Raw genomic sequence first — 72,089 nt, 5'->3', positions numbered from 1 at the left:
TGCATCTGTGGATTTATGAACTATTACTTTCAATACTTTCTTCTTCATCTAAAGCATTGCTCTGAAACCGTTAATAAGCTCTTGTCAGATATTCTGTGGAAGAATTCCTTGTTAGGGGTCAAAATTAATTAAGATGACTCCTAGAAATGGTATATACATCTCTCACATTCTATACATAAGTTAGTATGTATTATATACATTTATTAATATTATTATGTACTATAGTAGAGAAGTGAGAGAAACGCTTGGAGGTAGAGAGACTTTCTTATGCCTCTCATTCATTCTACATGGACAACAACTTTCTCTTCCTATAAATACACACATGATCATACTGGGTAGATATCACACGCTGTTTCTGAATAAAGATAAAATATATTGGCCAAGATAGTTGTTCCTAAAAGGTTAAATTGGACCAAATCTTTGTTCAAGTAAAATTTTAAGTAGAAGATTAATTTAGAACACACATAAAATTATGCTGTTTTGTTAAAGATATAAAGATGGGAAAGTGGGAGATAATTCAGACTCCCAACCATTTGGCTTCTAGTTTACCCCTGCTTCTCAGATTGAGTGACCATTTCCAGAAACCATTAGAATTTCATAATATTCTGTTTAAGTAGTGGAAGATGATGAGTCTGAGAGCTTAGAAGATAATTTATGTAACCATAAAGACACACATTAAACTTCTTTAACATTTTTTTCCCTCAAAATTGGTCTCTGGAGAGAACTGCTCTAACACAATGACCATTAGCCACATGTATCTGTTTAGATACAAACTAATGAAAATGAAATACAATTTAAAATTCAGTTCCTCGATTACATCATTTGCATTTTATTTGCTCAAAAAATATGTAGCTAGCAGCTATTCTATTGGATGGCACAGATATATACCATTCCCATCATTGCAGAAAGTTCTATTGGACAGCATTTCTCTGATTAGCAGTGTGGTCCTAGAAACAACCCTAAAACCCTCTTGGCTATTACAAATAAATCATCACATAGAATTTAGAGTAAGGAAAATCAATATTAAATGTGTCACATGGATTAAATATAAGAACAGTTACACAGTTATAGAATCTCTCTTTCTATCTCTCTCAGCTAGTTGCAGAGAGGGAAGAGAAGCCTTCATCAAATAACCACACAAACAAAGCTAAAATAAAATGTGTCAAGTGCCGTAAAGAAGAAATACATGCTAATATGAAATCACATAAAAGTGACTAAATCTAGTCAATAGGTCAAGGAAGATTTCAAGGAGGACTGATGACTAAATACAGTGAGTTTGCATGTCAGTGGTGATGGGTGGTTTGGGAGGCTTCTAGGCAGATAAAAGCTTGTGTGAAGGTCTATGACATACATGAAAAACTAAAAGAAAACCAGCATGACCCTAGAAAAGAAAACAGGGCAGAATGTGGTACAAGGAGAGATAAAGGCTAGACTACCTAGGATCTGTAGGCCGATGTTAACTTGTTTTATTTTTTAAGAGAATTAAGAGTCATTGCAAGGTTTTCAGCAACTGGGTAACAATATAATTTGCATTTTGTAGCAATCTTAAATACAGAGTAGAAAATAGATTGGTGAGAGAAAAGAGTAGATGCAATTATATCAGTTAATGGGCTAATGTAGCAGTCCAAGTGGGAAAAGAAAATAGTTCAGAAATATTTTATACTCATAATTGAAGATGGATAAAGTCAGGCCTATTTGAGATACCTCGAATGCAAAATCTGCAGAACTTAATGATAACTTGGAGAGAGAAAATGAGGAAAAGGAAAGTTGTCAGGGATGACCCATGTTTTAAAATTTTGCCCAAAGAAAGTACAGTGCACTGAGATAAAAATTATATTTGGATTACATAGAGATAGATCATAAGCTCAGTTTTGGACATAATGAATTTAGGTATCTTTGAGACATAAGAAGAGATAGAGAATAGGTAGTTCACATTTAGTATATATTATTTCTCATCTTGCACCAGAAAAGGACTTTGGGTCACTTATAAGATAGTAAAAAATAGAGCAAGATAGCAAATTATTAGTATATGACAAAGAAAAAGCTAAACAAAGATAGAAAGTAAAATACACGTAGAATCTAAGCTAATATGAAAAGTCTCATGCCATTAGATCCCATACACTTGCTGGGAAAACCAATCATAATTCATACTGTTTATAAGATAAAAAATAAACCAATGGTTCAGGAAAATGCACAATTACTCTTGACATTAAGGATAAGAAGAAATTTATGCTGAAAGTTCTCATGAGGAAGGCGATAAATAATAAGACTGTTGTCTTTAAGAACATGATCAGAATAAACACAATACAAATATACAGAATGGCATCTTAAAGAATTATTTAATATAGAGAAATATATCTTACAGAATTCATACAAATTTGATGCATTATTTGATACAAGGCAAATCTTGCATTGTATTAAAAGAATGTAAACAATTACTAAAGATAATTTGTCTCAGGAATACAAGACTTGTTCAATATAGAAAACCTAATCAATGTAATGCAATATATTAAGAAAGAGAAAAAGGAAAAAATCACATTGCCTTCTCAATAGATTCAGAAAAAGCATTCAAGGAAAACCAATCACCTATTCATTATGTAAATTCTCAACAATCTAGGAATAGTAGAAGAGAACTTCTTCAATCTAATAAAAGACATCTATTAAAAAAATCTATAGCTAACATCAGACATAATGGTAAAAGACTAAAAGCTGTTGCCTAAGATCAGGAAGAAGACAAGAATCTTCATTCTTGCAACTTCTATTCAATACTGTCCTGAAGGTTCTAGCCAGAGCAATCAGGCAAGAAAATGAAATAAAAAGCACTAGATTTAAAATAAATAAATGAAACTACCTTTATTTGCAGATTACATGATTGCATATGTAGAAAACACTAAAGAATGCACACAGAAAAAATAGAATTAATGCTAAATATGTACAGTGAGATTGCAGGATAAATCACCATACAAAAATCTACTGTATTTCTATAAACAAGCATTGCACAAGAAGAAAACTAATTACATTTAAAATATCATCAAAAATAATAAATTGTTTAGGAATAAATGTAACCAAAGAGGTGCATGATTTATAGACAGGAAGCTATAAAGCATTGTTAAAAGAAATCAAAGATCTAAATAAAGGGGAAAATATTTGGTGTTCATGGATTGGAGGTTTCAGCATTTAAAGATGGCAATGCTGGCACTTCCCTGGTGGTCTAGTGGCTAAGAATCTACCTTGCAATGCAGGGGACTCGGGTTTGATCCCTGGTTGAAGGATAAGGTTCCATATGTCACAGAGTAACTAACTCTGAGCACCACAACTACTGAGCACACAGTCTGGAGCCCAAGTGCCACAACAAAAGATTTGTTGGACACGGCAAAGATCCCGCATGCTCGAACTAAGACTCAATGCAGTTAAATAAGTAAATAAATATTTAAAAACTGAAACAGAGATAGCAATGCACATCTACTTGCTCGCCATAACCCTTTTCAAAATCCCAAATACATTTTTTTTTGCAGAAATTGATAGGCTTGTTCTGAAATTCATATGGAAATACAAAGGATTCAAAATATCTGAAACAATCTTCATAAAAAGAGCAAACTTGTAGAACTCACATTTCCTAATGTCAACACTTCATGTGAAGCCACAGTAATCAAGACAATGTGATACTGGCATAAGGATAGACCTATGAATGGACTTGAATTGAAAGTCCAGAAGCAAATCGTACATCTATAATAAACTAATTTTTGACAAGGTGCCGAGACCATTCAATAAAAAGGAATAGCAGTCTTTTTCCAAATCATGGTGCTAAGACGACTAAATGTTCTCAAGAAAAATAATGACTTTGAATGCCTAGCTTACACCTTACAGAGAAATTAACTCAAATTGTACCAAGGACCTAAATGTGAGGGCTATAACTATAAAACCTGCGGAAAGAGTAAATCTTTGTGACCTTATATTAAACAATGGTTTCTGAGATACAATGTCTAAAGCCTGAAAAAAAAAAAAAAAGGAAAAAATAGGTACATTGAACCTCATTAAAATTAAAACAAAATAAATAAATAAATAAATAAATAAATAAATAAATAAATAAATAAATAAAGTGTGCTTCAAATGACACTAAAATGAAGGAGAAAAAGTTTCCCAGACAATGGAGTTTATATTTGAAATCATGTATCTAGTAAAGGTCAGGTGTCCAGAATATACATAAGATTCTTTCAGCTCAATAATGAAAGACAGCCAAATTAATAAATGGGAAAACGATTTGAACAGATATTTATCCAGATATGTGTTAATGGTCCATAAATGCATGAAAACATGACCAACATCACTGTAATGCAAATCAAATCATGAGTTAATATTTCATACTGACTAGAGTAGGTGTAAGCTTCCCATGTGGCTCAGTGGGTCAAAAAATCTGCCTGCAATGGAGGAGATGCAGGTTCAATCCCTGAGTTGGAAAGATCCCCTGGGGGAGAGCATAGCAACCCACCCCAGTATTCCTGTCTGGAGAATCCCATGGACAGAGGAGCCTGGCAGGCTACAGTCCATAGGGTCGCAAAGAGTCAGACACAACTGAAGTGACTGAGCACGCATGAACCCAGGGTAGATAAAATTTTTAAAAAATGAAAATAACAAACAGTGAACAAGATGTGAAGAAAACAGAAACCTCATACATTTATTGATGGGAAAGTAAAGTAGTGTGAACACTGAAAAGCAGTTCCTAAAATAAACAAATGTGAGATTACTTAATGACTCAGTAATTCATATATATATATCTGCCTGAACTGGCAGGCAGATTCTTTAACACCAAGCCACTGGGGAAGCTTATGTTGTTTAATTTCTACGTACTTGTGAATTTCCCTCCTTTCTTTCTCTCACTGTCTTCAAATTTTATTCCACTACAGTCAGAGAATATGTTTTGCTTTTATTAATAACTGAAATCCTTTCATATTAATTACTACTTTTTTATGGCTTACCATATTGACCATATTGGAGATTGTTCCATGGAATTTGTATTCTGCTGTTGTTTGGTGGAGTGTTCTATAAATGTCTAGTAGGTCTAGGTGGTTTATAATATTGACCAAGTCTACTTGTTGAATTTATGTATAGATCTTTGATCCATTATTGGAAGTAGGGTATTAAAGCTTTCAAGTATTATTTTTATTGCATATTTTCCCCTTTAATTATGTCAGTTGTTGCTTCAAGTATTTGGAGCCTCTCGTGTTAGGTACAAATATTATTTAAATCACTTCTATTTCTGTTCAATGAATGTTTTTATTAATATAAAGTGTCTTCCTTTGTCTCCAATAAAAATTTTTGTCTTAAAGATGATTTTGTCAGTATCAGTATAGCGACAGCAACTTTTTTTTTTTTTTTTTTTTTGCTGTGTGAATATTGTATCTATTTTGAATCTTTTACATTCAAGTTAGTTGCACTTTTTCTTTTAAAGTGCTTTTGTATGCAGGATATAGCTGGATCATGTTTTTTTTTATTTCATTTATTTATTTTAGTTGGAGGCTAATTAATTTACAATATTTTTTTTCTTTTTTTTTTACTTTACAATATTGTGGTGCTTTTTGCCATACATTAACATGAATCAGCCATGGGTGTACATGTGTTTCCCATCCTGAACCCCTCTCCCACCTCACTCCCCATCCCATCCCTCTGGGTCATCCCAGTGCACCAGCCCTGAGCACTCTGTCTCATGCTTCGAACCTGGACTGGCGATCTGTATCTCATATGATAATATTCACATTTCAATGCTATTCTCTCAGATCATCCAACCTTCGCCTTCTCTAACAGAGTTCAATAGACTGTTCTATACACCTGTGGCTCTTTTGCTGTCTCACATATAGGGTTATTGTTAATAGCTTTCCAAATTCCATATATATGTTTTAGTATACTGTATTGCGGTTTTTCTTTCTGGCTTACTTCACTCTGTATAATAGGCTCCAGTTTCATCCACCTCATTAGAACAGATTCAAGTGTATTCTTTCTAATGGCTGAGTAATATTCCGTTGTGTATATGTACACAGCTTTCTTACCCATTCATCTGTTAATGGATCTCTAGGTTGCTTCCATGTCCTGGCTAGTATAAACAGTACTGTGATGAATATTGGGGTACACGCGTCTCTTTCAATCCTGGTTTCCTTAATGTGTATGCCCAGCAGTGGGATTCCTGGGTCATATGGCAGTTCTATTTCCAGTTTTTTAAGGAATGTCCACACGATTCTCCATAGTGACTGTACTAGTTTGCATTCCCACCAACAGTGTAAGAGGATTCCCTTTTATCCACACTCTTCCAGAGTTTATTTTGTAAATTTTTGTATAGCAGCCATTCTGACTGACGTGAGATGGTACCTCATTGTGGTTTTGATTTGCATTTCTCTGATAATGAGTGATGTTGAGCATCTTTTCATGTGTTTGTTAGCCATCTGTATATCTTCTTTGGATAAATGTCTGTTTAGTTCTTTGGCGCATTTTTTGATGGGATCGTTTATTTTTCTGGAACTGAGCTGCAGGTGTTGCTCGTATATTTTTGAGATTAATTCTTTGTCCATTGCTTCATTTGCTATCATTTTCTCCCATTCTAAAGGCTGCGTTTTCATCTTGCTTGAGTTTCCTTCACTGTGCAAAAGCTTTTAAGTTTAATTAGGTTCCATTTGTTTATTTTTGCTTTTATTTCCATTACACTGGGAGTTGGGTCCTAAAGGATCCTGCTGTGATTTATGTCAGAGAGTGTTTTGCCTATGCTTTCCTCTAGGAGTTTTATAATTTCTGGTCTTACATTTAGATCTTCAATCCATCTTGAGTTTATTTCTGTGTATGGTCTTAGAAAGTGTTCTAGATTCATTCCTTTACAAGTGGTTGACCAGTTTTTCTGGCACTACTTGTTAAAGAGGTGTCTTTTTTTCCATTGTATATTCTTGCCTCCTTTGTCAAAGATAAGGTGTCCACTGGTATGTGGATGTATCTCTGGGCTTTCTATTTTGTTCCATTAATCTATATTTCTGTCTTTGTGCCAATACCATACTGTCTTGATGACTGTAGCTTGTAGTAGAGCCTGGAGTCAGGCAGGCTGATTCCTCCAGTTCCATCCTTCTTTCTCAAGATCACTTTAGCTGTTCGAAGTTCTATGCATTTCCATGCAAATTGTGAAATTATTTGTTCTAGTTCTCTGAAAATATTGTTGGTAGCATTTAATCTATAGATTGTTTTGGGTAGTATATTCATTTCACTATATTGATTTTTCCAATCCATGAACATGGCATATTTTTCCATTTATTTGTATTCTCTTCGATTTCTTTCATCAGTGTTTTATTGTTTTCTATGTATAGGTCTTTGATTTCTTTAGATCTATTTATTCCTAAGTATTTTATTCTTTTTGTTGCAATGGTGAATGAAATTGTTTCCTTAATTTCTCTTCTGTTTTCTCATTTTTAGTGTATAGGAAAGCAAGGGATTTCTCTGTGTTAATTTTATATCCTGGAACTTTACTATATTTATTGATTAGCTCTAGTAATTTTCTGGTGGAGCCTTTAGGGTTTCCTATGTAGAGGATCATGTCATCTATAAACAGTGAGAGTTTAACTTCTTCTTTTCCAATCTGGATTCCTGTTGTTTTTCTGCTCTGATTGCTGTGGCCAAAACTTCCAAAACTATATTGAATAGTAGTGGTGAGTGTGGGCAACTTGTCTTGTTCCTGACTTTAGGGGAAATGCTTTCAATTTTTCACCATTGAGGATAATGTTTGCTGTGGGTTTGTCAGATATAGCTTTTATTATGTTGAGGTATGTTCCTTCTATGCCTGCTTTCTGGAGGGTTTTTATCATAAATGGATGTTGAATTTTTCAAAAGCTTTTCTGCATCTATTGAGATAATCATATTGGTTTTTATCTTTCAATTCGTTAATGTAGTGTATTACACCAATTGATATGCTGATATTAAAGAATCCTTGCATCCCTGTGATTAAGGCCACTTGGTCATGATGTATGATCTTTTTAATATGTTGTTGGATTCTGTTTGCTAGAATTTTGTTAAGGAGTTTTGCATCTATGTTCATCAGTTGTATTGGCTTGTAGTTTTTCCTTTTTGTGGCATCTTTGTCTGGTTTTTGTATTAGGGTGTTGTGGTCTCATAGAAAGAGTTTGGCAGTTTACCTTCCTCTGCAATTTTTTGTAAGAGTTTGAGTAGGATAGGTGTTAGCTCTTCTCTAAATTTTTGGTAGAATTCAGCTGTGAACCCGTCTGGTCCTGGGCTTATCTTTGCTGAAAGATTCCTGATTATAGTTTTGATTTCTGTGCTTGTGATGTGTCTGTTAAGATTTTCTATTTCTTCCTTATTTCATTTGGAAAGTTGCACTTTTCCAAGTATTTGTCCATTTTTTCCAAGTTGTCCATTTTATTGGCATATAGATGCTGATAGTAGTCTATTATGACCCTTTGCATTTCTGTGTTGTTTGTTGTGATGTCTCCATTTTCATTTCTAATTTTGTTGATTTGATTCTTCTCCCTTTGTTTCTTGGTGAGTCTGGCTAATGTTTTGTCAATTTTATTTATCTTCTTGAAGAACAGGCTTTTAGCTTTGTTGCTTTTTGCTATGGTCTCTTTTGTTTATTTTGCATTTATTTCTGCCCTAAATTTTAAGATTTCTTTCCTTCTACTAATCCCAGGGTTCTTCATTTCTTCCTTTTCTAGTTGCTTTAGGTGTAGAGTTGAGTTATTTATTTGACTTTTTTATTATTTCTTCAGGTAAGCCTCTATAGCTATGAATCTTCCCCTTAGCACTGTTTTTACAGTGACCCATAGGCATTGGGTTGTTGTGTTTTCATTTTCATTAGTTTCTATGCATATTTTGATTTCTTTTTTTATTTCTTCTGTGATTTCTTGGTTATTAAGTAGCGTGTTTTGTAGCCTCAATATGTTGGAATTTTTAATAGTTTCTTTTCCCCTGTAATTGACATCTAATCTTACTGTGTTGTGGTCAGGAACGATGCTAGGTATGATTTCATTTTTTTTTTTTTTTTTTTAATTTGCCAAGGCTAGATTTCTGGCCCAGGATGTGATCTATCATGGAGAAGATTTTGTGTGCACTTGAGAAAAAGGTGAAATTGATTTTTTGGGGGGTGAAATGTCCTATAGATATCAATTAGGTCTAACTGGTTCATTATATCTTCTAAAGTTTGTGTTCCCTTGTAAATCTTCTGTCTGTTTGATCTATCCATAGGTTTGAGTGGGGTATTAAAGTCTCCCACTAGTATTGTGTTATTGTTAATTTTCCCTTTCCTACTTGTTAGCATTTGCCTTACATATTGTTGTGCTCCTATGTTGGGTGCATATATATTTATAATTATTATATCTTTTTCTTGGATTGATCCTTTGATCATTATGTAGTGTCCTTCTTTGTTTCTTTTCACAGCCTTTAATTTAAAGTCTATTTTATCTGATATGAGTATTGCTACTCCTGCTTTTTTTTTTTTTTTGGTCTCAATTTGTGTTGAATATCTTTTTCCAGCCCTTCATTTTCAGTCTGTGTATGTCCCTTGTTTTGAGGTGGGTCTCTTGTAGACAGCCCATATATAGGGGTTTTGTTTTTGTATGCATTCAGCCAGTCTTTGTCTTTTGGTTGGAGCACTCAGCCCATTTATATTTAAGGTAATTATTGATAAGTATGATCCAATTGTCATTTACTTTGTTGTTTCAGGTTCAAGTTTATGCACCCTGTCTCTGTTTTACTGTCTAGAGAAGATCCTTTAGCATTTGTTGAAGAGCTGGTTTGGTGGTGCTGAATTCTCTCAGCTTTTGCTTGTCTGTAAAGCTTTTGATTTCTCCTTCATATTTGAATGAGATCCTTGCTGGGTACAATAATCTGGATTGTAGGTTTTTCTCTTTCATCACTTTAAGTATGTCCTGCCATTCCCTTCTGGCCTGAAGAGTTTCTATTGAAAGATCAGCTGTTATCCTTATGGGAATCCCCTTGCATTTTATTTGTTTTTTTCCCTTGCTGCTTTTAATATTTCTTTTTTTGTGGGTTTGATCTTTGTTAATTTGATTAACATATGTCTTGTTGTGTTTCACCTTGGGTTTATCCTGTTTGAGACTCTCTGGGTTTCTTGGAGTTGGGTAACTATTTCTTTCCACATTTTATGGAAGTTTTCAACTATTATCTCTTCAAGTATTTTCTCATGACCTTTATTTTTCTATTCTTCTTCTGGGACTTCTATGATTCAAATGTTGGGGCATTTAGCATTTTCCCAGCGGTCTGTGAGGTTGTCCTCATTTCTTTTAATTATTTTCTTTTCTTTTTTCCTCTCTGCTTCATTTATTTCTACCATTCTATCTTCTGTCTCACTTACCCTATCTTCTGACTCCCTTATTCTACTATTGGTACCCTCCCGAGTGTATTTGATCTCATTTATTGCATTATCCCTTATTGATTGACTCTCTTTCATTTCTTCTAGTTCTTTGCTAAACATTTTTGCATCTTCTCAATCCTTGTCTCCAGGCTGCTTATCCATTTTGTTTTCAAGATTTTGGATCATTTTTACTATCATTATTCTTAATTCTTTTTTCAGGTAGACTCCCTATCTCTTCCTCTTTTATTTGGTTTGGTGGGCATTTATCATTTTCCTTTACCTGCTGAGTATTTCTCTGCTTTTTTCTCTTATTTAGATTGCTGTGTTTGGTGTGGCCTTTCTTTATTTTAGCAGTTTGTGGTTCCTCTTTATTGTGGATGCTCCTCCCTGTGGGTGGGGTTGGAAGAGTGGCTTGTCAAGGTTTTCTCGTTAGGGAAGCTTGTGTCGGTGTTCTGGTGGGTGGGGTTGTTTTCTTCTCTCTGGAGTGCAATGATGTGTCCAGTAGTGAGTTTTGAGATGTCTATGGGTTTGGTGTGACTTTGGGCAGCCTGTATATTGAAACTCAGGGCTATGTTCCTGTGTGGCTGGAGAATTTGCTTGCTACGTCTTGCTCTGGAACTTGTTGGCTCTTGGGTGGTGCTTGATTTCAGTTTACATGTGGAAGCTTTTGGATGAGTTCTTATTGATTAATGTTGCCTGTAGTCAGGAGTTCTGTGGTGTTCTCAGGTTTTGGATGTAAGCCTCCTGCCTCTGGTTTTCAGTCTTATTCTTACAGTAGCCTCAAGACTTCTCCATCCATACAGCACCAATGATAAAACATCTAGGTTAATGGTGAAAAGATTCTCCACAGTGAGGAACACCCAGAGAGGTTCACAGAGTTACATGGAGAAGAGAAGAGGGAGGTGGGAGATAGAGGTGACCAGAAGGAGAAGAGGGGGAATCAAAAGGAGAGAGACAGACCTAGCCAGTAATCAGCTCCCTAAGTGTTCTCCACTGCCCAGAATACCCAAAGAGATTCACAGAGTTGGGTAGAGAAGAGAAACGGGGGGAGGAGATAGAGGTGACCTGGGGGAGAAAAAGGAGAATCAAAAGGGGGAGAGAGTAATCAAGCCATTAATCACACTCCTAAGTAAAAATGGGTTCTGAAAATTGAATTATTTAAGGTACAAAATTGATAACAAATACTGAAAAGTAAAGATTAAATATCTAGAGTGGAGGCTAGACTCTCAAAAACACACTATGAAAAAAAAAAGGCAAAATTGCAAAACTTATTAAAAAATATGAAGTTTGCTTTAAAAATATTTTTTTCAAGGTAATAGTAGGTTATAAAAATGAAAATTAAAGGATTCATAGAGGCATTAAAAATAAAAATTTTGAAAAATTCAAAAAATGATAATAGCAAATATATCTAGGAATTTCTCTGGAGCTTTTGCAGGCAGTGTGCAATCAGTTCAGTTTCAGATATTTCCTTATTCCTCTTATACTTCTCAAGACCTATAGGCCTGTTCCAATGTATTCGGTATTAACTAGAGGGTTTTAATTTAATCTGTTTCACTTGTCATTTCCAAAGCAGTTCTCTGTTTATTTTGGCTTCTTCTGTTTGCAGGTTTCTTCAGTGTCTAATTTCTGCCCTGACACAAGGGGGTGAAGGTGGCCACTTATTTAGGATCACTTCTTTAGGTGTGCTGTGGGGACGAAGGAACACTGCAAACAAATATCACGTGTGTGTGGGAAGTGCTTGCAGTGTCTGGGCCACACTGGGTTTGCCCCCACTCATGGCGTGTGTGCTTTCCCAGTCTACACTGCTCAGTCTCCAGGTTGCTCTGAAGGGAAACTTTCTGAGGTGTGCCCTGGGTTTCGTGCACTTCCCAGTTCTAAGCTGCTCAGGTTCAGGTTCTTGGGTACTCCACAAAGGCACAAACTGAGTTGGGCCTGCGTTTTATGTCCTTTCCAGGTGCGAGCAGTTCAGGCAACCAGCTGTTTGATGCAGACGCTCTCCCCCAGGTGAGGAGTGTGTCTTATTGCCTCCCCCATCCCAGCTGCTTGGTTTTCTCGGTGCGTGACAGGTGCACCTTCTCAGGTGTGCCATTTGTGTCTTCTGGGGAGCTGATCTCTGGTTGCAACCCTCCCGGCAGATATCAACTGTCCATAATCCCAGGTCTTGGTTAGCAACTGGGAGCCTGCTTGCAGTTTGCTAGGATGACATCTCTGGGGCCGAGACTGCCCTTTCTGACTCTGGCTGCCCCACACCTGCCACCCTACCTCCAGCGGGGGATGGGCCAGTGTGTAGCTGCCTAACTAACTCTCCCCTGGTATTTGCTCAGTCCTTTGTTCTGAGAGCAGACCGGCAGTGTCCTAGGTTAGGGCTTTTCATGGGATAGTTCTCTCTCTCTCTCTCTCTCTCTCTCCCCCTCTCTCTCTCTGGCTATCCCACAGTTTGGGTTTCTATCTCACGTTAGCTCCCTCAGATTGCTCTCAGGGCATTCAGGCCTGGTCCTTACCCTAGCAATGCAGCCTGTGCCTCCCTGTCCAGCCCCCGCTTGCTGTTGGTGGACACGAACATATGGGCTACTTCTCTGCTGGGAGTTGCCGTTAGATACATAATCTGTGGATTTTATTTATTTATTTATTTTTCCCTCCCAGTTATGTTGCCCTCTGAGATTCCAAAACTCTCCACAGACCTGCTGGTGAGAGGGTTTCCTGGTGTTTGGAAAGTTCTCCTTTAAGACTCCCTTCCAGGGACAGGTATCCATACATAACTCTTTCGTCTCTCTTTTTATCTTCTATATTTAGTCCTACCTCCTTTTGAAGACAATGGATTGCCTTTCTGGGTGCCTGATGTCCTCTGCCAGCTTTCAAAAGTTGTTTTGTGGAATTTCTCAACGTTCAAATGCTGTTTTGATGAATTTGTTGGGGAGAAAGTGGTCTCCCTGCCCTATGCCTCTGCCATCTTACTTCCATCAACTGGGTCATGTTTTTGTAACCATTCTTCCAATTACTGCACTTTGGTTGTAGTTGTCCACTTATACTAAGTGTAATTACTGAAAATAACATTTTCAGTGATAATATTTAAAACATGTGGGATAGTACTAGTGAATTCCTATTTAATAACAAAATAAAATTAGATCAAGTAGGAGGATGGCCATTTTAAAAATAAACTATCAATTAATTTGAAAAAAGGAAAGCAATAGAAGAAATTAATGAAATGAAAAGGTGAGTCTTTGAAAAAAATCGATAAAATTGATGAATGTCTTGCAAAGATTGACCAAAATAAGTGAGACAAGACATGAATAACTAATATCAGCAATTTCATATGGTATTTCATTAGCAATCCTGCAATTGCTAAATGGATAAAAAAGGGAATACTATGAAAAATTCATAATAATAAAGTCAACAACACAGAAGAGACAGACTCTTTTTTTCTCAAAAAACAAACTGCAAAAACTCAACCAAGATCTAACAGATAGCATAAATAGTTTTATAACATTTAAAGAATGAAATTGGAAATTATAAAATTCCCCTGCCGTGCAAATGATTTTCAGGCTTAGATGGTTTCACCTGAGAATACTACCAAATATGTAAAGTAGAATTAATATTAAATTATACAACCTCTTGAAAAGTATTGGAGAGAATGGAACACTTCCCTACTTATTTTTTTAATTAATTTATTTATTTTAATTGGAGGCTAATTACTTTACAATATTGTGGTGGTTTTTGCCATACATCGACATGAATCAGCCATGTGTGTACATGTGTCCCCCCATCCTGAACCTCCCTCCCATCTCCCATCCCACCCCGTCCCTTTGGGTTGTCCCAGAGCATGAGCTTTGGATGCCCTGCTTCATGCATTGAAGTTGCACTGACCATCTATTTTACATATAGTAATATGTATGTTTCAATGCTATTCTCTTATATCGTCCAGCCCTCACCTTCTCCCACAAAGACCAAAATTCTGCTCTTTGTATGTGTGTCTCTTTTGCTGTCTTGCATATAGGGTCATCATTACCATCTTTCTAAATTCCATATATATGCATTAATATAGTGTATTGATGTTTCTCTTTCTGGCTTATTTCTCTCTGTATAATAGGCTCCATTTTCATCCACCTCATTAGAACAGACTCAAATGCATTCTTTTTTATAGATTAGTAATAGTCACACAATCTCTTGAAGAGTATTGAAGAGTATTGAAGAGAATGGGACACGTCCCTACTTATCTTCATGAGGAAAGTACTACCATGATAGCAATTATCCAGACGGGTACTTGATCAATATATCTCATTAAAGTAGATTTAAAATCCCTCGACAAAATGACAACAAAATGAATTCAGCCATGTATAAAAAGACTTATATGCCATGACCAAGTGGGATTTATTTTAGGTATGCAAGGCTCTTTTTGTAATTGATATCAATTGTGTCAATCAATATAGTCTAACATATCAATGGGCTAAAGAAGAAAAATTATATGATCTTATTAATTGATGCAGAAAAAGCATTAGATAAAATCCAGTACTCATTCATATTATAAAATTCTCAACAAATAAGGAGAATGGAACAATCTCAACTTATAAGAACTTACAACTATATATACAGCTAACACCATGCTTTTGGTGATATACTGAGTGCTTTCCCCTTAAAATCAGAATAAAAGGCAAGGATGTCCATCTCATTGCTCTTATTTAACATAGTACTGGAAGTTCTAGCTATTACAAAATGGCAAGAAGAAGATTGGAAAGAAAGAAATAAAACTGTTCCTCTTTTCAGATGAGGTGATTGTTTTCATAAAAAGTACCAAGGAACCAACAACAAAAATATACACAAAAATCACTCAGAAATAAGTGAATTCCTCAAGTTCATAAGATATAAGATCAATACACAAAATCAATTGTTTAGACACAAGTAGTGTATAAATACTTATTCATTAAATTAGCACTAAGTGTGTAAAAATACTTCCACATTAACAATGAACTTAAGCAAATCAAAATTTAAAGCATAATATCTTCTACAAATTTTCCTCCAAATTTAAATACATAGGAATGCACTTAACAGAACATGTAAAGGATCTGTATGGTAGGAGTTATAAAATTCTACTGAATAAAGTCAAGTAAGACCTAAATAAATGGAGATACATACCCTGCTCATGGATTAGAAGACTCATTCTGTTCTGTACATGGAATTCTCTAGGCAAGAATACTGGAGTGAGTTGCCATTCCCTTCTCCAGGGTATCTTCCTGACGCAGGGATCAAACCCAGGTCTCCTGCATTGCAGGCAGATTCTTTACCACCTGAGTTACCAGGGAAGCCCAGTAAAGATACCATTTCTTTCCAAATTGTTCCCATATTACAGTCATTCCACACACAAAAAAGTGCTTTGTTTATCTTATATTGCATAGGAGCAGGTATTTTCATTTATTTAGCATTATCTTATTTCCCACTGGTAAACATTTTTATTAGCATTTTGACCCCTTTTGTGCACACATTTTTTCATATACACAGAAGTATATCTACACCAGAGATAAGTAGAATTGGAATTGCTTGCCCAAAGAGTGTGTACATTTGAAATTTTATCGAACTTGACAAATCATCCTCCAGAAAAGTGTGTAAGAGTATATATTTATCCACAATATACTGAAGTTTAATATTAAAACTTTTTTACCTGTTGCTAAATGATGGATTTGAAATTGTATCTATTTTCATTTGCATTCCCTTAGTTACTGCATGGCTAAGCATCTTTCCTATTTACTGGCTATACATATTTTCTCTTCTCTGAAAATCCAGTTGACTTTTTAGACCACCATTTTTTTGGTGAAGTTTTGTCAGAATTTCTAATGTATTTTGAATACTAATCTTTTATCTGTTATATATGCTGCAAATACTCTCTGTCTGATCCTTCTTACCTTATAATTTGTATATGGTATGTTTTGGCATATAGATTAGTTTGTTTTAATTTTATGTAGTTAACCTCGTCATTCATTCTTTTACACAGAGTTTGCTTTGTGTTTTATGAATTATACCTTCTATCAGAAGATTCTAATGACTTTTTCCTAAATATTGTTCAAATAACTTTTTAGGTTTTTTTTTAATTTAGATGCATATTCTCTCTGTGGTTGATATTTATGAATTTTGGAAGGTAAGCTCTGTGACAGGGACTGCTAGATTGAGAATATCCAATGTCCATTTTTGCCTTCTGAAAACACAGGAGACTGTTAACATTTCACAAGGAAATGTGTTGGGGAAAAGAATGGCTTATCCAGTCTCTCTTGCTGCAAGGAATGTCAATGACAGATAAGTGGAAGTTGTTGGTTTGGACTTCCTTTCAGTTCAGTTCAGTTCAGTTGTTCAGTCATGTCTGATTCTTTGTGACCCCAAAACTGCAGCATGCCAGGCCTCCCTGTCCATCACCAACCTTGGAGCATGCTCAAACTCGTGTCCACTGAATAGGTGATGCCATCCAACCATCTCATCCTCTTCTCCTGCTGCCTTCAATCTTCCCCAGCATCAGGGTCTTTTCCAATGACTCAGTTTTTCACATCAGGTGGCCAAACTATTGGAACTTCAGCTTTAGCATCAGTTCTTCCACATCCATACATGACTACTGGAAAACCCATAGCTTTGACTAGATGGACATTTGTTGGCAAAGTAATGTCTCTGCTTTTTAATATGCTATCTAGGTTTGTCATAGCTTTTCTTCCAAGGAGTAAGCATCTTTTAATTTCATGGCTGCAGTCACCATATGAAATGATTTTGGAGCCCAAAAAGCAGTCTATCACTGTTTCCATTGTTTCCCCATCTATTTGTCATGAAGTGATGGGATCGGATGCCATGATCTTCGTTTTTTGAATGTTGAGTTTTAAGCCAGCTTTTTCAATCCCTTCTTTCATTTTCATCAAAAGGCTCTTTAGTTCCTCTTTGCTTTCTGCCATAAGGGCAGTGTCATCCTTTAAAACTCCTTAAAGGGTGCTATCTTGTATGTATATACATATATATATATATATATATATATATATATATATATATATAATCTTCCACTTCCTCTTCACTTCCTTTTTCGTTCTTATATCTTAAATGGCCATATAATGGCTGTGTCTCCCACAGCCATCTGGGACTATGAATCACTCTTGAAAATCAATGTTAGTGTTATGACTAGTAGAGTAGAATGATAGGAGGAGTGTGAGTCCTGCATAATTGTAAAGCCATCATATCAGCCAAAGACAGCCTATCTTGTGAGAGAATTATTTTATTTAAGCCACTCTTATTTTATATTTTTGCTTTGTATATATGAACAAATTCTACCTGATACAGATTTTGGCATTTATAAATGGAATGCAGCAAGTAACAGAACCTAAATATAGAAATGGCTCAGTGGAAGAATGTAACTATATATTAAAAAACTCAAATTTAGCAGCCTTCTAAACTGGAAAGTTCTGTAAAGCAGTGACAAAGCATTTGGTTAATCACTTACCTGTATTTTCTTGTGAAGTAGACCATGTGATGACTGAGATTGTAATATTTGATGAAATAGTAAGAAAAATGCATAGTTTGTATATGCCAGTCTCTATTTTGCACTTTTAGCAGTCCTTGCCTGGCATACATAAACTCAAACTAGAGCTAGTTACTCTAGCAAATAAGATAGAATTTCTGCTATCATGATGTAAGTCGATAGTAAGTCAAATCTTGTGATTTGAAATTTTACTGGATTGAAAAGCCAAATGTGTCTGCACCACAAACTGAAAGAGGTTTAAGATGGTGGCTAAAAAACAACAGCTTTAGCAGAGGATAAGATAAAAACTAAAATTTTAAATCTCTTTCTGTTACATACTCTCTGGAAGAGGGTATAAGTAAGTCTAGCAGCAAAGATCAGAATAATGCTTTATTTCTAATGTAAACAGTATCTTTTGCAAGAGTAAATTCTTTAATTGATTTATTGCTGTTTCCTTTATGTTGACAGTGTATCTGTCTAGTACATTTCTTTCTCTTTTTCTTTTCTTGTTGCCTTCAAGATACTCTTTGGTTAGTTATTTAACTAAGAGTAATTTAAAATAATTATTTTTAATTTTCTGTGTGTGCATGAAATGTGTTCTGTTGGTCATTCAGATGCTGTGATTTTGTGCAACTTCTAGATTTATTGGATTTTGATCAGGGGTTTGATTTTATTTATTGGATTTGATCAGGACTCTTGAGAGACCCTTGGACTGCAAGGAGATCCAGCCAGTCCATCCTAAAGGAAATCAGCCCTGAATATTCATTGGAAGGACTGATACTGAAACTGAAATTCCAATACTTTGGCCACCTTATGCGAAGAACTGACTCACTGGAAAAGACCCTGATGCTGGGAAAGACTGAAAGTGAGAAGAGACGTGGGTGACAGAGGATGAAATGGTTGGATGGCATCACCGACTCAATGGACGTGAATTTGAGTAAATTCTAGGAGTTGGTGATGGACAGGGAGGCCTGGTGTGCTGCAGTCCATGGGGTCACAAAGGGTTGGACACGATTGAACGACTGAACTGACTGACTGACTGATCAGGGAATGTGATCTGTAAAATATTTTATTTTTTTGGAATATGCTGAGATTTTTTATGTTGTTCTTGCTTTATTCAGTCAATGAAAATAAAATCTATTGAGATACTAACTTGTGCCAGGAAAATAAGGATGAATATTATGTGGTTGCCAGTGTTATCTCTTCTGACTCATGTTTTCTACACTTTCACACTTCCCCTATGTATGTACAGAGAACGCTTACTTATTTTTTGAGATCTTTGTAAACTTCAGAGGGTTATCACTCTCCCAGATGAAATCCAATAATAATGTTTCAATCTTTGGAGTCTCTGTGACACCTTATATATACACTTATACAGTATTATGTTCATTTTTGAATTTTGAGAGTATAGTAATGCTTGTCAAAAAAGACAATCTGTGATTTCATATAGATCTGATCACAATTTCCAAGAAGAAGAAAATATATAGGCATTTTATTAAAATAATATTTGGTAACTGCTAAAACAGACTGGTTCCAAGTAGGAAAAGGAGTACGTCAAGGGTATATATTGCCACCCTGCTTATTTAACTTCTATGCAGTGTACATCATGAGAAACGCTGGGCTGGAAGAAGCACAAGCTGGAACCAAGATTGCCAGGAGAAATATCAATATCCTCGGATATGCAGAGGACACCACCCTTATGGCAGAGAGTGAATAGGAACTAAAAAGCCACTTGATGAAAGTGAAAGAGGAGAATGAAAAAGTTGGCATAAAGCTTAACATTCAGAAAACTAAGATCATGGCATCTGGTCCCATGACCTCATGGGAAATAGAGAGGGAGACAGTGGAAACAGTGTCAGACTTTATTTTTCTGGGCTCCAAAATCACTGCAGATGGTGACTGCAGCCATGAAATTAAAAGACGCTTACTCCTTGGAAGGAAAGTCATGACCAACCTATATAGTATATTGAAAAGCAGAGACATTACTTTGCCAACAAAGGTCCGTCTGGTCAAGGCTATGGTTTTTCCATTGGTCATGTATGGATGTGAAAGTTGCACTATGAAGAAAGTTGAGTGCCAAAAAATTGATGCTTTTGAACTGTGGTATTGGAGAAGACTCTTGAGAGTCCCTTAGACTGTGAGAAGATTCAACCAGTCCATTCTAAGGGAGATCAGTCCTGGGTGTTCATTGGAAGGACTGATGCTGAAGCTGAAACTCCAGTACTTTGGCCACATCATGCGAAGAATTGACTTATTGGAAAAGACCCTGATGATGGGAGGGACTCAGGGCAGGAGGAGAAGGGGATGACAGAGGATGAGATGGCTGGATGGCATCACCAACTCAATGGGCATAAGTTTGAGTAAACTCAGGGTGTTGGTGATGGACAGGGAGGCCTGACGTGTTGCAATTCATGGGGTTGCAAATAGTCGGTCATGACTGAGTGATTGAACTGAACTGAACTGAAAACTGTGATAGATACAGAGTACTATGGAAATACAGATGGAGGAGTGATTAATATAGATACTTCTTGGGTGGTGAGGACATAGAACATTTTCCTAGAGAAGGCAGTGTCTCAACTATTAATTCCTTGGTGGAGAAGGGATATATTCTCTGCCAAGGGAATGGGATGAACAAAAGTAGGGTCATGATCCAGTGTCCAATGAGGATCAGGAGATGGGTAAAAGAGGTGAGTTTGAAGAATGTTTATAAAGGCATCTCAGTCAAGTTTCAAAAGGTCTTTGTATTGGATTTTGCCTCCCAATGAACACTTAAAAGATAACAGTAATGGCAGTGGGAGAGAGGAGCTGAGCCCTGCCCAGGTAAGACATAAGAAGACCACATATTTCTTATTCTCGAGGTCAAGGAGACCTTCTTGACTACAGATGCACAGAAAGAGTCCTGGGGGTCAAAAAGGGAGGGACAGCATCCTATAGTAGGTGATATCAACCTACACACAGGCTTCTTCACTAAAATCCATCTTGGCTAAGAGATACACATGCACACACATGAGAGGACTCTGAAATAAACAGAACCAAGCAAAACAAGATTATTGGCCAAAGGAAACCAGAAAGAAATGCCCCATATAAGTGATTCAAATTACCATGAGAGTGCGACTTTTTCTGACCCCGTGTGTGTAAGTCTATTCACACATGCTTTTTTCCTCCTAAAAAACACTTTATTTCACTTAAAACAAAATCTTGCTATGGAGCTTAGAGTTTATCCTATAAACAAAACAGAACCATCAAAATTACTAAAAGCTACTTATGAAGCTAAATAGACAAAAGAATACTCAAGATTTAAAATTTATTACTTCAGTATGCCTGATTTATAATGAAGCTTTCACAAAGTACGACATTCATGCTTTTCCCTCCCAGTGTACCAGGATTGTGTTGTTCTTGTTTAAAGTGTTAGTTTACTCTTGGGTATAGCAATTTGACTTTCAAATCAGACCTTAGCTTTAGCAATGACAGAAAAAGGAGGCTCATATTCAAAAGTGAAGTTTACTACAAATATTTCAATGTCTTAGCTGAATAATTTAAGAATTAGAAAATAGCTATGGGTTACTTTGTGTCCAGGCAAACACTTTAGGTTTGATTAGTTTTTATATTCTCATTTTAGTTTAAAATAATAAACATATCTTGAAACAGGTTACATGGAAATATATAGCAATAATATGTGGCTTGTTGGTTCAAATCTAACCATCTTTCACTGTTTAGTAAAGACTCCCATCTATTGATCCCCCACTTCTCCACCTTTACTCTTTACTCAGTTTCCATATATTTTTAACCTTATGAAACTACAAAAATGTAATGCTTAAAGGTAATTTGAAAAGTCAGGTCAGTTAGAGGCAGTCAATCATAATTAATGATTGCCTAATACAAACTACCCTTCAATTCAGTGTTGCTTGTCACTTCACAACCAATTCGTGGGACTTGAAAATCACTGGCAATAATTAGCCAGAGGTGAATTCACAACACAAATTCTGGTAATTTCTTATGAAAAAAAGTTTTGTGGTTTTTTGTTTGTTTGTTTCTTTCTTTCTTTTATTTTTATTAGTTGGAGGCTAATTACTTTACAATATTGTAGTGGTTTTTGCCATACATTGACATGAATCAGCCATGGATTTACATGTGTTCCCCATCAAGATCCCCCCTCCCGCCTCCCTCCTCATCCTATCCCTCTGGATCTTCCCAGTGCATCATTTTTTTTTAAATTTTGAGTAAATTGTTGTGAAACAATTTATTGAAAACAATGAATCTCAAATTCTTTCTTTGCATCAAAGAATAATATGCATGCCTGAGAATAGAAGTACCACTTTTATGAACACTTTAACAACCAAACATCTATTTATACAGAACTATTGACATCAGTTTTTGAAAAAGAGCTTAAATGAGCACTTCTGCCACTTTAAATTTTTACCAACTATGTATTTGAAGGATTAGTTTTCATCAGAGTATTCTTTTCAAAATATACCCATGTATCTAGAATGAACATGTTGTAATTATATACTTAGATAATAGAAAATAAGATAATACAATTTATATGGTTTCAAAAGATACAATTAAGTCATACAAACAGTTTTTCTAGGCTTGCACTCCCCCAAATATAATTTGGTACATATATTTTCCTTGGTACTTTCCAATGTCATCTCACAGAATGTACTATTTTACAGATTTGAATAATTAGTTCACTGGAAGCCCAAAAGGAGGCTGGATATTAGAGATAAGTTTTTGTAGTAAAGAAAATTGTCTTGCACTCTGGTATATTTAGGGAAAAACAAAGTCCCTTGTTCTTCTTTTAATTCAGTAAAACACTTCAGTTTGTGCATTATGACTGCACTAAAGTGAATTCCAGTGTTATATTTACTCTTCCCTGGGGAGTCATCCATAAATGTTTTGTTTTGTTTTGTTTTTCTTGGTGCTTCTTTCCTAGTTCCACAATGTGAGCTAGTGAAGGTCATATTTTAAAATTAAAAAAAAATCAGACTGCAAAGAATATCTGCTCTGAATGAGGAATATATGTAAATCCATGGCTAATTCATGTCAATGTATGACAAAAACCACTACAATATTGTAAAGAAATTAGCCTCCAACTAATAAAAATAAATGAAAAAAAAATAAAATAAAAGTTAAAAATAAAAAGAATATCTGCTCTGAAACAAATGTATGCAAGGAAAACAATTTAAATTGTTTTATTTTAAATTGTTAAATTTAAAACATTTCTTTTCTGCCATCTGGTCTGACCTCTTGCCAAAACAGGAAATAGGTAACTTATCCTTAATGCAGTCCTATCTGAAGATGCCTACTGACATTTTAGAACTTTCAAAAAAATCTTCATGCTTTGGACTTCACCCTAATTTCTCTTCTGTTTCCCATTACTTTTCGTAAAATTTGCTTTCCCTATGCTCACTTTTTTTACATCTTACTATACAACATTGAACATTTGTTTCTGCTGATATGATTCTTTGTGTGTCAGGATGCATTCAATAATAAGAACAGACAATCCAGCTTAAATAATGCTCTCTCATAGCCAGAGGTTCAGAGTCAGGAAGAGTTCAGGGTGTGCTCAAGGTTCTTATCAGGGATCCAGGTTTTAACTCTCTTTTGGCTTTGTTAAATTATGAACAGCATTTGTAGTGGATTAGTATTGTGTCAACTTAGCTAAGTTGGAATCTTGTGTCCCAGAATTTCCTTTCCTGCGTAGTTAGAGTTAGCAAGACTCACAAGTCATTTTGTGTGAGATTTGGAAGGTGTAAATAAAGTAGCAGCCAAAGTATTTTTATGTTTAGAAGATTGATGCAGGGTACCAGGTGTTGTTGCAATTCACACATGTTGTTGCTTATCTACTGACTAGTCATTTTGTCAAAGGGCAGGAGCAGGCCTTCAGCTGTTTGCCCTCCCCCTGGATCCTCAACGTTCTATGACTACTAGGTCAGATGAGTATTTAGTTCCTCGATGAAGGATACTGTGGAAAGAGAGCAAACTAGCCAAGATAGTGTGTTCAGACTTTCTCGCCCCATGTCTTGTAAATAATGACTATGTAACAGCTGAGATCATTTAAAGCAATGCATATGCACATCACGAGTTACTCGCTTGGTCCCAGGTTGTGTGTGGTATGCCTTTATGAGCGCCACCCACAAATCGGTGGCCTTACTGCTACACCACAGCTGTGTCTGTTGGGTCAGCCATGAGAGAAGAGAATATAGCATGCCTACTTTTATGGACGTTGTGCCAGTCAGGAGAGAAGTTGTGTTGTGTTAGGTTATGTTATGGCTGCTGCTACGGCTGCTGTGTCAGCCAACAGAGAATAAATGTATCTGCGGTTCCTATGGCTCCTCAACTCCTTGAGTCTTCCTCCAGCTTCCCCGCTCATGCCTTGTCTACCATGGGCTCAACAAACAGTGCACACAGTGAGATACAGCAAGACAACTGGAGTCACAAACAGGATCAGTGATACAGATACCAAATTCACATGTATGATAGTCATATCTTTGAAATTGGAAACAGTTGAGAAACCAACATGAGATTAGGTTCATTTCCATGGGTTCCAGCCTCCCCTTACTCTTTCACTTTATATTCATCCCCTTCTCAGCTGCCTTCCCTGCAGATTTCAAGATCACTAAATGTAAAATCAACAGACTTAAAGAGACTATTTATTAAGGTCCCACAATTGCATAAGCTTAAGGTCAAATATGGGCTTCCCATGTGGCTCAGTGGTAAAGAACCCACCTGCCAGTGCAAGAGATGCAAGAGAGGCAGGTTTGGTCCTTGAGTGGGGAAGAGCCCCTGGAGTAGGAAATGGTAACTGCTCCAGTATTCTTGCCTAGAGAATCCCATGGGCAGAGGAGCCTGGCAGGCCACAGTTCATTGGGTCGCAAAGAGCTGGACATAGCTGAGTGACAAAGCACACGTGCACACACAAGGTTGGGGTTGCACTCGCAGGGCTATGAGGCCTATATTTGCCCAGCTTCAAGATCAAAGAAAGAGCCCAGAGTCAGCAACAGACACATAATTTGTTTAATGGATGGGGGAGCTTACACATCTGAAGCAAGGTCTCAGAGTGACACCCTACCCTGGGGTGGGCAGGACATGGCAGTACCCTTCACTCTTGGGTAGAATAGGAAGAATACCAGTTTATAGGGAGAATTGATGTCAGATTGGTTCATTGGTTTTTTTCTCTCTTAGCCCCTCTTGGCCCCTTGGGATAAGTACCTTCCTGGAGGCAGAGGCCTTCCCTTTGTTAAACTATCAATGGGGAACCATTCTAGAACAACCTCTAGCTGGGGCAGGGATGGGGTGAGACAAGTGTATAGGTAATTACTGATTCGGCTCTATGATTAAAGAGGAAAGTCATTCAAGAGAGCAGGGTGTATCTGAAGCAGGGACTGGTAGAGCACAGGATGTACAGAGAGCAAGAGAACATCCATCTTGGGTGCCCTAATTTTATATATATTTTATATATACTCCCTGGTGTGGTTAAGTTTCTATGACCAAACTCTGACCAATATAGCATTGTTTCAATAGTAAGATCATTGTAACTATATGTACAAGTGAAACAAGAGTGGATGTTGCACAAGATTTCATAAACTGAAAAATATGAGAGTTTACAATATTGGTAAAGTTATTTTTTTTTAAAGATACAGTAAACATTTATTTATAATTGCAAGGGCATAAAGAATACTGGTATGAACTAATAATGTTTGAAGCAAAAATTGTAGGATTTGATGGTGAAAGAGCAGGTGCAATGGACGAGAAACAGTGTAGGGGTTAACTCATAGGCTCTTGCATTAGACTTCTTGGGTCCAAACTCTGGCTCCAATCCTTACTGACTATGTTACCTTGAACATATTAATTAACCTCTCTGAGCCTTAGTTTTCTCATTTTCAGTATGTGGATAATAATAGTAGCTCTTTGATTGTTGCAGAAATAATATACATGATGCAGAGAAAGCATTCAGTAGATTATAGATATAATTATAATGATGATAATAAGCATAATACCATTTATTCAATATTATGTTAGCTTGAGCAATCCTAAGAAGTTTTTGAGTAAGGGAAGCTCCCCAGTATTATTGAAACTTAAAAGAAAAATAAATACCACAATTTCACTAAGAATTGAACAAAAAGACTATAAATTAACTCAAAGAGCTCATTATTTTATTATAAGCTGGATCAGCATCCTACTTTCTATGTGAGCAATGACCTGATGTAAATCATATATGTCTCAGAATACAAGCAAAATTGATATGACATGATATGCACAGAGAAATTCATCTTTGGGAGGTCATTAATAATAAATAATTGACTCCGTTGTTCAGTTCAGTCACACAATCATGTCTGACTCTTTGCAACCACAGGAACTGCAGCACACAAGGCTTTCCTGTCCATCACCAACACCTGGAGCTTACTCAAACTCATGTCCATAGAGTTGGTGATGCCATCCAGCCATCTCATGCTCTGTCGACCCCTTCTCCCCCTGCCTTCAATCTTTCACAGCATCAGGGTCTTTTCAAATAAGTCAGTCCGCATCAGGTGGCCAAAGTATTCAAGTTTCAGCTTTAGCATCAGTCTTTCCAATGATTATTCAGGACTGATCTATTTAGGATTGACTGGTTTGCTCTCCTGGCAGTCCGAGGGACTCTCAAGAGTTTTCTCCAACACCACAGTTCAAAAGCATCAATTCTTTGGTGCTCAGCTTTCTTTGTAGTCCAACTCTCACTACTGGAAAAAGCATAGCTTTGACTAGACGGACATTTATTGGTAAAGTAATGTCTCTGCTTTTTAATATCCCAACTAGCTTTTCTGCAACGAGCAAGCGTCTTTTAATTTCATGGCTGCAGTCACCATCTACAGTGATTTTGGAACCCTCCCCCCAAAAATAAAGTCTGTCACTGTTTCCATTGTTTCTCCATCTATTTGCCATGCAGTGATGGGACAGAATGCCATTATCTTAGTTCTCTGAATGTTGAATTTTAAGTAAACTTTTTCACTCTCCTTTTTCACTTTCATCAAGAGGCTCTAGTTTTTCTTCACTTTCTGCCATAAGGCTGGTGTCATCTGTGTATCTAAGTTTTTTTTTATATTTCTGAAGTATTGATTTTCTTAAGTATTTCTTATTAGAGTTCCCTGTGCTATTACAGTATATTCTCATCACTTATCTGTTTTATATGTAGTGTTAATGGTGTGTACGTGTCAATCCCAGTTCCTCGCACCCCTTTTTAAATGACAGTACAATGAAGTCAGTATCATTGAATTCATTAATGAACTCTACTTAATGCACTGTGGTGACCTGAATGAGATGGAAATCAAAAAGGGCAGAGATACGTGTATATGTATGGCTGACTCATTTTGCTGTACAGTAGAAATTAACACAATATTGTAAAGTAACTACATTCCAATAAAAAGTAATTTTTAAAAAATAAAATGAGCTTCCTTATTGCCTGCATTGGAAATGGACTATTGCCACAGTACTACCTCACTGTGCTCCTGCTGTAAAGGAGCTTACAGTCTTATTGGGGTGTAAAACATGTGTGCAAAACAAAGCAGTACAAGATAATTTATTATTTAGTGCCATCTGAAAAATAAAAATTGCATTTAATCTAAGGCTTAAAAAAAAAAAGAGCCTATGGTGTACTTAAGTGGTTAAGGAAGGATATTTAATAGAAATGGAATTGCAGCAAGTGTTAAGAGATAAGGTGGATGTGGATAGGCTGTGGGCTTATATTAAAAGAAGTTCTGAAAATTAAATGAAAGTTTCACATAACTGGAAAATATATTGTTTAATGTTGAACATGGGGAAGATAAAGTTTCATTTTTATGACCTACATTTTCCTGGAATATAACACATTTCAAAATAGACAGTAGCTTTTTGAGTTTTAGAGAGACAAGAAATAAACAGTGTGAAATGCTAAAGAAAGGAGCAACAAACTTAATGTTGGCAGATTTTAGCTCAAGACCAGCTTCTGGCATTTAGCTACCAATAACATTAAGAGAAGTCATTTAGCAATTTCAAGCCACTGTTTGCTCAAGAAGAAACGGATACTGTTTGCTGTGAAGAAAGGGATAACAATAACTTCCTCACAAGGTTGCTGAGAGGATCATATGAGAAAATGTATGTACACAGCAAACCCTGTAATTATTCAAGCTGCATAGTTAAATTAATATTGTCTACCTATTTCCCTCCTACAAGCCGTTGCTGCTGAGACAATCTTCTAAGACTTTCCTGGGCAAGTGGCTCAAACAAATCAATCCAAGATGTAATTCTAATAAGCTGGGCGCATAAGCACAAGAAAGGTACTTTATCCAAATATAAAATGAGTAAAAATAAACAAGCATTTGCTTTTAAAAAGATGATGGGTTTGTGTTAAACCTTTCTCACATGCCTTCCCACATTGCTCTTGAGATCAATACAAGATACTTGGCAGTGATTAAGAATATGAATATTTTCATGAAGAGAGATTTCCCTGTGGAAACCAATTGGATATTAAGTCTTCTGAATTGCAACCTTGGCCTTATTAGCATTATGCAGCACCAGTTGAGGAAAAATGGAAGTTGGCAGAAAAAATATAAGATAAACATATTGGATACCTATGGGATGGAAAAAGATAGCTCTTTGTAGACTGAATCTCACTGTAGGAATTTTGAAGCTGGCATCTTCTGAGTTGTAACAAGAGGGAATAAGTAGCTGATACTAGTTTCTAGGTTTCTGCAAATAATAGTCTTTTCCTTAAGTATATTTCAATTTCAGTCAAGAAACTGCTCAGGCACTTGGCACACAGAATGAACCCCTTTTGGGTCTTAATTTGTTGAATGAATGTACAATGACTAAATGATATAGTTGGGGGATACTGGACATAAATAAATGAGTTTGGCTAGAAAGGTGGAGAAAAGACTGTTGTACTTTAGAGAGAGGGTATTGATGGGTTGTTCCTTCCCTTCCCTGAATTAATCCTCTATTTCTCTTTTAATATCTCCTTTGAGTTTTGGACTGTTTAGCAGTCTGTAGCTTAATATCTAAATGCTTGGAGACTTTCAATGAAAGTTTTTGTTATGCATTAGTTTGGATAGTTTCTATTGACTTATAGTCATGTTTCTTATGTTGTGCTGTGCTAGTCATGCAGTTGTGTCCGACTGTTTGCAATTCCATGGGTTGTAGCTTTCCAGGTTCCTCTGTCCATGGAATTCTCCAGTCAAGAATACTGGAGTGGGTTGCCATTCCTTTCCCCAGGGGATCTTCCTGAACCAGGGATTGAATCCAGGTCTTCTGCATTGGCAGGTGGGTTTTTTACCACTGAGCCATCCGTGAAGCCCAAATGTTATGTGAAATAGAGATGCTGTTAAATAAAAGGAATAAATACCCCCCTTTGATTTTATGGACAGCCTTAAAATTGGGTCCCACAGAAGGTTAGGGGTAGATCTGTCACTTAAAGCCTGGGCTCAGCTCTCTCCCAACAGCACCGAGGTGTCTCCAGCTCAGGCGAGAGAACAAAGAAATCCTGGGACTGACCAGTCTCAGGCCCCAGAGGGTGAGAGTGAAGGCTGGGTGCCAGGCCTCTGGATTCTGCCACCACCTCCTGTACCTCCTCCTTCTGTGGCTAGTACCCACCTTGCTGTACCCCTAGTTCCAGAAGGCACCAGGCACTCTTGTGGCCACTCAGGGAACTGGGGCAGCCAGACTATGAAGGGATCCTCTTTCCTCAAGGCCCTGTGGTTCCTAGGAACCAGCAGGTGGGGTGGCAAAGATTGACATGGCCCCCAGCAGTGCCACAGTAATCCTGACCTGGGCACTTTTCTGTTACATATAATCTAGTATTAGTTTATCCAGTTGCTTTTTCCAGTTGAATATTGGCTACTTTAGCCTTAGCAGTTCCATATGGTGCTTTTTATAGTTTTAATTTCTCCATTGAGATTCCCTATTTGTAGTCTCATTATGTTTAAGCTTTCCTTTAAACTTTAAACAAATCCACTATAACTATTTTAAACTTCTCATCTGCTAATTTCATCATCTCTGTCATCTCTGGGTCACTTTCTTTTGATTAATTTTGTTTGTTTGTTTTAGGTCACATTTTTTTCTGCCTCTTTGCTTATCAAATACTTTTTATGTTGAACATTATGGCTGTTACATAGTTAAGTTACATAGTTAAGTGTTGAATATCTGGATTTTATTATCTTCATTAATGGAATGTTAAATTTGTCTTGGCAAAAAGTTAACTTCTTTGCAGACCAGCTTTACACTTCTGAGGATTAAAAAAAAAAAAAGTTTGTTTTTAAGCTTTGTTAGGGTGAGCCTAGGGTAGGCTTTATTCTAGAACTAGATTAGCTGTATTCATAAAAGGTAGCCTTTTGAGGTCTCTAAAGGTTCATCTAGTCAAGGCTATGGTTTTTCTAGTGCTCATGTATAGATGTGAGAGTTGGACTGTGAAGAAATCTGAGTGCTGAAGAATTGATGCTTTTGAATTGTGGTGTTGGAGAAGTCTCTTGAGAGTCCCTTGGACTGCAAGGAGTTCCAACCAGTCCATCCTAAAGGAGATTAGTCCTGGGTGTTAATTGGAAGGCCTGATGTTGAAGCTGAAACTGCAATACTTTGGCCACCTCATGCGAAGAGTTGACTCATTGGAGAAGACCCTGATGCTGGGAGGAATTGAGGTCAGGAGGAGAAGGCGGTAACAGAGGATGAGATGGCTGGATGGCATCACCGACTTGATGGGCATGAGTTTGGGTAAACTCTGGGAGTTGGTGATGAACAGGGAGGCGTGGGGTGCTGTGGTTCATGGGGTCGCAAAGAGTCAGACACGACTGAGCGACTGAACTGACTGATTGACTGACTGAACGCCCAGAGTGTTCAAAATGTCTCTCAACTCCTAATAATCAACAGTGACACATGACCAGCCCTTTGGAATCTCTGGTAATTACTTACCTCATAACTTCCTGGTAGTTATATTTTTTCAACTAGTTGCTCTTTCCTCAGTATGAATTTTTGTTCAGCCTGGAGGCTGAACTTTGCTCTTTCAAATACAAAGTTTACTATTTCATCAAAGTGAAAAGTTGAAAAAAAAATTCGCCAGAGACTCAAAAGGTCTCCTGTGAAGATTTCCAAAGCTCTATCTGTGTATGTCTCTCTTGTCTCTGATACACTGCCCTGAAAATTCCAGTCACTTAAGTAGTTCAAAGTTCCAATCTGTCTCCTCAGATCTCTAAGGTAACAGTACTCTTTGGGGGTCTTCCTTTCCTGTGCTATCATCTAGAGAGTACTTAAAAACAGACAGCTGGAGAGATCATGGAATTTACCTTGTTTGATTCCTTTCTTTCAGGGATAACTGTCTTTTGCCCCCTGTTATCCAGAATCTGAACAAGTTATTTCATATATTTCTTTGTTTTATAATTGTTGATAAGGAGAAGAACATTTCAGAACTAGTACTCTATCATAGCCAGAAATGGAAGCTTAAATCACTGTTCAAAATAAATGCTTTAAGATCAGTATTAATGTGACAATTTAAATCAATGAGGAAATATAGATCATAAAATAAGTGATGTTGAGACAATTGGGTTGCCATCTGAAAAAAAGGTTAAATTGTATCCCTGCTTCAATTCTTCACCAAAATAAATTCCAAATGGATCAAAATTGAAATGTAAAGTTTTTTTTTTTTTAATTTGCAAAAATGAAATAGTTAAAAATACCTCATGTTGGGAAGTGTTTTTATTCTAGAAAATATTTTACTATGGAAAATTTAAATATATACAAAAGTAGGGAGAATAATATTAATATGACAAGTCACAATGCACTCATATCCCAGCTTCAGTAATTTGCCACCCAAGAACAAATTTGTTTCATCTATGTCCATCACTTCCATTACTCACCATGTCCCCTACCACACACAGAAGAGATTATATTGAAACAAATTTAGATAACACATAATTTTATCCATAAATATTTTACTGTGTATATGTAAAAGATACAGCCTTCCTAAAAATTAAACTTTCAAATTTTATCATACCTAAAAATTAAATATTTCTGATTATTATAAAGCTCTTCATCATTTATTTTCTTTCTTTTTATTATTTCTTCAAATCAGGATCCAAATAATGTCATTTGATTCACATGTCTCTAGTTTATCTCTTGGAAATTAATTAGTTGAAGCCATCAGGTAATTTGTCCTAAAGCATTCCCCCCCCCTCCACTCTAGATTTTACCAATTGTATTCCTATGCTATTATGTAACTGGTGCTTCTGCCCTTTGTATTTCCTGTAAATAGGTGGTTAGTGCTTAATCAGATTCAGGTTCAAATGTTTGGCAAGAGGTTATAGATAGTGTGAACTTCATAGATGATGGGCAACTGAATAACAATCATAACAGACTTCATCAGGCTAAAAAGAATGTCTAGTTGTCCTTGGGAATGTTGAGACTGATTTACGGGGTAAAACGTTGATTTTATCCAACCAGTTTGAAGTCTCACATCAACTTCACCCACTAACAGTCGTTATCATAATTGTCTAGTTTTATCATTTCATTACAGGTTAAAATGGTGAAATTTTAATTCTACTATTTCTTCATTTATTAGCCAGAACAATTTCCATGAAGAAAAGGTTTCCTTATTAACTAATATTAATGATACTATTTGTATCATAGATGTAAAATAAATACTTAATCTCCCCACCTTTGTCATATGCCAGAATAAGATTGATTTCCTAAAATCTTCAAAAGGTGATCAATGTTATTGCTACACTGTCATGAACACGTACATTTTAACATACTTGACTGTAGTCATTTTTCTTTTCAACGCTCAAAATTTACCATATTTATCCTGTTACAACCCCTTTAAAAGTGGATAGGGCTCCTTAATAATGTTGACATCACCTCAATAGTGTTTACTAGTTCCCTTGCTTACTTATTACAAGAAAATGTTCCATTGACCTATATTTCTGTCTTTGTGCCAATACCATACTGTCTTGATGACTGTGGCTTTGTAGTATAGTCTGAAGTCAGGCAGGTTGATTCCTCCAGTTCCATTCTTCCTTCTCAAGATTACTTTGGCTAATCGAGGTTTTTTGTATTTCCATACAAATTGAGAAGTTATTTGTTCTAGATCTGTGAAAAATACCGTTGGTGGCTTGATAGGGATTGCATTGAATCTATAGATTGCTTTGGGTAGTATAGCCATTTTGACAATATTGATTCTTCCAATCCATGAACACGGTATATTTCTCCATCTGTTTGAGTCTTCTTTGATTTCTTTCATCAGTGTTTTATAGTTTTCTATGTATAGTTTTTTTGTTTCTTTAGGTAGATATACTCCTAAGTATTTTATTCTTTTTGTTGTAATGGTGAATGGTATTGTTTCCATAATTTCTCTTTCTGTTTTCTCATTGTTAGTGTATAGGAATGCAAGGGGTTTCTGTGTGTTAATTTTATATCCTGCAAATTTACTGTATTTGTTGATTAGCTCTAGTAATTTTCTGGTAGAATCTTTAGGGTTTTCTATGTAGAGGATCATGTCATCTGCAAACAGCGAGAGTTTCACTCCTTCTTTTCCTCTCTGGATTATTTTATTTCTTTTTCTGCCCTGACTGCTGTGGCCAAAACTTTCAAAACTATGTTGAATAGTAGTGGTGAGAGTGGGCACTCTTGTCTTTTTCCTGATTTCAGGGGCTGGGCATACACACCGAGGAAACCAGATCTGAAAGAGACACGTGCACCCCAATCTTCATTGCAGCACTGTATATAATAGCCAGGACATGGAAGCAACCTAGATGCCCATCTAGGATAAGGAAGCTGTGGTACATATACACCATGGAATATTACTCAGCCATTAAAAAGAATTCATTTGAATTAGTTCTAATGAGATGGATGAAACTGGAGCCCATTATACAGAGTGAAGTAAGCCAGAAAGTTAAAGACCAATACAGTATACTAATGCATATATATGGAATTTAGAAATATGGTAATAATAATCCTATATGCAAAACAAAAAGAGACACAGATGTACAGAACAGACTTTTGGACTCTGTGGGAGAAGGTGAGGGTGGGATGTTTCAAGAGAACAGCATTGAAACATGTATATTATCTAGGGTGAAATAGATCACCAGCCCAGGCTGGATGCATGAGACAAGTGTTTGGGCCTGGTGCACTGGGAAGACCCAGAGGAATCGGGTGGAGAGGGAGGTGGGAGGGGGATCAGGATGGAGAATACATGTAAATCCATGGCTGATTCATGTCAATGTATGACAAAAACCACTACAATATTGTAAAGTAATTAGCCTCCAACTAATAAAAATAAATGGAAAAAAATTAAAAATTTAAAAGCAGAGACATTACTTTGCCAACAAAGGTCAGTCTAGTCAAGGCTATGGTTTTTCCAGTGGTCATGTATGGATGTGAAAGTTGGACTGTGAAGAAAGCTGAGCACCGAAAAATTGATGGTTTTGAATTGTGGTGTTGGAGAAGACTCTTGAGAGTTGCTTGGACTGCAAGGAGATCCAACCAGTCCATCCTAGAGATCAGTCGATGGTGTTCATTGGAAGGACTGATTATGAAGCTGAAACTCCAGTACTTTAGCCACTTCATGCGAAGAGTTGACTCATTGGAAAATACCCTGATACTGGGAGGGACTGGGGTCAGGAGGAGAAGGGGACGACAGAGGATGAGATGGCTGGATGGAATCACCGACTCGACGGACATGAGTTTGAGTGGATTCCGGGAGTTGGTGATGAACAGGGAGTCCTGGCGTGCTGTGGTTCATTGGGTCGCAATGAGTCAGACATGACTGAGTGACTGAACTGAACTGATCTTTCATTTTTTAAAATTGAAATATAATTGATGTGTAACATTATATTAGTTTAGGTGTACAACAATGCTTTGATATTTATATCTATTGTAAAGTGATCACCACAATAAGTCTAGTTAACATCCATCACCATATAGTTACAATTTTTTGCTTGTGAGGAGAGTTTTTAAGATTTACTTTTAGCAATTTTCAAATGTGCAATACAGTATTATTATCTATAGTCATCATGCTGTACATTACCATCCCATGACTTATTTACTTTGTAACAGAAATTTTGTACATTTTTACCTCGTTGAAATGCTTCTCCCACCTGCATCCCCACTTCTGGTAACCAATAATCTTCTCTTTGTGTCTATGAAAAGTTGTGTCTGTGTTTAAAACACACAAACACACACACAGAAATAGGTGACGATTATGCAGTGTTTCTGTCTGGCTGACATTTCACTAAGTGTAATGTCCTCAAGGTCCATTCATTATTTCACAAATTGGATATTTTGTTCTTGTTTTTTATGTCTGAATAATATTCCATTGTGTGTGTGTATATTATAAACTTCTTTATTCATTCATCCATGGATGGATACTTAGACACTTAAGTCATTTCCATATCTTGGCTATTGTAAGTAATGCTGCTGCAATGAAAACAGGAGTACATATTTTCTTTTTTTTTTTTGAGTTAAATTAGAACCTCCATACTGTTTTCCATGGTGGCTGCAATAATCTACATTCCCTCCAACAGTATAGAAGTGTTCACTTTTATCCACATCCTTGTCAACACTTGCTACTGCTCTTTTTGCCAATTGTTCTTCTAACTGGTATTAGGTGGTATCTCATTGTGATTGGTTTGCATTTTCCTTATGAGTAACGATATTGAGCATATTTTCATGAAACTCTTGGCCATCTGCACATGGTCTTTGGAAAAAAATGACTATTTTGGTCTTCTGCCCATTTTTTTCATCAAATTTGTTTTTGCTATTAATTTATATGAGTTCTTTGTATATTTTGTATACTAACACATTGTCAAATACATGATTTGCAAATATTTCCTCTCTTTCAGTAGACTGTTTTTTTTTTTCTTCCACATTTTCCTTTGTTGTGCAGGAGCTTTTTCATTTGATGTAGTCCCACTTATGTATTTTTACTTTTGTTGTCTTTGCTTTTGGTGTCAGATATTAAAAAAAAAAAAAAAAATTCACCAAGACTAATGTCAATGAGCTTATTGCCTATACTTCTAAGAGAGTTATGTTTTCAGATCTTACACTCATTAGTCCATTTTTAGTTATTTTTTGTTTATGGTGTTCAGCTTCATTATTTTGTACACGACTGTTGATTTTTCCCTACACCACTTATTAAAGAGACCATTCTTCCCCTATTGTATATTCTTGGTCTCTATGTCATAAATGAATTAAACACATACATATGGGTTTATTTCTGCACTCTCTATTCTCTTCCATTGATCAGTGTATCTGTTTTTATGCCAATACCACACTGTTTTGAGTACTATAGCTTTGTAATATAGTGTGAAATCAAGCAGTGTCATATCTCTCAGCTTTTTCTTATTATTGTTGCTTTGGCTATTCGGAGTCTTTTGTGGTTTCATACAAATTTTAGGATTGCATAGCAGTGTACAGGGGCAATTCTCATTTATTTTTGCAGTGCCATAATATCCATTATGTGAATAAACTAATTTATTCAATCAAACTAGAATAGATGGACATTTGAGTTCTTTATATAATTTTCTGTTATCAAAAATAGTGATGTGATGAATAATCTTGGTATATATCATTTTTTTGATATATGGAAATGAGAAATATAATAACATAGTATGTTTTGCAGATAAGATGGAAATATACAATTTAAAGTTTTGATCGTATTTTTTCTTAAGGTTTTGAAAAGTAAGCAGTCTCATACATTGTCAGTGGGAATTGTAATTGTCACAACCGCTGTGGACAGCAGTTTTATTTCATCTATCAGTGATAACACTGTATGTATTCATTGGCATATACACTTTTTTCAGGCTAAGTTCCCTAAAAAGCAGAGTCTGAGGCAAGAATAAATAGCTAAAACTTTACTTGGAAGGTCTAATACTGGGGCACTATGAGTAGGGGAAAAATGAATGTGGGGGCAGGAAGGATGAAAAGCAATGCAAGGTAATTAATTCCTACATAGGCCACTACTTTGCCAAAGACTGTAAAGCAGATTCCCTAACAATTACACCCAATTGGCCCAACAAACTGTACAGAGAAATTAAACTTCTTTAAGTCCATCAGAATGAGAAAGAGAGAAGGGACATATTTACCAGATATTTTCCAAATTTCTGTTTCCCATTAGTGAATGTCCACCCCTATTAATTTTCCTAAACTCCTGATTTACATACTCCAGCTCCTTCAGAAGACATTCAGGAAAACAAATCTTATGCCCTGTGGTATTGCATTTCATCTGAATCCAGAAAGGGCAAGTATAACTAGAAACTCCAGGCCAATGGCTGATTGTCCTTAGTCAATGTATTTACACAGGCCCTAAGAGGAACTGGGTTTCTCTGGTGGCAGTCAAGGCAAAACAAGCAGCTAAGAATCCAGGAGACACATAAGACCAAGAAAAAATGAAAATATAAATAAGCCATTCCTAGATGGTGCTAGTGGTAGTGAACCTGCCTGCCAATGCAGAGGCATAAGAGACATGGGTTCAATCCCTGGGTTGGGAATTTCCCCTGGAGGAGGAAATGGCAACCCACTCAAGTGTTTTTGCCTAGAAAATCCCATGGACAGAGGAACCTGACTGGCTACAGTGCATAGGATCACAAAGAGTTAAATACGACTGACTGACTGAGCACGCATGTCCAGTTGAGCCTACCTTTGTGCCACTCAGATCCACCTATATCCTTCCATTCTATCTGGCTCCTCTATTACTTTTTCAGAACTCCATTGTGTGTGTGTGTGTGTGTGTGTGTGTGTGTGTGTACAGAAAGAGGGAGAGAAAAAGATCAAGAGAGATGTTTTTCATTTAGAACATATCTCAATTGATGGAGAGATATACACCAGCTATTTTACCTTTCCTTTATTTCGTTTAAATTACTCTATGTTTAGTGCTCTTTTGCTTTAAACGTTAATTTTTATCTAGAAATGCATATTTCCACATAGCTTTTTAAAAATTCACCCTTAAGTTTACCCATCCTTCCATTTAAAAATGCATTTGCTTTTTCTATAGCATTGGATTTGAGTTTCATGTCTTGAAAAATTAAACTTTAGGAAATATTTTCTGTTTGTTTTTAGTTACTGTCAATTTATCTTTCTATTGAGAAAATTGTGTAGCACAGTAAGGTCCTTCTTGAGTTATAAAAATCAAAATAGCATACACTTTTTTGTTGTAAGCTATGCTATAAAGTTCACCAAGAAGCAAACCAGTAACCAGTTCAACCTATTAAACTGTCAGTTTTAAATGAGATTTTAAAAAAAAGTCAAGGAATACTCAAAGGTTATAGTACAACCTTCACACAAAAACTAATTTAAAATACTATGAAACTGTTTGCTTTTTCATTATCACTTGGCCATTATTCCTTGGAATATGTACTTCGGCGAAACTTTACCAGCCACTCTGGCCTGTGTGATAGTGGCCTGCCACATTTTCTGTGCAAGTGATGTGAATTGATTTGACTAGAAATGTATTTTCAATCTTAAGTATTCAGGAAAACGTCTCAAGTTTGAAGAACACATTTTTATTATTAACAGAAGCTATCAATAGGAGGTAAGATTATAGGTACATTTAGTTTTCTTCCTTACATTCATATATATTCTCCATATTTTCTATCAAGTATATACATCACAGAAGTTATTTTGTTAAATGCACCCAATCATGACAAATATTTTATTTAAAACAATCAAGCCATCTAATGTAATTTGAGGCTTATTTTCTCACTTAGCAGCAAATAACTCAGAAAACTTTGCTATCCAAATGAGGATCTAATTATCTAGGTATCTGTTTTGTGTACCCCACCACTGTCTGCTATTTTTGCAATAGCTGAAGCATATGACGGAGATCTTACATCTACACTAGAAGAATAAAATATCACTTGGTGAAAGGTTCCTATGTGCCAGGCAAGCTTTTACCCAGATGTGTGTGCAGATTTACCTCCAATTTCATATCTAAAAGAATTTACCAGTTAATGTTACCAAATGTACTATTGAACAGATATAAGCTATCTGTTGATCAAGCAATCTACTTTGATTTATTTGCTGGTTCAGAGCTTGCTTTGTAAAACTACCTTATAAAAGACGCAGTGACCCAATGATTTAAAAGAAATTGTACATATTTAAAGTATACAATCTGGCATCCCAACATGTTAATATCCCCATGAACTGCTAGCACAGTCAACTTAGTGAATGTATATTGAATACATAACCCACAAAATTTCCTTCATGTCCCTGTAGAATCCTTCCCTTCTACCCCTGCTCATCTACTCCTACCCCAGATAAACTCTCATTTGTTTTTTATCACTAAAGATTATTTTAAACTTACCAGCATTTTACGTAAATGCAATTACATAGTATACATTATTTTTTGTTGGATTGATTCCACTCAGCATAACTTGAGAGTCATCCATGTTGTTATGTACTACCGATCACGGTCAGAAAAGATCCTCTCTATGACTTGAAGCCCTTTATATTTGTTTAAATTTAATTTATAGTATTTAGCCTCCAACTAATAAAAATAAATGGAAAAACAAATTTAAAAAATAAATCTAATGTATGGCCCTTAATATGATCTATCTTGCTAAATGTTCCATGAATGTATTCTGTTGATGTCCCATGGAAAATATGTCAAATGCCAGCTATATCAAATTAGTTGTTTATATTGTTGAAGTCTATAGTCACCTTGCTGATTATCTGTCTTTTCATTCAATCAAATAATATGAAGTTTATCTTTCTTTGTTAACTCACTACAAGTATTGATTCTTTTCTAAAAATAATTGAAGTAGAGATATTCTGAAGTTATTTTATGTTTTTATTTGTTAATTGTGTCTCTTGTGTCTCCTGCATTGGCAGGTGGATTCTTTACCGCTGTGCCACCTGGAAAGCCCTCATCTTAGATTACAAATATAAGCAATGTGGTATTCATCACTCTCCGTCTGAATTACTTCACTCAGTATGACAATCTCTAGGTCCATTCATGCTACTACAAATGGCATTATTTCATTATTTTTTATGGCTTAGTAATATTCCAATGGGTTATCCCTGATGACTCAGTGGTAAAGAATCTACCTGCCAATGCACGAGATGCAGGTTTGATCCCTGGGTCAGGAAGATCCCCTGGAAAAGGAAGTGGAAACCCACTCCAGTATTTTTGCCTGGGAAATTTCACAGACAGAGGAGTTTGGCCAGTTACAGTCCATGAGGTCAACACAGTCAGAGATGACTTGGAGACTAAAACAACAACAATAATATTCCACTGTGTATATGTACCATATCTTCTTTACCCATTCCTCTGTCAATAGACATTTAAGTTCCTTCCATGCCCTGGTTATTATAAATAATGCTGTAATGAACAATGGATGCATACATCTTTTCATTTGATGGTTTTCTCTGGCTATATGCCCAGGAGTGAGATTGCTAGATCATATGGTAGCTCTATTTTTAGTTTTTAAAAACCCCCCATACTGTTCTCCACAAGAGTTGTACCAGTTTACATTTCCACCAAAGTGTAGGAGGGCCCACTTTCCTCTACATTCTCTCCAGCATTCACGCTGTTGTTGTTCAGTCACTCAGTCCTGTCTGACTCTTTGCGACCCCATAAACTTTGCAGTGCACCAGGTTGCTCTATCTTTCACCACCTCTGGGAGTTTTCTCAAACTCATGTCCATTGAGCTTGTGATGCCATCCAACCATCTCATCCTCTGTTGTCCCCTTCTCCTCCTGCCTTCAATCTTTCTCAACATCAGGGTCTTCATAGTTTGAACATTTTTTGATGATGGCCATTCTGACTGATGTGCAATGATATTTCACTGAAGTTTTGATTTGCATTTCTCTAACAATTAGTGCTTCTGAGCATTTTTCTTGTGATTTTCAGCCATCTGTATATCTTCCTTGGATAAATGTTTATTTAGATCTTACACGCATTTTTTAATTAGGTTGTTTCTTGATGTTGAGCTACTTGTATATTTTTCTAGATTAATCCTTTACCAGTTACTTCATTTGCAAATGCTTTCTCCCATTCTGAGGGTTACCTTTCGTTTTGTTCATAGTTTCCTTTGGCTGTACAAAAGATTTTAAGTTTACTTTCAGTTCAGTTCAGTTGCTCAGCCATGTCCAACTCTTTGTGACCCCATGGACCACAGCATGCCAGGCATCCCTGTCCATCACCAACTCTCAGAACGTTCTCAAACTCATGTCCATCAAGTCAATGATGCCATCCAACCATCTCATCCTCTGTTGTCCCCTTCTCCTCCTGCGTTCAGTCTTTCCCAGAATCAGCGTCTTTTCCAATGAGTCAGTTCTTCACATCAGGTGGTCAACGTGTTGGAGTTTCAGCTTCAACCTCAGTCCTTCCAATGAATATTCAGGACTGATTTCCTTTAGGATCGACTGGTTTGCTCTCTTACCAGTCCAAGGGACTCTCAAGAGTCTTCTCTAACACCAAAGTTCAAAAGCCTTATCTCTTTGGTGCTCAGCTTTTTTTATGATCCAACTCTCACCTCCATACATGACTACTAGAAAAGTCATAGCTTTGACTAGATGGACCTTTGTTGGTAAAGTAATGTATCTGCTTTATAATATGCTGCCTAGGTTTTCCATAGCTTTCCTTCAAAGGGGCAACTATCTTTTAACTTCATGGCTGCAGTCATCATCTACAGTGATTTTGTAGCCCTGAAAAATAAAGTCTCAGTGTTTCCAATGTTTCCCATTTCTTTATTTTTGGTTTTATTTTTATTAATCTCCCCTAGTATTATTTTTTAAGTCTTTCCCAGTGGCTCAACCTGGATGAGGGCATAGTAACCCACTCCAATATCCTTGCCTGGAGAATCCCTATGGACAGAGGAGTCTGGTAGGCTGCAGACCATGGAGCCACAAAGAGTCAGAGATGACTGAGTGACTAAGCACAGCACAGTGGCTCAGACAGTAAAAAATCTGCCTACAGTGCAGGAGACCTGGGTTTGATCCCTGGGTCAAGAAGATCCCTTGGAGAAGGGAACAGCAAGCCACTCAATTATTCTTACCTGGGAAATCCTATGGACAGAGGAGCTTGGCAGGCCCTAATCCATGGGGTTGCAAAGAGTCAGATATCACTGAGCGACTAACACACTCACTCAGGTCCCATTTTTTTCATTTTTGTTTTTATTTTTATTAATCTATCAGGTGGATCAAAAATATTTTTTTCTGTTATGATAGAGTGTGTTTTTGTCTATGTTTTCCTTTAAGAGTTCCATAGTATCTGGCCTTACATTTAGATTTTAATCCATTTTGAGGTTATTTTTATGTGTAGAATTAGTATGTGTTCCAACTTCATTGCTTTATATGTAGTTGTCCAGTTTTTCCAGCACCACTTATTGAAGAGACTGTTTGCTCTCCATTGAATATTCTTGCCTCTTTTGTCATAGATTGGATGATCATAAGTGTGTGGATTTATCTCTGGACTTTCTATCCTTTTCCATTGATACATATTTCAGTTTTTGTGCCAGTACTATACTGGTTTGATGACTGCGGTTTTGTAGTATAGTCTAAAGTCAGGGAACATGATTCCTCCAGTTCTGTATTTCTTTCTCAAGGTTGCTCTGGCTATTTGTGGTCTTTTGTTTTTCTCCACAAACTGTAATTTTTTTCCAATTCTGTGAAAAAATGGCATTGGTAATTTGATAGGGATTGTATTGAATATGTAGATTGCTTTGAGTAGTATAGTCATTTTCATAATATTGATTCTTCCAATCCAAGAAGATGGCATATCCCTCCATCTGTTTGTGTTGTCTTTGATTTCTTTCATCAGTATCTTATAGTTTTCTGACTACAAATCTTTTGCCTCCTTAGGTAGCTTTATTCCTAAGTACTTTACTATTTTTGATCCAATAATAAATGGAAATGTTTCCTTGATTTCTTTTTATGACTTTTCTTTGTTATGTACAGGAATAAAAGAGATTTCTGTGGATTAATTTTATGGACTAACTTTCTGTGGATTAACTGCAACATTATCAAAATCATTGATTCAATAATGAATTCAGCAAACTTTCTGGATACAAAGTCAACACAAAAAAATAAGTTATGTTTCTATACATTAATAGCAGTAGGGAATGTTTTGAAAATTAATTTTCTTTTGAAAACTAATAAAACAATTCTATTTATAAAGCACCAAAAATAGTAAAATAGAAATAAACTTAACCAAGAAGGCAAAAGACTTGTGCACTGAAAACTACAAAACACTGTTGAAAGTAAATTGAAAAGATATAAATACAGGGAGAGATATCTCATGTTCATGGGTTGGAATGCTTAATTTCATTAAGATATCAATGCTCATCCAAGGGAATCTACATACTCATTCCAATGAAAAACCTATTAAAATCACTTTGTTTTTGCAGAAATAGAAAACAGTCTACCCAACAATTCATAGGAAATCTCAAAGAAATCAGAAAAAAAAAAGTATTAAAACAATCACAGTAAATAAGGACAAATCTGCAGGACTTACACTTCCTAATTTCATAACTTATTACAAAGCTTAAGAAATCAAAACTGTATTGATAGCTTATGGTGGAAAATGTCGGATGCTTGAACTCCGAAGAAAAAGATTTAGCTTCGGGACCAGAGACTAGGCTTGACCATTCAGGGCTTTTGTGTCGCAGAAGTTTTATTACAGTGAAAAGCGACAGAGAAAGCTATTGACACAGACATCAGCAGGGGGCTGGAAGTGCCCAACTCACTAGTCTTAACAAAGGAGCTATATACATTTTTAATCACTTATTACAGTAAATCAAAAGAATGTCTTAAGATTGTAAAGATATTACTAGACCTACTACCATAATTTACACTTTAAGATGACCAGATTAAAACTAACAATAGAAAGATCTTATAGGTTCAGTTCAGTCACTCAGTCATGTCCGGCACTTTGCGACCCCATGAACCACAGCACGCCAGGCCTCCCTGTCCATCACCAACTCCTACAGTTTACTCAAACTCATGTCCATTGAATCGGTGATGCCATCCAACCATCTCATCCTCTGTCGTCCCCTTCTCCTGCCTTCAATTTTTCTGAGCACCAGGGTCTTCTCCAATGAGTCAGTTCTTCGCATCAGGTGGCCGAAGTATTGGAGTTTCAGCTTCAACATCAGTCTTTCCAATGAATATTCAGGACTGATTTCCTTTAGAATGGAATGGATGGATCTCCTTGCAGTCCAAGGGACTCTCAAGAGTGTTCCCCAACACCACAGTTCAAAAACACCAGTTCTTTGGTGCTCAGCTTTCTTTATAGTCCAACTCTCACATCCATACATGACTACTGGAAAAACCATAGCCTTGACTAGATGGACCTTTGTTTTGCAAAGTAATGTCTCTGCTTTTTAATATGCTGTCTAGGTTGGTCATAAATTTTCTTCCAAAGAGTAAGCGTCTTTTAATTTCATGACTGCCGTCACCATCTGCAGTGATTTTGGAGCCCAGAAAGATAAAGTCAGCCACTGTTTCCACTGTTTCCCCATCTATTTGCCATGAAATGATGGGACCAGATGTCATGATCTTAGCTTTCTGAATGTTGAGCTTTAAGCCAACTTTTTCACTCTCTTCTTTCACTTTTATCAAGAGGCTCTTTAGTTCTTCTTCACTTTCTGCCATAAGGACGGTGTTATCTGCATATCTGAGGTTATTGATATTTCTCCAGCAATCTTGATTCCAACTTGTACTTCATCCAGCCCAGCGTTTCTCATGATGTACTCTGCATATAAGCTAAATAAGCAGGGTGGCAATATACAGCTTTGACATACTCCTTTTCCTACTTGGAACCAGTCTTTTGTTCCATGTCCAGTTCTAACTGTTGCTTCCTGACCTGCATACAGATTTCTCAAGAGGCAGGTCAGGTGGTGTGGTATTCCCATCTCTTTAAGAATTTTTCACAGAATGTGGTGTTTTGTTGTGTAATCATCTGTTCCAGCTTAAAGAAAAAAATAATGTTTTATGTGACTAAGACTGAGAACTCCAGACCCTTCTCTCTTCCTTGGGGGCCCTGACTTCTTATCAGCCTACCTAGAAATTGAGTCTTTCACCACCCCCCTCTTTTCTTTTAGGAGAATCATGCTGCCAAGAGAAAGGGGTGTCATGTTCATTCCATAACTACTGTGTGCTGTCGAGGGGCATCATCCCTAAATTGTTGAAACAACATGTTCTCCTAACCCTCATATTGAAAGTCTCTGATCCAGGGGCCCCCAGTAATAGTTGGAGGAATCTGTGGCACTCGTAGGAGCCTGGACAATCATCTGTAATTTTTTAGCTTTCAGAGAGTTGAAAATAAATCCAGTTACACAGTTACAGATGCAGGGAGCAAACAGTAAAAACAGAACAATTAGAATTATTAGGATTAAGATAATTTTTCACCATGGGGATCTAATTAATGTTTCCCAAAGTGAGGTGACTGAGGCTTCAGGGGAATTCATAGTGTGAATCATCTTGTTCATGTTTTCAGTAAAGTGAGTTACATTAATGCTCATATCTTGTATATATGTATAACATTGGGTATGATTAAAGCCACAAGTTCTTCCTTGTGCAGCCATTAGAATATCTAAGGCCAATCTGTTTTATAAAACCACCTTTCTAATTTGTATTTGTTCAGCACTAAGGGCTAAAATAGCTTTTTGAGAATCTTGTAAAGCCTGTTGAGTAAAGTTAGTCAGAGCAACAACTCGTAGCATAACATCTGTAGTTCCCAGAAAGGAAAGGGATACAGCAGCCAGATAGTCATACCAGTGAAAGACAGACCTTGCCCAGCAAGTTTTATTGTGTGGCAGATTAGCAGGCTTCTCTTGAAGCCCTGAAAATATGAAGCCATGAGTAAAAGGTAAACATAGAGTGGGTCTCACTATCCAGCCAGGAGGAAGCCACACCCATAGGTAACAGCGACATATTCAATAGTTTCTGTTTGGAGCAAAACAGCATGACTGAGGAATCCAGTCCCAGTGAGTTCCTGGCTGGGCAAAAGGAGAACCTGAACTGGGATTGGAAAATACAGGAATGATTACATTGCATATTTCTTGAGGCAAAAATCCCAGTTGTTTCAGTCATTATAATTAAATTGTTGGCTAACTTTTGGGGATGGCCCTATTTCTTCCCAGCATATGGGAACATTAGATAGTAGGCGTCCCTTTTCAGGAGTTAGCCATATGACCTCATCCAATATTTGATAAACATCAGGTAGGAAACCACCAGATCTAGACCCATTCACCTTCTTGTGTTCAGCAAAGTAGTCATTAGATCAAGATAATGCATAATCAAAGCTGAAAGTCACATTATATCCATACTTGTGGTACAAAGTGTTACACCACTCCATTTTAGAATTGCTAGATGTCATCAGATTACAGAAAGGCATCACACGTGATTGTTGTTGGTGGAGATATTTATAGAGTTGAGGAAAGTCTTTTCCTTGAAATGGAGAAACCCTCCATGGGAAGCCTTCAACTGATTGCAGACCCAGCAATTAGACCAATTGTAGAATGCAGCATAAGAATGAGCTCAGGACAGAAAGGTGTTGTCCTGAGAGTCAAACAGCAGACTAAGGACTTTTGGAGTCAGCAGAAGCAGGCCCATCTATGTTATCAGGCCCATCTATGTAAAGGTGAAAACATAGAGGATAAAGGCGTAAAATGGAGTGTGGTGTAACAGATCCATTCCATTAATATATGTTTTATGATAACAGGATTAATCAGAATTAAGGAAAATTAATCTCCTTCTCATGAAGGAGAAACTGTCTTCAAGCAGGATAAATTGTTGTTATATAATCCTTAATATAGAGTTTAAGCTGAGTTGTTTTGTTTTGTAATCATCAGCTCCAGCTTAAAGAAAAAGTCATTTTATGTGACTAAGACTAAGGACTGTAGAACAAAGTTTGTCCTTTTCTCTTCCTTGAGAACTTCAATCCCTTCTCTCCTCCCCAGTGACCCCGGGCTTCTTATCAACCTACCTAGAAATTGGCTCTCTCAGTATGATGCTAAAATAAAAACAGACACATATATCCATGGGATGGAATAGAAAGCCCAGAAATAGATACTCACATATATGGCATGTCAAAATCTTTCAGTGAGGAAAAGAATAGTCTTTTTTCCAGAAATGGTGCTTGGAAAACTGCATGTCCACATGAAAAAGAACACATTTGACCCTTACTTTGTGTGTGCTCTCACTTTGGTTGCGTTTGACTCTTTGAGACCCTATGGATGATAGCCTGTCAGGCTCTTCTGTCCATGGGATTCTCCAGGCAAGAAAACTGAAGTGGGTTGCCATGCCCTTTTCCAGGACATCTCCCTGACCCAGGGATTGAAGTAAAGTGTCTTGTGTTTCCTGCATTGGCAGGTGGGTTCTTTACTGCTAGTACCACCTGGGAAGGTTCTAGGATCTATATAAAATTTAACTCAAAGTGGATCAAATATCTAAAAATAAGAGCTAAAAGTATAAACTCTTCACAATAATATAGGAGGAATGCTTCATGACAATAGATTTGGCAAGATTTCTTGATTATGACACTGAAAGCACAGACAAAAAAAAAAAGAAGAAAAAAATAGGCCTCATCAAACTAATAACAGACTATACCAAAGGATGATATGAAGGAAGTGACAAGGCAACCCAAAAATGGGAGAAAAAAATTGCAACTCATAACAAATTGAGAATTCCACTATAGGGTACCCCAGGTTTGTTCTCTGGTCAAGGAACTAAGATTTCACAAGCTGCATCCAAAATAATAATAATAATAATAATAATAATAAAAAGAATTATTAGTCAGTATATGTACAGAACTTCTAACACTTAGCATAAACAAAACAACCTAATTTATCCAAAGAAGAAACATTAGTGATCAATAAGCATATGAAAAGTTACTCAATACCACTAGTCATTAGGGAAGTATCTATCAAAACTGCAAGGAGAGGGGCACAGTACCAAGATGGTGGATAAATAGGATGGAGAGACCACTTTATCCCCCACAAATTCATCAAAAGATCATTTGAATGTTGAGTAACTTCCACAAAACAAAGTCTGAACACTGGCAGAGGAAAACAGGCACCAGGAAAGGCAACCTTTTCTCTTCAAAAGGAGGTAGGACGAAATACAAAAGACAAAAATAGAGACAAAAGATTTAGGGACTGAGACTTGGGCTGGGGTGGGAGTCAGGAAGGAGGAGAAGATTCCTAACAGTAGGAACACCTCTCACAGGCGTGTCTGTGGGGAGTTTTGGAATCTCAGAGGGCAACATAACCAGGAAGAAAAAAAAAAAAAAACAGCCTGCCGAACATGCACCCAACAACAATTACAAGCAGAGAATTAGCCCAGATGCTCTTGTCCACCATGAGTGAGTGGGGGCTGGGCAGGGAGGTGTGGGCTGCATCATTGGTCTTTAGGTTAAGGACCGGGCCTGAATACCCAGAGAACAAACTGAAAGAGTTAATGTGAGATCCCAAACCGTGGGATCGCCAGAGAGATTTAAAAAAAAAAAAAAAAAAAAAAAAAAAAAAAAAAACTTTCCTGTGAAAGGCTCTAAGGCTTCACATGCTCTAAGGCCTCACCCCTGGCATGCTCACAGAACAAGGATTCAGCTAATACCAAAGGAGGGCAAGCTGGCTGCCATATTGGGCCCTTCCACCCTGGAGGCAGATAGGCAGGCAGACAACACCCAGAGCAAAAATGCAAAGGATTGCTGTAATCTAAGCCCCAGAGATTGCATCTTCCACCAAACTGTGAGCAGCTTCCCCGTTGCTAACCAGGTCTTCCTGAGATCCTGGATGGTTGACATCTGCCAGGAGTGTCACAGCCTGAGATCAGCTCCCCAGAGGAGACACATGGCACACCTGGGATAGTACTCTCATAGTGCGCCTGGGAAATCGAGCGGCTAGGACTGGGGAGGTAAATAAGACACATGGCCCACCTAGGACAATGTGCTATCCAAACACCGGGTCACCTGAGCTACTCAGACCTGAGAGGCACAAAATGTATAACACATCTGGATCTGTGACTCTGCTGAGAGAACCCAAGAACCAGAGTGGCTTAGTCCTGGGAACTGCATGAAACTCAGGGCCCACTTGGAATGGTACCCATGCAGAGGATCCTGGAGCCTGAGCAGTGTAGACCCAGAAATACATTCCACCTTGGGCTGTAGCAAACCCAGTGTGGTCCGTCCACTATGAACACTCCCCACACATGTCAGTGGTATTTCCTTGCAGTGTCCCTCCCTCCCCATAACACAACTGAACAAGTGAACTAAACAAGTGGCCACCTTTGCCCCCTTGTATCAGAGTGGAAATTAGACACTGAAGAGACTTGCAAAAAGAGGAAGCCAAAATAAACAAAGAAGGGGGAACAGGTTTCTCAAGAGGCAAGTCAGGTCGTCTGGTATGCCCATCTCTTTCAGCATTTTCCACAGTTTATTGTGATTCACACAGTTGAAGGCTTTGGCATAGTCAATAAAACAGAAATAAATAGTTTTCTGGAACTCTCTTGCTTTTTTGATGATCCAGCAGATGTTGGCAATTTGATTTCTGGTTCCTCTGCCTTTTCTAAAAACAATTTGAATATCTGGAAGTTCACAGCTCACGTACTGCTGAAGCTTGGCTTGAGAATTTTGAGCATTACTTCAGAAACGTGTGAGATGGGTGCAATTGTGCAGTAGTTTGAGCATTCTTTGGAATTGCCTTTCTTTGGGATTGCACTCCATCTTTCAGGATTTGAAATAGCTCAACTGGAATTCCATTGCCTCCAGTAACTTTGCTCATAGTGATGCTTTCTAAGGCCCACTTGACTTCACATTCCAGGATATCTGGCTCTAGGTGAGTGATCACACCATCTTGGTTATCTGGGTCATGAAGATCATTTTTGTACAGTTCTTCTGTGTATTCTTGCCACCTCTTCTTAATATCTCCTGCTTCTGTTAGGTCCATACCATTTTTGTCTTTTATCGAACCCATCTTCGTATGAAATGTTCCCTTGGTATCTCTAATTTTCTTGAAGAGATCTCTAGTCTTTTCCATTATGTTGTTTTCCTCTATTTGTTTGCATTGATCGCTGAGGAAGGCTTTCTTATCTCTCCTTGCTATTCTTTGGAACTCTGCATTCAGATGGGAATATCTTTCTTTTTCTCCTTTGCTTTTTGCTTCTCTTATTTTCACAGCTATTTGTAAGGCCTCCTCAGGCAACCATTTTGCCTTTTTGCATTCCCCCCCCCCCCCCGGGGATGATCTGGATCCCTGTCTCCTGTTCAATGTCACGAACCTCTGTCTATAGTTCATCAGGCAGTCTGTCTATCAGATCTAGTCCCTTAAATCTATTTTTCATTTCCACTGTATAGTCATAAGGGATTTGATTTAGGTCATACCTGAATGGTCTAGTGGTTTTCACCACTTTCTTCAATTTAAGTCTGAATTTGGCAATAAGGAGATCATGGTCTGAGCCACAGTCAACTCCCAGTCTTCTTTTTGCTGACTATAGAACTTCTACATCTTGGCTGCAAAGTATATAATCAATCTGATTTCGGTGTTGACCATCTGGTGATGTCCATATGTAGAGTCTTCTCTTGTGTTGTTGGAAGAGGGTGTTTACTATGACCAGTGTGTTCTCTTGGCAAAACTCTATTAGCCTTTGCCCTGCTTCATTCCGTACTCCAAGGCCAAATTTGCCTGTTACTCCAGGTGTTTCTTGACTTCCTACTTTTTCATTCCAGTCCCCTATAATGAAAAGGACATCTTTTTGGGGTGTTAGTTCTAAAAGGTCTTGTAGGTCTTCATAGAACCATTCAACTTCAGCTTCTTCAGTGTTACTGGTTTGGGCATAGGCTTGGATTACCGTGATATTGAATGGATTGCCTTGGAAACGAACAGAGATCATTCTGTCGTTTTTGAGGTTGCATCCAAATACTGCATTTCGGACTCTTTTGTTGACCATGATGGCTACTCCATTTCTTCTAAGGGATTCCTGCCCACAGTAGTAGATAATGGTCATCTGAGTTAAATTCACCCATTCTAATCCATTTTAGTTCGTTGATGCCTAGAATGTCGATATTCACTCTTGCCTTCTCCTGTTTAACCACTTACTAGTTGCCTTTTGTCAGTCATGTCCACTGATATTTTATAACCTTGTAGACCACTGTACATTGGTACTAAGCAAGGTTTAGTTTGCTTACACTTCTCTTTCTTAGATTCCCTATGTTGATCAAAGTTTTTAAAACTCTTTATTGTAGTCTACATTAAAAGTATGCTGTATATCCTTACTGAGCATACACAAACATATACTGCTAAAATATAATTTTTTCTAAATTTTATGTATCCATACAAGGAGTATTACACTCTAACCTTTTGTATCCTATTTTTTTAAACTCTATCTTATTTTTTAAAATACTATCACAACTCACTGAATTTATTTTCCAGTGCTTCTATCCACAATACCCTTACCCTGGGAGTTAGCTTTTGTTTTTAGAATTTTATATACACTTTGATATACCATCTATATGGCAATGATTCCCAAGCTTACAAGTCTTAGCACAACCAGATTGATTTAGTTTCATACTTGGCTTTCATTCTAAAATTATAAGAGGGCATCTGAAAACTAAAATATCCAAAATGTAGTTCTTTATTTCTCTCCTAGGTACATTGATTCATTCATCCTCAATATGCCTCTATTCAAAAATAGAACAGCTCTGCCACCAACTATCTGAAACCCCTAATTTATCAGTATCTTTGATTTCATACTTTTCTTTACAATCTCCCCTCAGTACACTCCTTAAGTCTTGTCCACTGTTCTTCAAAATATATTAGAAAGCAACCCACTCCCCATATTCCACTATCAAAATAACTTGTCAAAGTACTACCATCTTTTACATAGACCATTACAATAAAATTTCAGCTAATTTGCCTACTGACATCATTGGGCCCCCACGATCTGTAGCATAGAAAGAGATCTTTTAAGTATGCAAATTAGATTATATCACTTATCTGCTTAAAACATGTCCCTTAGCACTTAAAAGTCTATTTGTTTATCAGATGTTTTTCCTCCAGTTACCTAGAAAACAGAATCTGAGACAAAATCTTATTTGTTAACACTTTACTTGGGAGTGAAATCCCCAGGAAACACAAGTGATGTAATAGAAGATGTGACATAGGGAAGAAAGAAAACAGATATGAAGGTGTGCATTACTAAACTGGCAAAGTTTTGTAACAAGTGCAGCTGATTACTCTGCTAACAACAATCTTGCTCAGTCTCCTAAAATTTAGTCTTTGGAAAGGTGGCATGAACTACTGTTTCTCAGAAAAGTCCCTCTTGGGGGAAGAAAGAAGCAAAATTTATTTTCCACTCTTCAAACATTGCCCAATGGGGAATGAACCCACCCTACTTCTAGTTTCCGTCATCTAAGTTCAATAGAAACGTACAAGAGAAACAGACAAGAGAAGACAAAATCTCCACAGGTTCACTCCAACCAGTGAACAAGCAAAACAGTCCTGCTTTACCAGTTAATGTGATGCATGGTGATGTTTGACCTGTCACAATAAAAGTGGTAGCAGCATAAATTGGCTCTATATGGGAACAATACAAGCCACTCCTTGTAGTCACAATGCAAGACAAATTCATAGATCTAGGATAATCCTTAAACTAAGCCTTTAATACATGGTTTATAAGGTCTTAAATTATCTGATATCTGATTTTTTTCTTGACACTCATTTGTACCACTGTTCTTCTAACAAACTATGCTTTGGCTACATTCTTCCTCAATGTAGCAAAATTTGTAACTGCTTCAGAATATTTGCACCTACTTTATTTTATGTGGAGAATATTTGCCAATTATTTACAGGGTTAGCATCTTCTTTCTATTTACAACTCAACTCAAATGTCAATCCTCAGGGACCATTCGAGATTCCATGTGGGAGGTTAGTTTGGGAGAAAATGGATGCATATATATGTATGATTACATGATCATATATTATACGTATGTATATGCATATTATATGTTTTCATGATTATGTGATTATACAGGGCAAGTGACAAAGAGATTTAAGGGATTACATCTGATACACAGAGTGCTTGAAGAACTATGGACTGAGATTCAAAATATTGTAAAGGGGGCAGTGACCAAAATCATACCCAAGAAAAAGAAATGCAACAAGGCAAATGGTTGCCTGAAGAGGCATTACACATAGCTAAAAAAAGAAAAGTGAAAGGCAAAGAGAAAAGGGAAGATATACCCATTTGAATGCAGAGTTCCAAACAATAGCAAGGAGAGTTAAGAAAGCATCCCTTGGTGAACAACGTAAAGAAACAGAGGAAAACAATAGAAAGGGAAAGACTAGAGAACTATTCAAGAAAATTAGAGATATCAAGGGAATATTTCATGCAAAGATGAGCACAATAAAGGACAGAAATTGTATGGATCTAACAGAATTAGAAGATATTAAGAAGAGGTGGCAAGAATATACAGAAGAACTATATAAAAAATGTCTGGTGTGATCACTCCCCTAGAGTCAGATATCATGGACTATGAAGTCAAGTGGGTCTTAGGAAGCATTACTACCAACAAAGCTAGTGGAGGTGATGGAATTCCACCTGGACTATTTCAGATTCTTAAAGACGACACTGTGAAACTGCTGCATTCAATATGACAGCAAATTTGGAAAAGAACAGTGGCCATAGGACTGGAAAAGGTCAGTTTTCATTCCAACCCCAAAGAAAGGCAATGCCAAAGAATGTTCTAACTACCACAGAATTGTACTCATTTCAGCTCAAAACCGTTCAAGTTAGGCTTCAGTAGTACGTGAACCAAGAACTTCCACATGTATAAGATGGGTTTAGATAAGGCAGAGGAACCAGAGATCAAACTGCCAACATCCGTTGGATCATAGAAAAAGCAAGGGAATTCCAGGAAATTATCTACTTCTGCTTCATTGACTACACTAAAGCCTTTGACTGTGTGAATCACAACAGACTGTGGAAAATTCATAAAGACATGGGATTACCAGATCACCTTGTCTGCCTCCTGAGAAACCTGTATGCCATGTCATGCTACTGAGCTAAGATTATTCAGTCGTGTCCCTGTCGACTGTAGCCTGCCAGGCTCCTCTGATCATGGGATTCTCCAGGCAAGAATACCAGAGTTGGTTGCCGTGCTTCTTCCAGGGGATTTTCCTGACCCAGGAACTGAGGTCACAGCTTCTGCAGCTCCTGCACTATAGGCAGATTCTTTACTACTGAGCCACTGGGGAAGCCCGAGAAACCTGTATGCAGATCAAGAATCAGCAGTTAGAACCAGACATGTAACAACGGACTGGATTAAAATTGGGAAAGGAATATGTCAAGGATGTACATTGTCACCCTGCTTATTTAACTTCCATTCAGGTACATCATGCAGAATTCCAGGCAAGATGAAGCTCAAGGTGGAATCAAGATTGCCAGGAGAAATACCAATAACCTCAGATATGCAGATTACATGAACCTCTTGGCAGAAATCAAAGAAGAATTAAAGAGCTTCTTGAGGAAGGTGAAAGAGGAGAATGAAAACGCTGGATTGAAACTCAACATTCAAAAACAAAGATCATGGCATCAGGTCCCATCACTTCATGGCAGACAGATGGGGGGGAAATGGAAGCAGTGATAGACTTTATTTTCTTGGACTCCAAAACCACTGTGGATTGTGACTGCAGTCATGAAATGAAAAGATGCTTGCTCTTTGGAAGAAAAGCTATGATAAACATAGACAGAATATTAAAAAGCAGAGACATCACTTTGCTAGCAAAGGTCCATATTGTCAAAGCTATGGTTTTTCCAGTAGTCATGTATGGATGTGAGAGTTGGAACACAAGTAAGTCTGAGTCCTGAAGAATTGATGCTTTCGAATTGTGGTGCTGGAGAGAACTCTTGAGAGTCCCTTGGGCTGCAAGGAGTCCAAATCAATCAATCCTATCAGCCCTGAATATTCATTGGAAGTACTGATGCTGAAGCTGAAGCTCCAATATTTTGGCCACCTGATGCAAAGAGCCAACTAATTGGAAAAGACCTTGATGCTGGGAAAGAATGAGGGTAGGAGAAGAAAGGGGAGACAGAAGATGAGATGCATGGCTGGCGTCATTGATTCAATGGACATGAGTTTGATCAAACTCTGGGAGATAGTGAAGGACTGGGAAGTCTGGCATGCTACAGTCCATGGGTCGCAAAGAATCAGACATGACTGAGAGACTGAACTACAAAGACATGGCTGAAGCCCTTTGCTGTTCACCTAAAACTATCACAATCATGTTCACCAATATCCAATACAAAATAAAAAGTGAAAAAAAATAACTTACCAGTAACTCTTCAAAATTTTAACTTGGTTTATTTTCTCCAAAACATTTACCACAATCTTGTCTATTTATGCAATTGATTTTTGTTCCCTCCACTCCTAGAATACAACTCTATGGAAATGATGAAATTAATTTTTCTGTTTATTGCTGCATTCATAATACTTATCACAGATCTGGCACACTATAATTATTACCACAAACCTCTATATTTTAGAACTGTATTAATTTTTTTTTCTAGTGAATAACTGGTGAGACAATTAGATTCCCTCTCAATACCAAGGCACTCATTTTTTCAACTGCTAAGAATGTTGGCCATTGATGGTTTATATTGAGTTTTTCTCCAGTAATTGCTCACTGCTAAGGGAAGTGAGAAATAGATTTAAGGGACCAGATCTGATAGGCAGAGTTCCTGATGAACTATGGATGGAAGTTCGTGATATTGTACAGGAGACAGGGATTAAGTTCATCCCCAAGAAAAATAAATATAAGAAAGCAAAATGGCTGTTCTGAGGAGGACTTACAAATAGTTGTGGGAAAAGAGAAGTGAAAATCAAAGGAGAAAAGGAAGGATAAACACAGTTGAATGCAGAGTTCCAAAGAATAGCAAAAAGAGACAAGAAAGCCTTCCTCAGTTATCATTGCAAAGAAATAGAGGAAAATAATAGAATGGGAAAAACTAGAGATCTCTTCAAGAAAATTAGAGATCCCAAGGGAACATTTCAAGCAAAGATGGGCTCAATAAAGGACAGAAATGGTATGGACCTAACAGAAGCAGAAGATATTAAGAAGAGGTGGCAAGAATACACAGAAGAACTGTACAAAAAAGATATTCATGACCCAGATAATCATGATGGTCTGATCACTCACCTAGAGCTAGACATCCTGGAATGTGAAGTCAACTGGGGGTTAGGAAGCATCACTAAGAACCATGCTAGTGGATATGATGGAATTCCAGTTGAACTATTTCAAATACTAAAAGATGGAGCTGTGCTATACATCTGTGTCTCTTTTTCTGTTTTGCATATAGGGTTACCATTACCATCTTTCTAAATTCCATATATATGTGTTAGTATACTGTAATGGTCTTTATCTTTCTGGCTTACTTCACTCTGTATAATGGGCTCCAGTTTCATCCATCTCATTAGTGCTGCACTCAATATGTCAGCAAATTCGGAAAGCTTAGCAGTGGCCACAGGACTGGAAAAGGTCAGTTTTCATGCCAATCCCAAAGAAAGGCAATTCCAAAGACTGCTCAAATTACCTCACAGTTGCACTCATCTCACACAATAGCAAAGTAATGCTCAAAATTCTCAACCCAAGCTTCAGCAATACGTGAACTGTGAACTTCCAGATGTTCAAATTGGTTTTAGAAAAGGCAGAGGAACCAGAGATCAAATTGCCAACATGTGCTGGATCATCAAAAAAGCAAGAGAGCCCCAGAAAAACATCTATTTCTGCTTTATTGACTATGCCAAAGCTTTTGACAGTGTGGATCACAACAAACTGTGGAAAATTATTAACAAGGCGGAAATACCAGACCACTTGACCTGCCTCTTGAGAAATCTGTGTGCAGGTCAGGAAGCAACAGTTAGAGCTGCACATGGGATAACGGACTGGTTGCAAATAGGAAAAGGAGTACGTCAAGATTGTATATTGTCACCTCTTCTTATTTAACTTATATGCAGAATACATCATGAGAAACGCTGGGTTGGAGGAAGCACAAGCTGGAATCAAGATTGCCGGGAGAAAAACCAATAACCTCAGATATGCAGGTAACACCACCCTTATGGCAGAAAGTGAAGAACTGAAGAACCCCTTAATGAAAGTGAAAGAGAGGATTGAAAATGTTTGCTTGAAAGGACTATTCGTGGCAAATAGATGGGGAAAAAGTGGAAACAGTGGTAGAGTTTATTTTTTTTTGGGGGGGAGGGGCTCCAAAATCACTGCAAATGGTGATTGCTGCCATGAAATTAAACAACACTTACTCCTTGGAAGGAAAGTTATGACTAACCAAGACAGCATATTAAAAACCAGAGAAATTACTTTGGCAACAAAGTTCCATCTAGTCAAGGCTATGGTTTTTCCAGTACCCATGTATGGATGTAAGAGTTGGACTATAAAGAAACCTGAGTGCTGAAGAATCGATGCTTTTGAATTTTGGTGTTGGAGAAGACTCTTGAGAGTCTTTTGGACTGAAAGGAGATTCAACCAGTCCATCCTAAAAGAGATCAGTCCTGGGTGTTCATTGGAAGGACTGATGTTAAAGCTGAAACTCCAATACATTGGCCACCTGATGCGAAGAACTGACTCATTTGAAAAGACCCTGATGCTGGGAAAGATTGATGGCAGGAGGAGAAGGGGATGACAGAGGATGAGATGGTTGGAATGAATCACTGACTCAACGGACATGAGTTTGTGTAGACTCTGGGAGTTGGTGATGGACAGTGAGCCCTGGCATGCTGCAGTCCATGGGGTCGCAGAGAGTCGGACAGGAATGAGTGATTAATCAGAACTGAACTGAAGGGAAATGGCCTCACCAAGGTCATGTCTCTTCCCTAAGGATAGCCTGCATCTTCTCATGGGTCAATGCAGGATTAAAAATACCGGACCCCTTTGCCTCCTAGCACATTTCTCAGAGGTCATACCAAGCTCAGCATTCTTGCCAATATTGGATGGGGCCTCTGTTACTACTGTATAATGATTTTAACCCTCTTTCTACTCAGTCCTGCTTCTTTCATTCTGTTAGAAGGTTGTTTACAAAAACATATCCAAATAAATCTCCTAAATACAATTCTCTGTCTCAGAGTCTGTTTCCTAGGGCACTTGACAGAAGACAGTTACTTCAGAAACATTTTTTAAATCTTGTTTCTCCATCTCAACTTCCATTCATCTAGTCTCAGCTTTATCACTTCACGCTTGGTTTATTTCGACAGCCTCCAAATTGTTCTTTTGTCCTATCTACCTTCTTTCCACCACTTTTAGAATTTTTAGTCATGAACATCTAACATAGTGTTTCTTAAACTTTATTGGGTCATGGAACTCTGTGTAAAAATGATAAAGTTCTTGTCTGGTCCTTTATCATGCTTCATCAAATAAATGTAACCTTGCATCTCTATATAAATTATTGCATACAATTTTCTTGGGCTAATATCTCCTATATCTCATCTATTGAATTTAGGAACTTCTGTTCAAAAGGCTTAGTTAGAATAACTGAGTAAGCAAAATATGCAATTATTTAAACATCCATTTCTAAGAAAAATAAAATAGTAAAATTTTTCTATATTTCTTTACTCTATTTTTTGCCTGCTTTTCTTTGGCTAGCTTAAAAATAGTAGTGATGTTCTTTGGCTAAACAAGCAAACAAACACAATCACTTAGAAAAATATTTACTTTTTAAAAATGGATGTAATTGACATATAACGTTATATTAGTTTCAGATGTAAAACAGTCATTTACTATATATATACATTGGAAAATGGTCACCCCAAAAAGTTTAGTTAACATCCATCACCACAAATAATTATAGTCTTTCTTGTGATGAGAAATGTTAAGATCTACTGTCAGTAATTTTCAAATATACAATGCAGTATTATAACTATGGTCATCATGCTGTGTACATTACGTCATCAGGACTTATATATAACTGGAAATTTGTTCTCTTTGACTACTTTCACCCATTTCACTCCCCCTCTAAATCCCTATCTCTGGCAATAAACAATATTTTCTCTATATCTATGACTTAAGGTTTTTGCTTCTGTTTCTGTTTTAAAGGTTCCATTATAAGTGAAGTTATGAAGTATTTGGTATATTTCTTTCTCTGTCTGACATATTTCATTACTGTAGTATCTTGAAAATGCAACCATGTTGTCATATAGATTTACTCTTATAACTCTTCCAGTCTTTTTAAAGAGGCTTTTCTGTCTGAAGGAGATTGGTGTTACAGTAGTAACCCTAATCTTTTTAAATCAGTAAATAATTTGTCTCCAATCAATTATGTATAATGTAAAATCATGAGAATTCTGTGAATGCAGATGGTTTAATAAAACACCATTATAAATGGCTAATCAAATTAGTTTAAATCAAAATAGTTACAGTAAACAATCAGGCCAGGTTTGGTTACCAAGAATGAGAAGGCAGAACAACTTACTTACTAAAGTTAATACAGTGATATATAAAGCACTGAAATATGTGTTTGACTCACAGTCACTGACTCAAAATCAGTGAAAATCTTCCAGTTATTGTATAATGATATTTAGGCCCAATTTTTTTACTTTGAAGATGAATTCTTTAGATACCAAATTCATTACAAAATTATTCAAGGAGACCATATTTTTTTAACATGCTAAGAAATTTTATAAATGACACTCATCTTAAAAATCACTTCACATGTTTATTCTGCATTTATTAAGTATTAGGTTGTTTGCCACAGTTAATTTAAATTAATTAGCCCATTTAATCTTCAAAACTACTCTGAAAAATAGTTTTGTACCCAGTACTACTAATTAAGAAAGACTTTAGTGTGTATGCATTTAGCCTAAGATCACATAGGTAGTAAATGAAGAGCCAAGAATCAAACTCAAGACTACTATACCTCTATCAAGTAAAAAGTTATTTAAAATGATCTATATCCCTACCCACATTCTGTTGTATCACAGTGCATCATAGTATATATTCTTAGGATCCCTATATCAATTGTTGCTAAGTCGTGTCTCTTTGCAACCCCATGAACTGCAACACACCAAGCTTCTCTGTCCTTCATTATCTCCTGGAATTTATTCAAATTCATGCCCATTGAGTCACTGATGCTATCTAACCATCTCATCCTCTGATTCTCTCTTCTGTTTTTGCTTTCAATCTTTCCCAGCATCAAGGTCTTTCCCAGTGAATCAGCACTTTACACCAGGTGGCCAAAGTTTTGGAATTTCAGCATCAGTCCTTCCAAAGAATATTTAAGGTTGATTTCCTTTAGCATTGACTGGTTTGATCTCCTTGTTGTCCATGGGACTCTCAAGAGTTTTCTCCAGTACCACAATACCAGCTAACGACTGCTTTTAAACTGAAAACATTTCAAAACATAGTGGCAGCTTTAAAAATCATTTATTTGTTCACAATTCTGTGGATCAGTAGTTTGGATTAGGCTCAGCCATGATAGCTCATCTCTGCTCTATGAGGTGTTGAGTGAGTGAGCTGCTTTCTGAGTCATGTCTGACTCTTTAAAACCCATGGACTGTACCCTGCCAGGCTCCTCTGTCCTTGGGATTCTCCAGGCAAGAATACTGGAGTGGGTTGCCATTTAATTCTCCAGGGAATCTTCCTGACACAGGGATAGAACCCACATCTCCTTTTTCTCCTACATGGACAGGAAGATTCTTTACCACTAAGCCACCTGGGAAGCCCCATGAGGTGTTAGTTGAACACAATATTTTAAGTGTAGGACCACAAGTGGTATAGTTGGAATGTCTGATTTTACTGGCTCTCTCTTCCCAAATCATCTCTCATCATCCAGCAGACTAGCCTGGCCTTGGTCAAATGGAAATAGCAATCCTACAGTGACAGAATGGCAGCTCTAAGGCCTTCTGAGGCCTAATGTTAGAATGTGTACCACATCATCTCTGTTTCATTCATTTAGTCAAAGCAAGTCATAAAGTCAATCAAGATCCACAGGGTTTAGAACTAGACTCCATTTTTTGATAGGAGATGAACCTAATTTGTGATCATTTGTGATTTACCAAAGTCCCATTAGTAATAATAGTGAAAGCTTATTGCATAATGATTACTTGGTATTCACTGCAGTAATAAAAACAAAGATTCTTGAAATGATCAAGATGAATAATATCTAAGAAATACTATTATTGGTAAATTAATATGAGAGACACAAATGTAATTATTTTGCTCCACAGAAGAAATAGAATTTTATTTAGAATATACTCTCTAGCAGAATACCTTTTGATTTTAATATCATATTTTTGAAGGAACTTGTGAAAATACATCTTTTATGACTAGTTTCTAATATTTGAAAAAAAATGTCATAGGATTTCAAATTTATCTCTGCTTTCTGAGAGAGAGATAAATTATTTAAAACTTCTTTATCTTTGGAATGCCCAATTGAATAAACTGAGGGAATACATTCAGGGAACATACACAAAAAGTTTCAACAACTGATGCAATTATCTTACCAAGTTATAGAAAAGCATAACTTTCTTTAAACACCTTAATCCTAGGCGATCCATTACAGTAGGTAAAAAAAAAAAGGTAGCTGCCAAAAATCAGTGTTAAAAGAAATATAACTCATTTTCTTCACAGAATGTGTAAAATTGTTAAAATGTTAATGTAGGAATATTATTAGTCTTTATTACCCTTTTAGAAATAGTTTTCTACTAGAATAGATTAAAACATTTGGTGCTAACTAATTTAACAGTTATCAAGCCAATATGGCTTTGTTTGCTTTCCAATAATTAAAACTAGGCATTCTGATGATTTCTATTAGAATTTCTCTTCCTGATGTTAAAAAAAGAACCTTGTTTATGAGGTCAAATACTGAGCTTTCTTTTCAACCTGAGTACTGACTTCCTCCTTTGTCTAACAGAGAGTAGAAACTTCTATATCACAGGAAAAATAACAAGCATAGGATAAGCAAGCTGATAAATTGCTATACTTTTTCTTTTTTTATTGACTATCAGAGTCTAGTCAAGATTCAATTAAAGCCCAAAATAAAAGAAGAGAAAAAAATAGCAATAGATCAACAAACACACAAAACTTCTTGTGGATTCTAAATAGAGAGATTTGGCTGTGATATCTTGTGATTATCCATTTGTGAAAAATATATAAACTACCTTCTCACTGTACATAATGAATAGGTTTACTGTGTAGAATGATTATGTCTTAAACTCAATTAATGTTGGTAATTTCCAACTAGAATCATCCATGCCCACAATACATGTCCTTTCTGGTGGCAAACACACTGGTAACTTACGTTGGAATTTGTTATCTAGAATAATCAGCACCAAGAACATAAAAAAGCAAGTTGTACATTCTTGGTGCAAAATTTTTTATTTAATTTTTTAGGAAATGTACTTTACCAAAATCCATCTGACATTTTGAAAATTTAGCCTGCATAACAATCACATAGTAAGAATAACAGAATCAATACTTGTAGAACACAGGGCCCTATGTTGGGAACTTGGAGATGGGGGAAATATATCTATATCTATATCTATATATAATATTATATAAGGGAATCTGCCTTATATAAGATGCCTTATGTAAGGGAATTCGCCTGCAATGCTGGAGACCCCAGTTTGATTCCTGGGTCTGGAAGATCTGCTGGAAAATGAATAGGCTACCTACTCCAGTATTCTTGGGCTTCCCTTGTGGCTCAGCTGGTAAAGAATCCTCCTTCAATGCGGAAGACATGGGTTCAATCCCTGGGTTGAGAAGATCCCCTGGAGAAGGGGAAAGGCTACACACTCCAGTATTCTTGCCTGGAGGATTCTGTGGACCATATAGGCCACGGGGTTGCAGAGTCAGACACGACTGAGCGACTTTCACTTTCTTTTACTTTCATATGTATATACATAATATTTCAATTTAATTTTCACAATCCTCTGTCATAGAAATTACTATTTCTATTGCCCAAGCAGACAAGTGGGTTTTGAAAATTCAGTAAGTTATGGTGCTGAGATTTAGTTTCTCTTTCAAAACTTAAGAGCTTCTATGTGGCAAATTAGATGAAAGTCTAAGGGATCAGGATTCACATGGGAGCTTTATCCATGAAAAACTTCATAAAGCATGCTATGACTACATTCATGTTGACTTAACACTTAAAAAATATTAAGACAAAAAAAATATTAAGATGAATCTTGACTCCATACCCCACTGAGTTCTCAAAACTGACCAGCACATCCTCTAATCTTTGAATGTGCATCCATATATATGTGTCTTTGTGTATGTGTGTTGATCTTTTCTTAGGGAACAAAATAATTCATTAACTATCAGTGAAGCATGCACAGAGAAATGAAGTGACTATGATAAGAAACAAATGGCACATCTAAACATTTAATTAAAGATGTCATATCTTTATATTACTTGGATTCAATTTATGTATTGAATTCAAACAGTTCTTTAAGATTAAAAATAAGAAAAAGAAGATATTTCCTGAAATATACATATAATAATGTGGTAAAGGTCTTTTAAAAATTGTGATTACCTAAATAAGTTTCTTTGTTCATTGTTATTTACACGCATTAAAGCAAGTTACATTTAAGCATATAATTCTACTTATAAATTGTTTTATAGCTTTTCTCAAAGCATGTATAATTCCAAATGCCAACTTTACATATTGAACCTGCTACAATAGCCCTTATACTTTGGTATTTTAAATGTCAGCAGCCCATCTTTGATGAGCAGCCTAACAATTCTAAAACAGCATGTACACTTATTTAAAAGAAAGGAAAAATCAGTATGCAAACTCATGTCAGCATTTCATTCTGTTGCATACAAAGTGGCCATTGTTAAAAATGGTAAGTTGAAAAATACTAACCAGTATCTTTCTAAACCTAGAATATCCTAGTATATTTAACTATAATATATTTAAGCTACTGAAGACTCACTTATGCCCAAACATGAAAACAATATTAATGTTAGCACTAAAAGGTTTAATATGAGCACCAGAATGATGCTCTTTTCATGTAGACATCATATCATATGAACAGATGGCCAACATTTTGCAGAAGAGATTTTTCTATTACCACACAAAATACTCATGGTATAACTGAAAATACATAGGATTGGGAGTGAGAAGGCCTGAGTTGTAGTTTAAGATTTTCCATCATTCTATATGTGTGATCTGTAGCAAATCAGCATAGGAAACTGAAGAAATTTGGGACTTATGGATAGTGCCACATTAAATGACCATTAAATGAATTAAATGGATCATAATGTTTTTGAAGACTTACATAAGAATACAGCAAAGCAGAAAATATTTAAATGTCTCATGCATAATAAATATGCATACTGTGTGAAAATGCTACTTCAGTTATATAAATGTCTTGTGGCCTGCCAGAGGTATGATCAATTTTTATCTAGGGGGAAAAAAAAAATAGTTCAGATGTTGAAACTCCAAGAGGATATGTGACAAGGCTTAATATTTACATAGAGAGGCTTTCTGTGAAAAGTAGAGTGGGTACCTATGTGAACCAAATGGATTGATTGAAGGGAGGGGCAAGTAGCTTTGATTCTTATTGTGATTTGGGAATGGGACTAGAGCGAGGGAAGTTTGCACTTCTTTCCGGTACTAAAGGCCAGAATGTGCATGCTTTTTTATCCACCTTCCCAGGTTTAGTGAAAGAAAAATAGGGAGTGCTTTAAAGTTCTCACACTCAAACATCAAAATGGTCAGAATCTTTACGGCATATGTATATGTATACCTGGTCACTTCTTATTGAGAAGGATTATCAAAAACATGTATATATAACTTCTATTTTTGAGCAGTTTTCACCATATGATATTTAGAACAGTGAACTCTGGAAGGGATATTGTGAAGATGGATTTCTAATGTCTGAGATTCCCACATACTTCTTTTATCCCAGTGAAAGGGAACTTGTGCAGGTGGGAAGAGGCCCTCTGTACTAGTAGGTCTTGCTCAACATTCAGAAAATTAAGATCATGGCATCTGGTCCCATCACTTCATAGGAAATAGATGTGGAAACAATGGAAACAGTGAAAGACTGTTTTTTGGGCTCCAAAATCACTCCAGATGGTGACTGCAGCCATGAAATTAAACTGACACTTACTCCTTGGAAGGAAAGTTGTAACCAACATAGACAGCAAATTAGAAAGCAGAGACATTACTTTGCCAACAAAGGTCCGTCTAGTCAAGGGTATGATTTTTCCACCTGATGCAAAGAGCTGACTCATTTGAAAAGAGCCTTATGCTGGGAGACATTGAAGGCAGGAGGAGAAGGGAATGACAGAGGATGAGGTGGTTGGGTGGCATCACTGACTCAATGGAAATGAGTTTGGATGAACTCCGGAAGTTGGTGATGGACAGGGAGGCCTGGCATGCTGCAGTCCATGGGGTCGCAAAGAGTTGGACACGACTGAGAGACTGAACTAAAGTGAACTGAAGGTCAATATTTTCAAATGAGTCAGTTTGTCGCATCAGGTGGCCAAACTATTGGAGCTTCAGCTTCAGCATCAGTCCTTCCAATGAATATTCAGGACCGATTTCCTTTAGGATGGGCTGACTGGATCTCCTTGCAGTCTAAGGCACTCTCAAGAGTCTTCTCCAACACCACAGTTCAAAATTATCAATTCTTTGGCACTCAGCTTTCTTTATAGTCCAACTCTCACATCCATACATGACTACTGAAAAACTAACAGCTTTGACTAGGCAGAATTTTGTTGGCAAAGTAATGTCTCTGCTTTTTAATATGCAGTCTAGGCTGGTCATAGCTTCTCTTCCAAGGAGCAAGCATTGTTTAATTTCATGGCTGCAGACATCATCTGCAGTGATTTTGGAGCCCAAAAAAATAAAGTCTGTCACTGTTTCCAGTGTTTCCCCATCTATTTGCCATGAAATGATGGGACCAGATGCCAGGATCTTGGTTTTCTGAATGTTGAGCTGTAAGTCAACTTTTTCACTCTCCTCTTTCACTTTCATCAAGAAGTTCTTAGTTCTTCGCTTTCTGCCACAAGGGTGGTGTCATCTGTGTATCTGAGGTTATTAATATTTACAAGGACAATTACAAACCAGTCTTATTTTTGAGACTAGATGCAAAGTTTCACAAATAAGATATATGGTAATGAATAGCAGTGCATCAAATAATACAATCAACACAAAACAAAAGGAATAGGCAATACAAGGTAAAGTAGATACACATTAATAATAGTTAATTTTAGTACATCTCTCAAAGTTAGAAACAAATTAAGTTGGCAAAATAGGGAAGAGTTTAGAATTAAACAGTACAACCAATAAAAGAGTTTTATGAGTATATATGAAACAATATGCCCCAGTAATAGCAGATATGTCTTCTAGATATATACAAAAAATCAACAGTATATTGATCATAAAGAACATCTCCATAAATTCCACAAAGGAAATGCAGTATGATTAATTTTCTCTGATTACAATGCAATAATATCAGAAACTTATAGAAACAAAAGGGCCATTCCAGTTGAAAATGTATAAATGCATGAATGCAAATAATTTTTGAGTAAAATATGAAATACAACCCAAACCTACCGGTGAAAAGGGACAGTCAGGTTATATTATAGGAATGGGCTATGTACTTTAAAAGAACATGGATTATTTGGAAGAAAGAAATGGAGAAGAGACACTAAACAAATATTAACTGAAATAAAGTAGATGAGTTATGTTAATATTGCATTAAATTGAATTGAGAAAGAATATTGTATTAGAAAAGTGATGAGAGGAATAATTCACCAGAGAGAGTTCAATTTTAATCTTATATGCAGCTGATAAAAAAAAATAGGTTATAAAATATGAAGCAAACTATCATATTTCAAAGAGAAATTGACAAATCTACAATTGTAAATACTTTAACATATTTCTTTCATAAATTGATCAAGCAGATGAAAAAAAGTTTGACTTTAAAAGTTTTGAATGTTATTTAGCATGCTTTATTTAATTGATGTATAAAGATCCTTAAACCCATTAATGATGATTCCATCAATGTAAAGGGCCTTTTATTAAACATTCATGACCTCTCTTTACCCCCTTCTTTATTCTTCCCAGGGAAAGTTTAATTGACATCTGATTACTGACTTTGTGTAAAGCGCTAGATAAGGCCAGTCCATACTTCCAGAGGGCACACATTTTCTGCTCCTCTGCTCAAAAAGTATAAAGAAGGACTGCAGCATTTTATTATCCATTGATACTAAATGAGTAAGTTTCATTCTGAGGTTCAACAATAGGAAGCTCACTTTGCCCCAAACATTAACCATATTCTCCTATATCATTTTTAGCAATAATAGAAGTCATAATTTATTAACAACATGGTGTTCTATTTATCTTTAAGGAAAGAATGAATGCTCTTTTGGGGGGCCATCCCAAGATCCCAATAATAATAATTAGAGAATGCACAATACTTTCAAATAAATATACATTATTAAAATAGTTGACCTTGAACATGCACACAAAATCTTGGATTGCTCTTACACAAACTTTATTTGCTAACTGCAATGGAATTAATTTAGGAACCAAATATAAAATGATTTTTAAAACTCCCTTATTCATCTAGAAGTAAGAAAATACAGATTTCATGTATCTTATAGGTCATGAGGTACCATCAAGGCATCTGGTCCCATCACTTCATGGCAAATAGATGGGGAAACAATGGAAACAGTGACAGACTATTTTCTTGGGCTCAAAAATCACTGCAGATGGTGACTGCATCCATGAAATTAAAAGATGCTTGTTCCTTGGAAGAAAAGCTATGGCAAACCTAGACAGAATATTAAAAAGCAGAAACATCACTTTGCTAATAAAGGTCCATCTAGTCAAACCAATGGTTTTTCCAGAGGTCATGTATGGATGTGAAATTTGGACTATAAAGAAATCTGAGTGCCTAAGAATTGATGCTTTTGAACTGTGGCATTGGAGGAGACTCTTGAGAGTCCCTTGGACTACAAGGAGATCAAACCAGTCAATCCTAAAGGAACTCAGTCCTGAATATTCATTGGAAGGACTGATGCTGAAGCTGAAACTACAATACTTTGGCCACCTGATGCAAAGAACTGACTCATTGGAAAAGACCTGATGCTGCAAAAGGTGGAAGGCAGGAGGAGAAGGGGAGGACGGAGGATGAGATGGTTGGATGACATCACCGGCTTGATAGACATGAGTTTGAACAAGCTTCAGGAGCTGGTAATGGACAGGGGAACCTGGCTTGCTGCAATCCATGGAGACACAAATAGACACTATTGAGTGACTGAGCTGAATTGAGCTGATAGGTCATAAGAGAAATCTCAATGCAAATTAGAAACATATACTGAATAAATATTTTGAAAAAATCATTCCTGATGGAATGCAACTAATGCAGCATGTAAGAGAATTAGTGTCTTCACATTTTTACATTTCAAAAAGAAAGGAAATTTGAAAAGTAATGACTTAATCATCTGACTCAAGAATAGAAATGGGACAATTGAGTAAACCTACAAAAATGGAAGAAGAAGAATATAATACATTTTCATTCCATATTACACATTGTTGTTGTTTAGTCTCTAAGTCACGTCCAACTCTTTTTGTGACTCCTTCAACTGTATCTTACCAGACTTCTCTGTCCATAGGATTTTCCAGGCAGGAATATGGAGTGGGTTGCCATTTCCTTCTCCAGGGGATCTTCATGACCAAGAGACTGAACCCACGTCTTCTGTATTGGCAGGTAGATTCTTTACCAATGAGCACCGAGAAGCCTGTACTACATTTTATGATAGAAAATTTAAAATGCCAGGCTTTTAACTTGAAATAAAATCAAAATTAGTTAATATTCTCACTTCTAGATGAACATGTATGTCTTTAAACATTTTTATCTTCAATATCAAACATGATTGCATTATTGAAATGGGAATTTGACTTCTCATATACGGAGCTGAAGAATGAATTTCAATAACACTCTTGGTAGCACAAGTGAACGACTTTTACTAAAGATAAGGAAAATACAAAGCTCTGAGGGGGTAAAGCGTGCCCCAGTGGTGGGACTTAATCCTTACCAGTATTAATCTGTATATTTTTGGTTGGCTTCTCTCCTTAATCCACGTCATTTCTAACCAATTCAGTTTAAAGTTCAAAACGTTTAACTTAACATCTTTATGGCTTCTCTTGATCCTTGGATAAAGTTGCCACCCTTGGATAAAGTTGCCACCCCTTTTCATGCTTCCTGACCATTTTACAATGAAAGTATGGGTTTAAGATTAATAGTCACCAGTTGTTTTTCCCTCAGGCATGTGGAACAGAAGTTAATTACTGTCCTTGCCTGGATCTGAGTACTGATAATTTATCAGACCAAGGACACATTACAGCAATTCAGGACAAAGGATATAGTTTTAGGTTAATGGATCAAGAGGTTTATTGAAAACAAGACTGAGGTCTCAGAGTCCTACACTGACTGCCTAGCAATTTCTACCTCATTATGATACCTGGTTAAGAAATTTTCTGGCAGTTGATTAAAAAAGAAAATCTATCCCAGTTAGTGTATGTGTTAAACTTTGTTATTCTCTTTCCACTTAGATTTTGCAATCATGAAAGCCCCTTTAGATCCAGTTCATACTGTTCTTGGGCAAGTGAGGTTTAAAGGCCATTGATTGCTAATATAAAAGAAACTTGACTCTACTTTTTACTGTAGGAGTGTAAAGAGAATCATATTGATCTGTTTTCCTACAATAATATTATATGAAAACAAATCTCCATATTCTCCAAATTCTGGAATAAAAAATAAAGACAAAGAAAAAGCACCATTTGATTATGTTAAGGAAACATAATCAAACATGCACAGTATATTTGTTGTAGATTGGGACCTTTAAAGTATACCCTGAAATGCCAGATTCCTTTCTTTCCTAAGATTTCATGCTCAGGCTACCTTTAAGGTAGTGAGGTAAGCAGGATAAGGAAAGAAGAGAGCTAAACGAAGATGTCCTTTTAAATGAAGTTTAAATCTGATGCGATAGGGTGATCTGGAATGAAATTTCACCTCAGTCATGCCACCCCTGCTTGAGTCAAGCAAGTGGAGCTTTTGCAGGCCTGTGCTGTTAATTAAGGGCTGACCTGGATGAGGGGTATAGACTCCTAGAGCTGGCTGCAATCTTTCAAGGGCAATCTTCCAGTTAAGGTTTTAAGTAAGAACTGTTAGCTCAGACAACAGATGGTAATATAGATTCCCAGGCCATCAACAAAACCTGCTACAAAAGCTAAAGATAATCCAGTAAAGGGAAAATATACTAAAGGATATTTAACTGTACAACAAAAGAAAAAAAAAGGAATTAAAATGATAATGCAGTATCTCCACTTTTTACCAATTATATTAACATACATTTTAAAATGATGATTTGCATTATTGAAATGTGTCAAAGCAAGTGCAGTCATGTATTACTGACATTATCATAAATTATTAGCAACATTTTAAAACAGTATATATTGAGAAACTTAAAATTTTTAAACTTTCATCCTAATAATTTCACTTTAGGTATTATCGACCTTAATCAATAATCTAAAATATAGAAAAGACAATGTACATGTGATTGTTTATCACAATATTACTTATATAGCCTAAAATGAAAAGCAGTTTGTTTAAACCACAACAGAATCACTAAATAAATGTTTTGTACATTTTCTGTGCAGACTGTTTTCAACCATTGAATAATGTAGTTGTGTAGATTAGATTGCAAAATGGGATGGTGCTTATTGCTCAAAGTGAAGTGAAAAAATAAGCATATAAAAGGACAAGTACACTCTGTTTTCCCGATATTGGTGACTATGTGTAGGTGAGTTATTATAAGTATTCTTCTCTTGTTTCTCAAATCCTCTTGAATGAAATTTTATTTCTATTACTCAAATAAATTTCTTTTCAATCAAAACAAGGAATTGCCTTTTAAAAATGATAAATGATTCTTAGATGTTAAATTCCCTGCTTCATTCAGAGAGAGATTCAATATTTGTCATAAAACCTTCTCAAAATTTGTCGTTTAAACCAGTTCTTTTGTAGGCATGGTGCTCAGTGATAATGAGGAGCAAGGTCCCTTCTAGGTCCAACCTAGCACTTAGGGAGTTCTCAATCTTCTGAATGTTTCCATTACTCTTTCAAAGTACTTACATTCATTTAACATTTCAAAAACACTTCTACATTTCTTCTATATGCAACATTTTATGATCACTGTTAGGAATATGAAGAAAAGTAGAGAGATTTTACTGGTGAGAAACTCATAGATCAGTGGAGGAGAAACAACTAAAATGTGTTGAATGCCAGAATAGAAATAGGACTAAGTATTACTGGAACAAAAGAAAAAAGAGCAAAGATACTTGCATAGCATGTTTCTGAATACATGTGATTCTGTTATTTAATGCATCTGTCATTGCATGTTTCTGGCACAGAAATTATTTGGAGTGTTTCTCGTCTTAACAGTTCTGTGAGTGTATGACTCAATAAATGTGTTTTGTAACCTGAGATGATTCTAATTCATTTCATAATTTTCAAGTTGAATTAATTCCTTGTTCTCCAATATTTTGTAACTACTATAGATGAGTCTGATTCTATTTGGGTTTATTAAAAACATTTATTTTCTTTCCATTAATACTTCCCATGATATGGCATAAAGATACTGTTACACTAATACCAACTGAAAAACAGACACAAAAAAAGACACTTTTATATCAAGTAGGAGGTTTGTTTTTTTTTTATAAGTAACAAGAAACTCAATACAAAATGACTTTAAAAAGTAAGTGGTATATATGGGGCTGTTGTCAAACTCAGGTTCATGTGCCTGAAGTTCAATGAGGCTAAACAAACCAGAACGTTGGAGTTTGGAGTAGAGAAAGATTTATTGATGAACCATGCACAAAGAATGGGTGACCTGTGCCCAAAAGAGAAGAACTCCCTGATAGGTTTCAAGGGAGACGTTATTAGAGGCAAAATTTTGGGGAAGAGTTGCAGGGTTTGTAACCCTCTTCTGATTTGTTGGTGGTGAAGTAACAGGGTGGTGTTCCAGGAAGCTCAATCATCAGCCTTCTGGTTTTAATCAGTCTGGTGTCAACTTACTTGTGTCAGCCTGAAGTTACTATCCTCCATCTGGATGAGGGCTTTAGTTCTTTTAGAACTAAGATATGTATCAAATTATTATGCGAATTTCCAAAGAAGAAATAGACCCAGGCCCCTTGATACACAATTGCTTCTTTCTGCATTCTTTTCCTGCCTTGTTTAGCAACTGTTTGAATCTGCCCTTTGGAACTCAGGTAAAGTCTCCAAGACTGAAACATTTTTTTTTCCCTACA

Source organism: Odocoileus virginianus, chromosome X, assembly GCF_023699985.2.
Source record: "Odocoileus virginianus isolate 20LAN1187 ecotype Illinois chromosome X, Ovbor_1.2, whole genome shotgun sequence".
Lineage (NCBI taxonomy): Eukaryota > Metazoa > Chordata > Mammalia > Artiodactyla > Cervidae > Odocoileus > Odocoileus virginianus.
Note: the sequence above shows the minus strand (reverse complement) of the source record.